This window comes from Rutidosis leptorrhynchoides, chromosome 10, assembly GCF_046630445.1.
Source record: "Rutidosis leptorrhynchoides isolate AG116_Rl617_1_P2 chromosome 10, CSIRO_AGI_Rlap_v1, whole genome shotgun sequence".
NCBI lineage: Eukaryota > Viridiplantae > Streptophyta > Magnoliopsida > Asterales > Asteraceae > Rutidosis > Rutidosis leptorrhynchoides.
This window is the reverse complement of record NC_092342.1, coordinates 336926023-336998111: the sequence shown is the minus strand read 5'-3', so window position 1 is coordinate 336998111 and position 72089 is coordinate 336926023. Positions and strand designations below refer to the sequence as shown.

Here is a 72089-nt window from a genome sequence, read left to right as displayed (position 1 = left end):
GGAAAAGAGACAAATGGATCTAGCTTCAAAGGATCCTTGGATGGCTTGAAAGTTCTTGAAACAGAATCATGACACGAAAACAAGTTCAAGCACTCGAAATAAGATTGTTATAGTTATAGAAATTGAATCAAAGTTTGAATATGAGTATTACCTTGTATTAGAAAGATATCTTACTGTAAATAAAAAAAATTTCTTGAGGTTGGATGATCACTTTACAAGATTGGAAGTAAGCTAGCAAACTTGGAAGTATTCTTGATTTTATGAAACTAGAACTTATAGAATTTATGAAGAACACTTAGAACTTGAAGATAGAACTTGAGAGAGATCAATTAGATGAAGAAAATTGAAGAATGAAAGTGTTTGTAGGTGTTTTTGGTCGTTGTTATATGGATTAGATATAAAGGATGTGTAATTTTGTTTACATGTAAATAAGTCATGAATGATTACTAATATTTTTGTAATTTTATGAGATATTTCATGCTAGTTGCTAAATGATGGTTCCCACATGTGTTAGGTGACTCACATGGGCTGCTAAGAGCTGATCATTGGAGTGTATATACCAATAGTACATACATCTAAAAGCTGTGTATTGTACGAGTACGAATACGGGTGCATACGAGCAGAATTGTTGATGAAACTGAACGAGGATGTAATTGTAAGCATTTTTGTTAAATAGAAGTATTTTGATAAGTGTTTTGAAGTCTTTCAAAAGTGTATGAATACATATTAAAACACTACATGTATATACATTTTAACTGAGTCGTTAAGTCATCGTTAGTCGTTACATGTAAATGTTGATTTGAAACCTTTAAGTTAACGATCATGTTAAATGTTGTTAACCCAATGTTTATTATATCTAAAGAAATGTTAAATTGTTACATTATCATGATATTATGATATATTAATATATCTTAGTATGATATATATACAGTTAAATGTTGTTACAACGATAATCGTTACATATATGTCTCGTTTCGAAATCATTAAGTTAGTAGTCTTATTTTTACATATGTAGTTCATTGTTAATACACTTAATGATATATTTACTTATCATTTATAATGATTAAATATAGTGTATCAATATCTTAATATGATTCATATGTATTTAGTAAGACGTTGTTATAACGATAATCGTTATATATACCGTTTCGAGTTTCTTAATTCAATAAACTCAATTTTATGTATATAACTCATTGTTAAAATACCTAATGAGATACTTACTTATCATAATATCATGTTAACTATATATATAATCATATATATGTCATCATATGGTTTTTATAAGTTTTAACGTTCGTGAATCACCGGTCAACTTGGGTGGTCAATTGTCTATATGAAACCTATTTCAATTAATCAAGTATTAACAAGTTTGATTGCTTAAAATGTTGGAAACACTTAATCATGTAAATAACAATTTCATTTAATATATATAAACATGGAAAAGTTCGGGTCACTACAGTTTCCCACTTGCTGATGGCTTCGATCTTTGCGGGATCGACTTTGATACCCTGATCGCTCACGATATGACCAAGGAATTGAACCTCCTTCAACCAAAATTCACACTTGAAGAATTTGGCATGGAGTTGCTCTTATCTCAAGAGTTCAAGCACGAGTCGAAGATGTTTCTCGTGTTCTTCTTAACTTTTGGAATAGATGATGATATCATCTATGAAGACGATAACGAACTTGTCCAGGTATGGCTTGCATACGCGATTCATGAGATCCATAAATACGGCAGGTGCATTTGTTAATCCGAATGGCATCACAAGAAACTCATAATGACCATAACGGGTTCTGAACGCAGTCTTCAGTACATCGCTCTCCTTCACCCTCAACTAGTGATAACCTGATCGCAAATCGATCTTGGAGTAAACGCTGGATCCTTGAAGCTGATCGAAAAGATCGTCAATTCTGGGAAGGGGGTACCGATTCTTGATCGTCAACTTGTTCAGTTCACGATAATTGAAACACATGCGGAAAGATCCATCCTTCTTCTTCACGAACAAAACAGGTAAGCCCCAAGGCGATGAACTCGGTCGGATAAATCTACGGTCTAGCAGTTCCTGCAGTTGACTCTGCAACTCTTGCAGTTCGGAAGGTGCAAGTCGATAAGGTGCCCGAGCTACAGGTGCAACTCCTTGCACTAGATCAATCTGAAACTCCACTGATCTCGGCGACGGTAATCCCGACAATTCTTCTGGAAAGACGTCGGGAAATTCGTTCACAATTCGTACATCATCCACGCTCTTCTCCTCAGTTTCTAACTTCTTCACATGCACCAGAATAGCAAAACGCCCCTTTTTTATGACCTTTTGTGCTTTCATGCAACTAATAAGGTCCAGCTTCGGGCTACATCTCTCTCCGTAAACAATTAGTGGCTCATCATCTTCGCGTGGTATACGAAGAATCTTCTCTCCACAGATAACTTTCGCTTTTACCTTGGACAACCAATCTATACCGACTATCACATCAAAGTTCCCCAACTTAATGGGTATCAAATCAATCTCGAAAACCACTCCAGCTAAGTTTATAATACCTCCTCGGCCAATTTGGTCAACTTTCTCAAGTTTTTCATTGGCCACCTCGACAAGAATACTCTCGTCCAGAAGAACTAATGACCAATCTATCTTAGAGCAAAAGTGTCTACATACATAACTCCTATCGGCACCAGTATCAAACAAGACAGAAGCTAATAGGTTATTGATAGTGAATGTACCTGCGACCAAGTCAGGATCTTCACGGGCATCTCTAGCATTCATGTTGAAGACTCTACCACGTGCTGGCCCGCCATCCTTCTTCTTGTTCCGACATTCATTCTTGAAGTGACCCTGTTGACCGCACTTAAAGCACTTCCTCGGTCCATTCGGGTTTGTCCTCACAGCTGGGGTGGTGATCTTACAATCTCTGCCGACGTGTCCAGTCCTTTTGCACTTCTCACACACTACGTTGCAGTATCCAATGTGATGCTTGTAGCATCTCTTACACTGAGGAAGGGTGCCTTTGTAGTTAGGATTAGGGCTAGGGGTCCTCCAGTCGTTGTTTCCCTTAAAATTCTCATGTCTCTTAGCTGGATTCTGGTCAAAACCTTTTTCCTTGCTTCCGTCCCACTTACGTTTCTCATTACTAGCTCTCGATTCTGATTTCACATTCTCCGGCTCTTGGTGGGTAATTTGATTCATCAGGGTGTGCGCCATGCGCATAGCTTCTGGGACATTTGCTGGTTTCGAAGAGGTGACATTTCCCTGGATGTCCTTGGGGAGTCCCCACAGATAATTTTCCATTCGTTTGAATTCCAGAGTAACCATTGTGGGGCACATCAACGCCAACTCCAAGTACCTCCAGTTATAGCCATCAAGGTCAGTTCCTACGACCTTCAGTTCCCAAAAATCCGCTTCCATCTTCTGAATTTCGGTTCTGGGCAGTACTCCTCGATCATAGCCCTCTTAAGCTCCTCCCAGGGTGTTGCATAAGCTTCATCAATTCCATGAGCCTGGGCGAACGTATTCCACCAAGTCAAAGCGCCATCCGACAGCGTGCAGGATGCGAACTTGGTCTTATTCACTTCGGAGCAGTTACTTACACGGAACACAGATTCCAACTTTTCAAACCATCTCGTCAGCCCAACTGGCCCTTCAGTACCACTGAAATTGTGGGGCTTGCAACTATGAAATTCCTTATAAATGCACCCGTTCTGAATATTATGGTTAACCGGTGGAGCTTGGGGGTTGGCATCCGCCATAGCCGCGGCTACTCGAGCAGCTATCACTTCCTCAATCTGTGTTGTTGTGGGCATTTCCCTTGGAACTCTTCCTTTTGCCATCGATCTTCCAGAATTTTTTTTTGACTTAAGTCAAAATCCACTATTCAATAATTCATAATGTTATAGTAATAGGTAATCAATATTGAAACAACACAATACACGTTAACTAAGCATGGCAAACTAGTTGCAGATAGCACAAAAACGATCATGTAATAACTTAAATAAAACGTCGTACAATAATTCAAACAACATTAAGTTTCATAATAAGAAAATTTGCATACAACTTCATAGGTTTTCGTACAATACATGAATGAAAACATGAAACTACTAATGAAATTACATAATGAATCTAATACAATAGTCCTATGGTGATGGTGGATAAATGATGTCCATCATGTGGGACACCTGGTCCTCGAGCTCAGTCACTCGGGCACGTAGGGCACGCACTTCCCTCATTAGCTCCTCTATGGTGGGAGATGCCAGTTGTGACGATCGCTCCAAATCTATATGGACGAACACGTCATTCATTGATTTCATTGCGAGGTATTTGACCTCTATATGATACGTTTTGTAAACATTGCATTCTTTTGAAAAGGCACACCATAAATGAATATTTAAATCAAAGGTTTTCGACATCTGACGATTTCTACATATAGACAATCACCATAAATAATAGTTTACAATATTACTTCCGTTGACAATGCAGTCAAAATAAGATACATGGTGATGATTTGGTGAATGCAACGTTTCCTTGAAAAATATGTCATGTAAGACTCCATGCACATAGCTTGTCTAACATCTAAGCAAACAGCGGAAGACTTCTAGGGAACCTGAGAATAAACATGCTAACAAGTGTCAACACAAAGGTTGGTGAGTTCATAGTTTTAATGTTTTGCATAATCTGTACATAAAAGTGGATCACAAGATTTCAGTTGTTCCATCCAGAAACGTTTATCAAAATATTCTACGAAATTGAGCACCCTGGTAACTAAACTTAATGTATATATAATTTGTACCCTTTGTATAATCATCTTAAAAATACACGCAAACCAACGTGTACGCTTCTCAAATAGCATACGTCCGTTAAAAGGCTAGTGCTCTAGCTCGGACGGGGATATCAAGCCCTATGGATCCATATACTACTACTCGTGCCCACCAGTTCTTATAACTGGCAGTTACTAGTTACCAAAGCTAAGGGATTTTCGGTTCAAACTCAGTGTAGAATTTAGTATGTACTTGTATCCATTGCGTTTAAAATAAAGTGCATGTATTCTCAGCCCAAAAATATAGATTGTAAAAGCAATTAAAAAGGGAGCAAATGAAACTCACACATATAAATATTGTAAATCAGTTAATAAAGCATTTGCATGTATTCTCAGCCCAAAAATGTAGAGAGTAAAAGGGATCATATGAAACTCACCTTAGCAGCATATAAATTCGTTCACCAAAATGTGACCGAAACTCGGATTACCAAATAACCGTAGATCTCAACGTATAAATATTGTGATTTAATATTTTAGAAAAGTACGTAGACGCAACAGAGATGATAAACACTAGGTTTGACTTGAGAATAATACCCTTGAACATTACCCATAACCTCCTTGGCAATAACCCATAGTTTCATTAGCTCTATCCCGCTCGAAAACCATTTTGAAAGTGACACGCTCATAACCTCGTCGTAATATTTTATGTATAATATTACTAAAAATATTAAGATTAATAATAATAATAATCTTAATAATAATAATATAATAATAATAATAATAATAATAATAATAATAATAATAATAATAATAATAATAATAATAATAATAATAATAATACAGAGATAAATATAAAAGAAAATGAAGAACTGAAACAAAATCGGGTGAATTTATAGATTTGAGCCACCATCACCCACCATGCGATCGCATGGTTTCATGGGCATACGGCCATGCGATCGCATGGCCAACTGTCACCAGCCTGGTTCGTTTGTTTTTATCTTTGTTGACATAATATTATATTTATATATAATATATATAATTTATATAATTAATTATATATTATATTAAATTCACGTGCATAGTTGACTTGTAATTTTCGTTCCAATAAGTCGTACGTCGTCACTCGACTTATGTCCCGGTTCCGGTTTTTCGAACGTCCTTTCGTATACTGAGAAAACTTGTACTTTACATTTCGTGAATCGTACCTTTGTCAAAATATAGTCTTAAATCATCCATAAACTATACCACTCGAGGTATAACTTATACATTTGAGTGTTTTGGTCATTTACTTTTATAAATCATCATCTCGCTATTTGTTAATATATATATAATATATACATTTACATTTTGAAATAGTGTTTTACTGTAGCAAAGTCACTGTAGCAATTCACTGTAGCAAATAGTGATTTTTGAAAACACTGAAGCATTTAGGGTACTGTAGCAATTTGAAAATACTGTAGCAAATTAGTGTTTTACTGGTTCATCTTAAATGCTTTAGTTAACTTATCTAAATATCAATCGAATCAATAAACGAATGTTACTATCGTTTACTAAATAACTTGAAATTATACATATGTATATATCTTTTTAATATACATAAATCAGTTTTTAAATACACATTGGAAGTTATTTATAAATAAATTTTAATAATAAATATTTCAACTTATCATATATATTCAAATAGATATTTAAACCAATAAGTTTAATGTACGGTATCAAACAATTAATACATTGTTACCTTTTCAAGTTATAGTATATATGTATCTATTTACATATAATTGTTCGCGAATCGTCGAAAACAACCGAAAGGTATTTGAATATATGAAAGTAGTTCAAAAAATTTTAGATTCAGTTTTACAGACTTTGCTTATCGCGTCAGAAATGTTAATCATACAAAGATTAAGTTTAAATTTGATCAGAAATTTCTGGGTCATCACACCGGTGGGGCAGGTGGTGCAGGTAGTGTAGGTAGTGCAGGTAGCGCTGGTGGTGCAGATGGTGCACCAGAAGTAGATGGCACATAACGGGCGAACTTACACACGAATGGATCAGCAGGATACGGCACAACCCGCTTACGGGCAGTGACCCTAACCAACAGTCCATGTGCGTTCACAAACGGCTTGCCTCCATTCACCCCTGGAATAATGGTATCGTCGTAGCAGTAACGCTTCTTCGACGGGGTAGAAGGTGGTGGCACAGGCGCTTCCTCGGAGTCCTCCTCAGAATCCTCCTCGGGATCCTCCTCGCTAGTCTCATCCGATGATGAACTGTTTGAATCATCCGAAGGTGGTGCAGGTACATCATGTACGGGAGAATGTGTTTGGCCGACATTCATCATCCGATATTTGCCAGGTGGAATCGGCATGACTCGTCCGTCAGCGGTGCGTCTAACCCAATGTCCACGCTCGTTACAGAAGGGACCGTCCCCGTTTCCCCCAGGGATCTCAGTACCATCGGAATGATGTTGTGGGCCCGGGAGTCTAGGGTTGGGTGGTGCTGGGATCTCCTCGGGATCCTCATCACTATCAGAGATGACCATTAGGTCAGGTGCGTGACTACTATCCCCAGAAGATGAATCGCCAGAGTCGTCGAAGGGTAGCGGTGACGGGATCGGTGAGTCAGCAACAATAGTAGGCGAAGTAGCAGATGAATCTGAAGCACTCTCCAAGTCAATAATAATAGGCGGTATATCCGACATCTGAACAAGAAAAAATAACTTTTTCCATGTCAGTAAGACATATAGCAAGCACGTAATCAGGCATAATAACTACAGCAGCCTATATCGTCTACAGCAGTGCATAGCATGATAAAAATAACATTATTATACAGAAGTAACATGCAAAAAGCAGATAGTAGCATGCAGTAGCGAGAATAAGCAGTAGCATACAGCAAGTACACATAGCAGTAAAAGTAAGTAGTAGCATGCAGCAAGTTCCGTAGAAACAAGTAAACAAGCAAGTTGTAGATTAGTCCTATTAGCGAATCCTACTCGGCTCGGTCAAGACTCACTAATGCAACCTAATTCCCTACAACCAATGCTCTAATACCAAATGTGATGCCCCGTACAAAATCAATGTGTACGGATCATCAACAACAGGATCATTACACAGTCACAACACTATATGCTGTTTTAAAACGAGTTTGCATTCATGAAAAGATAACGTTTTACAAAAGATAGCGTGTTTCTACGAATAGAGAGCATTAATATAAGTACGTGACACAAAGGTCAGTACAAAGCCATTGTTCAAATGTAACATAAGTTGTGAATGCAAAGTAAAAGTTCCATGATTTAGACATCTCTAAACAATGCAGCGGAAGTTTAACACAACAAGTCTAACAGCGAGTCTAATACAGCGGAAGCAACAAACGTCTAAGCACCTGAGAAATAACATGCTTTAAAATGTCAACACGAATATTGGTGAGCTATAGTTTAATTGTAAACAACAATGTAATGTAGACCACGAGATTCCGTATTCAAAAAAGTATGAAAAGTATATGCTTAACCGTGGGCACTTGGTAACTAACTTAACGTAAAATAATATATCACCCCCTAAAAGTACACTTGGCGAGTGCGTAAGTTTATGAAGTATTAAACACCCGTTAAATGCTAGCGCGACTAGCCCGGGTGAGGATGTCAAACCCTATGGATCCATATCTAAGATTCGCGTTCACCGGTTCATAAACCAATGACTAAACGTTACCGAGCTAAGGGGAAAGTTTATGCCGTTATGTCACCCACACATATATAAAGTTTAAGTACTCGTGTCTAGTATGTTAAAACATAAAAAGCGCATGTATTCTCAGTCCCAAAAATAGTTAAAGTGAAAAGGGAGCTATAACTCACAGTGAATGTGCGGTAAAGTCGATACGAATAAGTAAGCAAGTAGTAAGTCAGTCTGAAAGGTCCTCAACCTAAGTCAAAGGTTACTAAGTCAGTAAATCGTCCCAAAAGGTTTAAAAGTAAGTAAATTAAGTCTTAAGTATCATCATCATCGTCATCGAACGTAAAAAGTAAAGTAAGTTCTCAATCAAGAATAGAGATCGAAACAAAGGCTGACTTTGGACAGCTGCTACGACCTCTATACAAATTGAAATGACTCGAGGCCAGTGGCCAAGGCTCTATATACGAGTCCTTTTACCGTTATCTAATTTTCAGATCCTAACTCGATGTCGTTTGACCGTGACAACGGTTCAAGCGCGAGTAGGTCAGAATTTTCAGCACGTTGTTACAAAGACGTAGTGACTTTCGGAAGGCTATAAATCCCAAACCGTATATCAGTTTTAGGCGAGTCTTAAACGAAAAGTCATCTACTAGAACCGAAATATCTGGAAATCAACTTTTCCATAAGCCCAGGAGTCTGATCAGACCTTGAAAAACAGTAAACAAATGCTCCGGTGAGTTTCTTGGTGTTTGATGCTCATCACGGTTCTCATCCTTGATGCGTATAAGCCTCAAGTGTACAACTCTTGATGTTTTATATCACTTTAACCAAGGTTTAACCATCAACACACAAAGTCAAGATTAAGAAATAAAATACATCTCATTTAAGAGTTTGAGCAAGATGATGAACCAAAGTTACATCAAATTCTTAGTTTTGACACAAGTACAAGTTTTATTAAGCTATAAACTTTGATTTAAACTAAATAAGCAAGACCTTAAGTTATAAAACTTATATCTTAGCTAAGTATTAAAGACCTTAGACTAAAAAGTCCAGATCTCATGTTCTTGGTGAAACCCTAAGTCATAGTACTTAGACTTTTAACTTTTACACAACCATAAGTTATGAAACTTAGATTTTGTAAAGTAAAATGAACATAAGCTAATGAGCTTTTGTTTAAACAAAGTAGAAGACCATAAGTTACACAACTTAGATCAAACACAAAAATGAAACCCTAAGCTAGAGAGCTTGGATTCCTAACAACACTTATGATATTTCAAGCTAGTAAGCTTGTATCTTTTGTTTAATGAAAACGCAAGTCACAAATCTAAAGTACAACAAATTTAAGAAGATCATAAGTTAGTAAACTTTGATCTTAACTAACTTTTTGTAGGATCTCAAGCTAGTAAGCTTGTATTTCTAATGTTCTTGAAGATCCATAAAATAAAAAGTTGGATCTACAAGTTACATGAAGATCATAAACATGAGTTTTGATCTTTTAACACAATTAAAGAGATCTTAAGTTAATAAACTTAGATTTAACAAGATAATGAAGATTCAAAGCTAAAAAGATTGAATCCTTCATGTTCTTGAAGACTTTTCAAAACAAAGTTTGAATCTTACAAGAGTTATGAATATTCAAGTTACAAAACTTGAATCCTTGATTATGATGATGATGATTCACGAAAATAAGGAAAGAAAAGAAAATCAAGAACACTTACAAGTTCTTCAAAACTTTAGAGAGAAGTTAGAGTGAGAAGCAACTAGAGAGAAAAGTGTGTGTGTGTTTGAGAAAATGAAGTGAAATTTGAAAAATGAAGTGGTGGTGGTGGTGGTGTATAAGGCCGACGGCCAAAGGAGGGGTGGGGGGACCATTTTGGCCTCATGTGGTGGTGGCATTGTGTGGTCCATGGTGGTGGTACAAAGTAATGTTGGTATGTTGGGTGGTTTGAGACAAAATGTAAATATTAGTACACAAGGCATGCTAGTTACTTGTCTCATTATTTACATGGGCTAATTAGTCCACTAATTAATCCACTAAATTGAGTAGGTTGGGCCATGGAAGTCCATTAAGGTAACTAGTGAACATTAGTAAACACTAAGCGTAATTAATAAACCATCAAGCCAAGTAATTGTCATTAATAAATAACAATTATGTTTACGTAGTCATAATATTCTAATTACGACAAAAGTTTAACGTGTACCAAGTACGTAGATCGTTTTAAACGATAAGCGACACTAACGGTCGTAAATGCATTCAAGGATCATGTTAAGTGATTAAGCATTTAATAACACGTTGTAGATATTAATGAAAGTAATTAACATAATTAATGATTCCAGAATATAATCTAACTCAGTACGCACAAATACGCAGTTTCGTGAAATTAATAAATATAATTATAAGTCGAAAAAGTCGGGTCGTTACATACTGCTTTATATATATCAAAAGTGCGGCTAAATGTACGCCAAAAATGACCAACCACCCCGTTCACAATGCATTAGAAGAATATTATGTTACTCAAGTGAGAGCCAACTTTCACTCAATCCTAAAAAGTGATAAATAACTTACATGGGAATTTTTCATATTGCCAAGGGTAGTTCATAATGGTTAAATCATAACCTGACAAAGCATGGACAATCTGGCTCGATTCTTTATCATTAAAATTGAAATCATAATGGATGCATCAACGTAGTATTCCTTAAGCTTACTAATTGTGTTTCCCGTATACCTTTTATATTCTTCTTGCTCCTATATAGCAATAGTTAAACAACGATTGAATACTAAACGTTAAATACGCGAACCATCAATGATTCAATTGCAATTATCCCAACTCACAATCAATTTCATTGCACATCACATTCATATACACGAAAAATTAGGTAACCGAGCTGATATTAGCAATAAGCATATAAAATCAGAAAAAACGTCACCAAATTAAAACACATAGAGAATATAGTAACTGCTGAGCGGTGCAGCTAATTACCTGTAAACCGGTGTATATTCAACTGTGGCTATTTATACAACAGTTCTAAACAATACTCAATTAAAATCAGTGATGATACATTTACCATAGTTACTAGCTAGGCTATCTAAACAAATTACTATATTTTACACGAGAACACGAAGGTAAATTCATAGAAAAATACATAACATACAATCCATTGATCAAGTAATAAACAAGGGGAAAGTGAATTACCGTAAAGTCTTTCAGATATTTAAAGATGTCCATTAGGCGGTTTGTTATAATACATTTATACATAATAAACCTTATAACGGTGATCCCGAAACACTAAAAAATGGTGAGATGAAGTATGGTAACGAGCAAGGTTGCGAAATTCGGTATTCGTTAATTAATAATTCGGGAGTAATTTGCAATTCGGGAATTAATCGGTCTTATGTAATTTTCAAATTTTAAATAATATATTTCAAAATTACATGCATAAATATAAAACTAAATGATATGCATAAACACGTTTTTTCATTTGTAAAAAAGTTTTAAAATTTTAGTTTAATTTGTTATAATATGTTGGCCAATTTTTACTTTGATGGACTTTGATCAACAAATCCGATTTTGAACCATTAATTGACGTTAATTGATTTATTAAATGAATTTTAGAAAATCTGAACGGACTATTCTTAATAGCGACTAACGAGTACCTGGTGATTAATCGGGGTATTTTACAGTGGTAACGAGTTAGCTAGGGGTTTGTAGGATAAAGGTGGTCGAGTTTAGAATGTTGGGTGTTTAATGATGATTGTGCAGGAATATCACTTCACAAATTATGAGATTTTATAACCGTCACCAATTAAGTATATAAACAGAGGATACATATCGACAACTCTTAAAATTAAGGTTTTACATAAAACCGCATTAAAACAAACCGTAACCATATTAAGCGATAAAACCGCAACGAATTAACCGAACGAATGAATAACTGCGGGTTTAGTTTACACTTTTGAATTAAACGAACTTTGTGGGCCAACTATGTAAATAATTGATACCCACACCAAATTAACCGCACCCGCACCATTTAGTATTTCATATTTTATTTATGATCGTTTTTACGAAAAATGGTCAAATTGTTTTAAGAGTAAACATTGCATATCAATATTTAACATTATTTTGACTTTTAAGTTTGGATAAAAAAATGAAGTTCATAGGAAATTCTACACTTTATGTAACATTATTTTGACTTTTAAGTTTGGATGAAAAAATAAAGTTCGTAGGAAATTCTACACTTTAAGAACTTTATATGAATTTATGCTTTGCCTAATTAATGAATTTTTTTCATTAATTTGAAGTGTAAAAACGATATTTATCTACTTTTAGTTTCGATTAGAAATATGAGACAATGACTTCTTCTATATTAAAAGGTCATTCTCAGTAGTATAGACACAAACATATTAAATTAGTTATTTTTTTCCCAATAATTGGTTACCAAATTAATCGTTTTATAATTAATTGTTAATCAGTTTAACCAAATTAACCGAGCAGCTATTAACCGAACCGAATGGTAAAAAAAATTAACCGCAATAACGGTTATGGTTATGGTTTTGGTCCATAATTGCACCAACCCGCCCCACACCCACCCCTACTTAAAATTATCGTTACAAAATATATAGGTCATATGTGAGTCACAAATTCGTAAGTGTCATTTGCGATCTTGCGACTTGGTCATAATTTATGTTTCTTAGTTATGACCGATAAATCATGTGAGCCGCCAACTCACAACAACCATTTGTGAATTGCGACTCGATGAAATACACGAGCTTCGTAAAAAACTTTGAATACTCACATACAATCAAATCCTAACCACATTACAATTAAACATTAGTAAATTATAACACATTAATAATATACATAAATCAAAAGTAGTAACCCACATATAACGCCAATTAATAAAGAACGTTTACGTGATAAAATGTTTATGATAAGCAATAGGTAAATGAAATGCAAGTGGTTTATACCTCGTATTTTGTCATTGTAACGTTATAGTGGTTACTTATGTACGATAAACGTACTTCTCAACAAGCCGATTCAACTAGTTTTAGTAAATCAAAATAGTGTGTTGGGGAGGGAGGGGGAGGGGGATGGTTACTGGCAGTTGGTGATGGTACATGGTAGTTGCTATAGGTGTACTTTGAGTATGGTGATGGTGGTGGGTGGTAATTAGAAAATGTCCATTATGAAATCGCAAAAAAGATAGTAAATCGCCAATGAATCAGAAAATTTAACTTTATGCGAGTCAAATGAGTCGTTTACACAAATATATTAGAAAAAAGCCACATGCTAGTCGGAAATGGCAAAACTTTCTTGCAATTTGCGAATGCATAGCTTCTCGACCATTTAAAATTTATCAACTAAACATAAGATTTCATGAATTTTGAAATGCATCTCTCTCAAAATTTCACGAATCGTACGCACACTAAGAAAGCAGTATCAGTGAATACAACTATTCCAAATTACTGACCTTATCGTCGAAGCCATTCATTAACAAACCGAACTTAAGCTACCAATTTTTACTCTTACTTTATTACAGTGGACTCTCGGTTAATGTCCAAACAAGTTTACCGTCGAAACCCTAGAAACCGTGTGAAATTATTGGCACGTGTGAACTCACACATACACACATTAAAGTAGGGTTTATACACTCGGTTCCAGCTTCACACTTTCTTCCTCTTTGTCCCCCCACAGCCCAAAATCTCCATCTGCCATCAATCCCAAAATCCCCAAATCTCAAATTAATCGATCTTTATGCAATCATCTATAAACCAACACAAAAACAGCAAATTGTTAAAACCCCACTTCTAAAAATCATTCATGGCTACTAAAGCTTTGAGCTTGATTGATAATAACAATAATACTATCTCCAAACTTGAAAACCCAGATGCTGAATCCTCCGATAAATCTCCCTTTAGAAGGATTGAGTTTCATTTAGCAAGAAAACCCTTTACTGGATTTAGTAACGGCGGTAGTGACGGTAGTTTTCGGCTTGAAACGCTTAATCCGACGGCATCTAGCTCGAAAAGTACCCAGCAGAGCGTCGGGTCGGGTTTTGTTAATGTTGGTGGGTATTCGGGTAAGAAAAGGGATGGATTGGAGATGGACAATGGGTTTGACCCGGAACTCAGTTTTGGGATTACATTTAGAAGAATTGTAAGTTTCTCATTAAATAAGTATTGATTGATTTATAATTTTGTATTTATTTTTATTGTTATTTGAATTTGAATATTGATAATTGAATTAGCAAGAATGTGTGTGACAGTGTAAGATGGCATTAATGCTGTTAAAGCTAATAAGAATTCTTTGGTTAATTAATTAGATTAGATATATGATGATTATAATACATTTGGTGGATAATGATATGTTCAACATTAGATATAGGATGACTGTAGCTCACATGTTGTGGTTATATGGTGAAATATTAGTGGTTCTCTTGGTTATAATGAATATAACTTGCTTAGTATAAGGAAATTTCTAATTTTTAGAGATTATAGGGTTTGTATGATGTAAAGATGTTTTTAAATCACCAAATTTGAACGTCTAGTTGTTGTTTTAAAATACGATTATGAATCACTTGTTGCTTTCCAGGGGTATTTGACTAATGCTAGTGTATATAGTAGAGTTAGGGTGTAAGGTTTAAATCCAGTTATTCGAGAAAGAGTTGATATGTGTTATTACTATATTTTATTAATAACGAGTCAATTGCGTGTAATTGAAAAGAAAATGATTGACAGTGGCTAAAGTATATTGAAATGCTTACAATCTCTTACATTGTTGGGTCAAATCAGCTTCACTCATGCTTTAAAGTTACCCGTTTTGTTATGGGCACATTTTGTTAACCTGAAGAAGGTAAATAATGCAAACCGTTAACAAGAATCATGGTTCAGGATTTGTACCTCCAACCTATACCAGTGTTGTTGCATGCCCCCAAACAAGAAACGTGGTCTAGAATTTGCACCCCTGATCTCTATTTGGTGTTGCGTGCCCGGACCACAATACTACCATCATGAAAGTTGCTTATTTATTGTACTGACTGAGATGGACCCTTTTTAATGGCTAAAAGGCTTGCTTTTACCATTCTTTAGCAATTAGCAATGTTACTTAAGCGTGCAAAAGGTTATAAGTTTGCAACTTTGCATTACAAAAATGTGAATTCTTTTAACCAGCTTTTTTTTTTTTTTTTTTTTTTTTTTTTTTTTTTTTTTTTTTTTGCTGCAACTGGAGATAGCTTTTACTTGCTATAGATTTTTTTGCAAGGGTACAATAAAAACATTAGATATGTTGCCTTGACGTTCAGTATAAACCATGTGCCGGCCAGTCTGAGTAATGTTATAGACCTTATTGGTTCTGCAATGACCCTTATTATACCTTATCGTTCTCTTGAAATCATTCTGAATGATATTATTCAGGAAGTTTTCGACATCCTTTTTACCCTTTGAAATTCTTAACCCGGTTGACCCGTTTCCATTATAGTCAATTCTGTAATTTTATCCATTTCATCTTTTAGAGAAAAATCGGTATCTAACTCAACCGGTTTTCCCATAAATTTGCCGAAATATCCACTTTATGATTATTTGCATGCTCTTGTCTGCTTATGTGTGACAATTTACAGGGTGCCGGTTTGGAGAATCTTGGTAATACGTGCTTTCTTAATTCCGTACTTCAATGTTTAACGTATACCGAGCCTTTAGCTGCATATCTACAGAGCGGAAAACATCAAAGTACTTGTAAGTATTTGACTGGTGCTATTCAGTCTTTAAATGGACACATAAAAGTACAATACTTTTGTTGACTTCCGTTGACTTTATAATAAAGGTCGGAAAGCTGGATTTTGTGCTTTGTGTGCTATTCAAAAGCATGTCAGTCGTGCACTACAATTATCAGGGCGATCATTGGCACCTAAGGATCTCGTTTCCAATCTACGATGTATCCTTAAATCTACCATTTTCATCTTCTTTTTTTTGTTTTTGGCGTTTGTGTGTGTGTGTAATTATTTGCATTGATATGTTGAATATCCTTGATCATGTAATTAGGCATTTCAAGAACGTTTAGGAATTCGAGGCAGGAGGATGCTCATGAATACATGGTCAATTTATTGGAATCGATGCACAAGTGTTGTTTGCCTAATGGAGTGCCTAGTGAATCACAAAGTGCTTATGATCGAAGTTTGGTTCACAAGATATTCGGTGGCCGACTTCGTAGTCAGGTAGCAAAATGGGTGGATTGGGTAACGGGTCAAAACACCCTTGTCTAAATTGTTGACACGGAACACATCTGTATGGCTTGAAACATGTTTGATTGATGCAGAACACTTAGTCCCAAATTTGTGAATATGTTCATACTTAATTACTAACTAGTGTTGACTTTTGATCTGTTTGACCCGTTTCTATTATAGCCACCTGTATTCTCATGTTTGGATAAAACATTTTTAATTTTCAGGTGAAATGCATGCAGTGTAACTATTGTTCTGACAAGTTTGATCCGTTCTTGGATTTAAGTCTTGAGATTTTAAGAGCAGATAATTTGTATAAGGCTTTTGCTAATTTCACCGCTAAAGAACAGTTAGATGGTGGGGCCAAACAGTACCAATGCCAGCAGTGCAAGCAAAAGGTCAAGGCATTAAAACAACTTACGATCCACAAAGCCCCAAATGTTCTAACTATTCACCTCAAACGCTTTGGTTCACATATGTCGGGCCAAAAGATTGACAAGAAGATCCATTTTAGTTCAACTTTGGACTTAAAACCTTTTGTCACCGGACCATATGTAAGTATTATTCTTTCATTTTTGACTACTTGATTTTAATCCTGCAAGAAATAGTTTTACCTCATAGAAATAATGTGATATTCTCTTCTAAGAAAACTATAACATTTAATTTTAAGCATGTTGATTTTTTTCTTTCAGATACTTCATACCATTTTTTGTGGTGCTATTTAAATGCGGCAAGATGTGCGGGTTGAGTATGGGTCTAAATAGACTCGGGTTGAAACGGGTCGTTTATTAGTTTGATTTAAACAAGCTGGATTTGAATAAGCTCTTAACACCTTGTCTATTATTTTAGTCATTTATGAATAATAATTGTTTTTATGAATTATGATAACAAAAATATTCTAAACCTTTAAAAACAATTATTGGAGGTTGTATGCATTCGGCCTACGTCCAACCTGTATGACCCATTTCTCTTATAGTTACTTTTTTTTTATATAAAACCCATTGTCAAAATTAAACTCAACCCAACCTAGCCTGTTTTCATAGTAAACGGGCCGAATTCACAACTCATGGCTTTATTATCTTCTCATTATTTTTTATTTTTTTTTTTAAAAAACAATGCAGGAAGGAGATTTAAAGTACACTCTATATGGTGTTTTGGTTCATGCCGGTTGGAGTACGCATTCGGGTCATTACTACTGCTTTGTTCGGACATCGAGTGGCATGTGGTACTCGCTTGATGACAATAGGGTAAGGTTCATGCTTACATTACTAAATATACGAGCTAGAAACTAGCGTCTTATTTTATTTCATTTTATTGTTAAATTCATTAGGTTATTCAAGTGAGTGAAAAGAGAGTTTTTGAGCAAAAAGCCTACATGCTATTTTATTTCAAAGACCGAAAAAATTTTCCATCAAAAAAGACCACAGATGCTGTTCATCAGAAAGAAAAAGTTGTGGTAAATGGTACCGCCAATGGCTCCAATGCATCAAAACAATCCCAAATGAGAATTGGTTCAAGTATTGGGTCAGTTAATGCGTTCAGTCCGGTTGCACCAAAAGAGGCCCAAACGAACACCATTCTTAGTAACGGATCATTAAGTGGTCACAAATCTTCAGCTCCTGTTGGAACCATGAGCAATGGGCTTAGTATTGATGCTTCAAAAGAGGCCCAAATAAAAAGTTTGCCAAGTAACGGGCTATTAAATGGTCAGAAGCCTTTGGTTACTTCTGGTACCGAGAGTAGTGTGTTAACTCCTGTTGTGCCTAACGAGACCCAAACGAACACTAGTGAAAATAACAGATCTTTAAACGGACACGAGTCCCCAATTAATGTTGGTACAGTGACAAATGGGTTCAAAACTGGTGCACAAGAACAGACCAAAAAGGTAGAGGATTCAGCTATAAAAACCGTTGCTGAATCAAATTCAAAAGACACACAAAAGAGCAAAATTGAAGATGTTAGTGTTGAAAATGCTTTAACCGTCAGTTGCAGCAATCCAGTTACAACTCCTGTTGATACTGCGAGTAAAACAGTGGACGAGGTCCATTCTAAGGTAAAACTTTTTCTCAGTTGATGTGAACGTAATGTGAAGGTGGCAAAATGGGCGGGTCTGGATTGGTTTATAAACTATGTATATCAATAAAATAATCTTACTATCTGAATAATATTAAGGAGGTTTTATGCATAGAGAAAATACTTATAGTTTTGTAAGACTTTCTATCTGTTTGACCCTTTAGAGATGCACATAACCCTATTCGACCCTTTTACAAGTGAGCGTGTCAAAATCGCCACCACTAACTTTTTGAGTTTTTTTTTATAAAGCAGCGAACTTTTTGAGTTTGTCCTTAGTTCTTGACTAATCGGAGTAAGTTTACAGGAAATTGTTGTGCGTGATGGTCTAATTAAGGAGGTGGCCGTTAAATTTCCGGACTTACCGGTATTACCAAAAACGGAAAGATCTACGGAGCAAAAAGCTAGTGGCAAAAAAAGCCGTACACGAGTCAAAAACGTTTTGAAGTGTTCGTTAATAAGTATGAAATTCAGCTCAAACATTCGTATGGGGACACTATTAAACCAGAGGAAGAAAAAGAAACATAAGCGAAGCAAACGGGCCAAGAGTTTTAAACAAGAAAATTCGGTTAACGAAGGCCCGTCTTGTTCGGTTAAATCGGAAGCACAAGTGGCGGTCAAAGCACCATTTGCGAACATCGATGAAGGTCCATCTTCTTCGGACAAAGTTGACGCCCAGAAGGCCGTAACTCCGATTGAAAACAAATTCGAAGATAGGGTTAATAAAGATAGTGTTGTGCTTGCAAAAGGTGATTGTAATGGTGTATCAAACGGAAGTCAATCGTCAACACAAAAGGATTTGGTTCATATGCTTACAAGAGGCATGGATGATAGAAACAGTAAGTGAAGTTACATTTTTGCCCCCCTACTTTCTGTTTTAATTTCTATTTTATAGTTTTAGGAACACGGTTAGAACCTTTCAAGGAAAGACGGAGTTAAGAGTTTTGACGACCTATGTTAATAAAAGCGTTAAAACGAAGGATTACCTATCTAAATTTCTAAACTCTATTCTAATAATACGAACTTTAGAAAACATTTGGGCGAAAAGTGACAAGATTGATTTCTTGTTATGATTGCTAATGAAACTGGTTAAAGGAAAAGATTCAGGTTAATGGGTGAGGGTGAGTACTTTTACTCATATATATGCTGCCTAACGGGCTTTTCAATACTCAGATGTATGCTGCCTAACGGGCTTTTCAAGATTGAAAAGCCCGTTACAAGTCTTTAACTACATTGTACATATACGCTAAACGTTTTTTGTTCTTTCGATTATATTTAGTTCCTCGTTGGGATAAAGATGATTCGACACCATCTCAGAGAAGAGTAACAAAACGTGAACTCACTATTGGTTACATTGGAGATGAATGGTAGGTCCCACAAACTCCCAAGTTCACTATTTCTACTTTTTTTAAGAAACTTTTTATACACGTGATTCATAACTTCTAAATGAACGTATTCAACAGGGACGAAGAATACGATAGAGGAAAGAGAAAGAAAGTACGGATGTCACAAACTGAATTTGACGGGAAGAATCCGTTTCAAAATATTGCAAACGAGAGGTTAAAATCGCATGCAGAAAAACAAAACTCGTTTAATAGATCTTCTTCGATGATGATGAAAAACAAGCAGTTTAAGAAGTCACGATCTGGTAACGGGCCTTACAGGATATGATGCCAACATTTTTGTTTCTGAGAACGAGATTGGGAAAAACCGACATATTTACAAGGTATTTTCTTAGAATTGTCATCTAATCCGTAGAATGACTTTTCTTGAGTTCCTAAGGTGTGGGAGTAATTTTATTTATTTATTTTTTATTTGAAGTTTGAAATTAGGTTATGAATTAAGTTGTGGTAACAAATGTATGGTTATGTATTCCGTTTATAAATGGGATGCTTAACTACTGTTTGAATATTTTGAATATCTAGATCTAGATCTAGATCAAGATTGATTAAAATAACCAATTTTAGGGAGTTGATCCGAATGTGTTTGTATATGTGTTTCATAGTATCAAATGTTTGTTGGCAATTAAGGTGAGATGGCAAGATGTTTGGCAAGTTTAATAACTTGTCAAAGCTGTTGGGTTAGATTTGATCCAAATGTTTTTGTATTTGTTGCATAGCGCAACTAGATGCCACGTCTCGTGGTATCAGATGTTTATTGCAATTATGGGATGGCAAGATGTTTGGCCAGTTTAATGACTTGTCAAAGCGCGTTGGGTTGGAGTTGATTTGAATGTGTTTGCATAGCACAACTAGATGCATGTTTCATGGTATCAAATGTTGTTGCAATTAAGATGTTTGGCAAGTTTTATGAATTGTCAAAGCGTGTTGGGTTGAATCAGGCTATCTAATACCTTAGGGTACAACAATGGTTGGTAGCATCATTTGTTATAACTTGACTCCCTTTTATTATTTTTTCGGTTCAGTTTTCTATGTTCTCTTTTTGGGAGTGATCTGTATACTATTAATTTTTATTTAATACATCTTGTTATTTTAATATTTTATCACAAAACACTTTAAAACATGTTTCTTGGTGTACAAATAAAATTGATGGTATGAATATATGATTGGTGATGAACATCAGACATAATGGTTAACTACAACATGACTTCTATTACATAATTATATATATACAAACCTTAAAATATTGGTTGAATGCTTAAACCAAGATTTTAAATCTATTCAAGTCTTAATTGAATGGTTAACCAAACCTGACACAACCCTTGCCCTTGCAAGGAGTTCAAATTTTAACTTCAAATTTTAGATAATTTCACTGCATTTATACAATAATCAGTTGTATTGCACAACTTGTTAATGCATCGATGTAATGGATCTATAAAAATCTAAATAGATTTATCATATACTCTTATAAGATGATGAAAAGGTGACACTATATTCACACTTGCTTTCAAAATTGATCAATTGAAAAAAAAAAAAAACAAAAAAAAACATATCCACCTTGAGTAAATATAAAAGGGGTGAGTTATTTGGACCACCCCTTAGGATTTTTGTAACAAAAAAATAACGGCCGGTGGAGTGTCGATGGTATTATTGTGGTGGCGGGCAATGTTCTCGCACTCGTCTCCCTGTTTGTTTCGGATTCTTGCAAGTATGTGTTAGTTATATTTTGGTTAGAAGGGAAAATGGAGTTTTGTCCCACATTGGTAGAAGAGTGAAGTTGGAGGTGAACTCCTTGGCTATAAAAGGAGGCCATAGGATTACTTCCAAATTGCACCAATCAATACACTTTAAGTATTTGATTATTTCTTTCATTCTTACCCTTGTTTGAGAGTTGTATTAGTTAAATATTTTGGAGAGTGTAGTTGGCTTAAGAGAGTCGTCTATATAATTGTAACAATTTGTGATATAATGTATTTCTCTCTTTGGGGGCCGGTGGTTTTTCTCCTGTTTTGGAGTTTCCACGTTAAATCTTGTGTTGTGTATTGTTCTTATTTCTTTACTGTTTTTCATTGGGCGTTTGTTGGAAATTAGTGAGGCCGTAATTTTCCAACAACTGGTATCAGAGCGTCAGGTTTGACGGGGGTTTCGGTTATAGGAGTCGGAGTATGCTCTGTGGTTGCCACGGGAGTGGATCGTCCACATCAGAAACGAGTTCTATTGATCGTATAGGGTATCTGGTTAGACAATATTTTTTCTGATTCGTAGTAATAGTTGGATTTGTTAGTGGCGAGTTGTGGATTTTCGATTTAAAGGGTCCTGGCTACCAGCTACATCTTTTGGCTATTCGAAACGTGAGCAAAATCAGAGAAAGTGTTGTTTATAGGATACGGATACGATGTCGAAGTTCAGTCCAATGAGGTTTGATGTAGAGAAATTTGATGGGATGATCAATTTTGGCTTATGGCAGGTTCAAGTCAAGGATGTGTTGATTCAGTCCGGGTTACACAAGGCATTGAAAGGTAAACCCACCTTTGTTCCCGGCAGTGATTCTAGCAGTAAGTTCGATGAAGAAGAATGGGATGATATGGATTTGAGGGCAGCAAGTGCGATTCGTTTGTGTCTTGCAAAGAACGTGCTTGCAAATGTGCACTGGTTATCAACGGCAAAGGAGCTTTGGGTTAAACTAGAGCAGTTGTACCAAGGCAAGGGCATCTCAAATCGGTTGTGTCTTAAAGAACAATTTCATACTCTGCGTATGGATGGGGGTTCAAAGATTTCAGATCGTCTAAGTATTCTTAACGGTATTATTTCAGAACTGGAGGCTATTGGAGTTAAAACGGATGATGAAGATAAAGCTTTGAGGTTGATATTATCTTTATCATCGTCTTATGAACACATGAAACCTATTTTGATGTATGGGAAGAAAACTCTGAAGTTTGAAGACGTTACTAGCAAGCTCCTATCCGAGGAGAAAAGACTGGAAGGTAACGGGGTCTCGTCATCGGGAGATACGATAGTGTTGTGTTCGGATAGGCGAAAGAGAAACTCTGGGAAGAATCTGGTATGCTGGAGGTGCGGGAAGACTGGGCATGTAATGGTTAATTGTCCAGGTGGAGCTAATCCGGCAAATGGCTCCAAAGACGCTAACATTGTCTCCGTTGTTACGGAGAGTGACAAATTCCTCTGAAGTCACACCATCCTCATGGTGTGTCCGCGCCACCATGAAAATGGATGTTCGTTAGCGGTTCCACAATTGCACATGGGCATTTGTTTGGCATTGATGCATGTTGTGTGGTGGAAACTGATGTTTTAGCTGATGAAACTTCCAGAGAAAGCCAAACAGGAAGTTGCACCATAAAGTTTCAGCTGGTTGTTCAACAACATGTGCCGAGGTGAAATGCTTGGAATGTGATATTCTAAGTGTTATACTCTTAATGGTGGAGTATGATAATTATTGTTAAGAGTTATGATTGTTTGTGATGACAATGATTGTCGGTTTAGACAATGTTCGGTAAAGATGCAAGTTTTGTCTCTTGGGAGATAATGTCAACGGCATGAAGATGAGGATCTTGAAGTTGTCGTCGAGGAAGCGTCTACATCGGTTATCTTTGCAATGTGAAAGCATGATTATTTTCTTCTATCCAAAAGGTGGAGATTTGTTAGTTATATTTTGGTTAGAAGGAAAAATGGAGTTTTGTCCCACATTGGTAGAAGAGTGAAGTTGGAGGTGAACTCCTTAGCTATAAAAGGAGGCCATTAGATTACTTTCAAATTGCACCAATCAATACACTTTAAGTATTTGATTATTTCTTTCTTTCTTACCCTTGTTTGAGAGTTGTATTAGTTAAATATTTTGGAGAGTGTAGTTGGCTTAAGAGAATCGTCTATATCATTGTAACAATTTGTGATATAGTGTATTTCTCTCTTTGGGGGCCGGTGGTTTTTCTCCTGTTTTGGAGTTTCCACGTTAAATCTTGTGTTGTGTATTGTTCTTATTTCTTTACTGTTTTTCATTGAGCGTTTGTTGGGAATTAGTGAGGCCGTAATTTCCCAACAGTATGGGACCTCCGGTGTTCTTTCCATTGGCTTTTAGGAGCGTATGATTTTTTTTTGTATATATGGTACTTAGGTTTCCTTTTGTTATTGTTCTAGTCACATTGTATTTTCCTAGTCAATTGCGTTTTCACTATGTTAGTGAATCCTTTTGTTTAGGTTTGTTTCTTGGCTAGATCTCGTGTTGGATTAGCTTAGTATCAATTGTACTTGTTGATCTTCAAATTTTTTTTTTAAAGTTAACAAGTTTTTTGAAAGGAAAAAAAACTCCGATCACAACAAAACACTCTCAAAACATAGTATATGGCATCATTGAATACCATATATCAGTTTTTTTTCTTCCTGATTAACGATTATTTCACCCTCTTGACACATTTATGAACTCCCTGCAGTCTTTAGTCACCTCACTTTCCTCTTTTAGTAAACAAAATTTTAAAAGGGTGATGATATGTACACAACTACTTTTTACACATACACAACAACTATGCTTTACAGTGTTGTACAGTACAATACTATAAAACATGTTTGGTTGTGTATGTGTAAAAAGTGATTGTGTACGTATCACCTCCCATTTTAAAATACTTCCAAATTCACCATTTCCAACATTTCACCTTACTTTTCTTTAAAATTTTGGAGCCTTTTCTCAAGCCACTTCAACACAAAGACAAAAGCCATAACCTTTTCTACGTTTCTCTGTTGGTTATTTGCTTCTATCAAATAACCTTTTCTACGTTTCTCTGTTGGTTATTTGCTTCTATCAAATGGGTATTTTCTTGAAAACATACAAGTTTTCAGAGTAGCAGATTTTAGTGATGGCGGTAGTTGGGTAGTGGGTTTGGGAGTCAATATCATCATTAGCATTAATAAATGAGATGGAGGCGTGAATGAAGGGTGATCAATATGTTTGCCTTTTCTTGAAGGGATTTTCAATCTTCATCTTTCTTTAGTTAATCTGAAAAAATGGGGTTTACTTTATTTGGTTATATTTTGATTCTAACACTTTTCTTGAAGTCAAACCATGGTCAACAGCAACAACACACAGTACCCAAATCAGATGAGCTCTTAATCTCTACTTTCTTTACCAAAATGGGTATAAATTCTTCAAAAAGCTCTCATATTTACAATCATTCTTCATCTGTTTGTTCATGGCAAGGTGTAACTTGTGATGGTAACCACCCAAATGTTGTTGGTCTTGTAGCTCCTAATTTAGGCCTCACTGGCCCAATTCCTGAAAACACAATTGGCAAACTAAAAAAGCTTCAATTTCTTGATTTGAGTAATAATCAAATCACTAATATTTCATCTGATTTTTGGAGCTTAGTTTCACTCAAAAGCCTTAATTTTTCAAACAACAAGTTCTCAATCAATCTCCCATCTGGATTTATAAATTTCCACTCTTTGACTTCTTTTGACCTTTCTATGAACAATTTTCATGGTAGTCTTCCTAAAGGTTTTCCTTCTGCACTTCCTAAGCTAAAAAGCTTAAATCTTGCTGGAAATTTGATCAAAGGAAGGGGTTCTGATTTTTCAAAAATGGTTTCTTTAACTTACTTGAACATATCCAAGAATCTTTTCATGGGTTCTGTTGTTGAAATCTTTCAAGGGCCATTAGAAGTTGTTGATTTAAGTAGTAATCAGTTTGAAGGTGATATTTCACAGTTAAATTTCAGTTCATCTTTTAATTGGTCACATTTGATACATCTTGATTTATCTGATAATGAGATTAGTGGAATGTTTTTCATTAAGTCAAGCCAAGCCTATAAACTTAAACACCTTAATCTAGCTAAAAACAGGTTTTCCAAACAAAGTTTCATCAACATTGATAAACTCAATTATTTAGAGTACCTTAATCTATCGAAAACCAATATAATCGGTCGAATTAATGACAAGATTTCGACTTTAACTCTTTTGAAAACACTCGATCTTTCAAGTAATCATCTTGTTGGTGATATCCCATTGTTGCCCTTCAAAACACTCCAAAATCTTGATCTTTCAAACAATAACTTAACTGGATACATACCCTCATCTCTTATCAAAAGACTTCCCCGGATGGAAAGATTCAACTTTTCATACAACAATTTAACCATTTGCAACTCTGGATTCCCACCCAAAACTATTCAAACCGCGTTCATTGGTTCAACAAATAGTTGTCCATTTGCTGCAAACCCTAATTTTTTCAAACAAAAAGAAAATAAACATAGAGGAATCAAGCTTGCTTTGGTTCTTGCAGTCAGTTTAACTTCCTTGCTTGCTGGTTTGCTACTTTTAGCTTTTTATTGTCGCAAAAAAAGGCGACTGTGGGATGTTATAGAGTCTTGTAAGGAAGTAAATGTTATTACAGGCCCGTTTTCATTCAAAGCGGATTCGACCACTTGGGTAGCAGATGTAAAGGTTGCATCTTTAGTCCCTGTAGTGATATTTGAGAAGCCATTGTTGAAATTTACATTCTCGGATCTTTTATCAGCTACGTCAAACTTTGACCGAGATACCCTTTTGGATGAAGGTCGGTTCGGGCCCGTTTATCATGGGTTTTTGGCTGGTGGGGGTCATGTCGCGATTAAGGTTCTGATCCATGGGTCCAACATGACTGACCAAGAGGCTGCAAGTGAGCTCGAGTATTTGGGTCGGATCAAACACCCAAATCTTGTTTCGTTGATGGGTTTTTGCTTAGCAGGTCAACAAAGAATCGCAATTTATGATTATATGGAAAATGGGAATTTGCATAACTTATTGTATGATCGTCCTTTTGGAGTTCATGTGAATGAAGATTGGAGTACCGATACATCTGAAGATCAAGAAAACGATGAAAACAATATTCAAAATGTGGGTCCCGAGGCATTTTTGATGACGTGGCAGTTCCGACACAAGATCGCTATAGGAACATCTCGTGCGTTAGCGTTTCTCCACCATGGATGCTCACGGCCAATCATTCATAGAGACGTTAAAGCTACTAATGTTTATCTTGATAACAATCTTGAACCAAGATTATCTGACTTTGGGCTAGCGAGAATCTTCGGAAATGGTGCAAGTGATGACCGAGCTTGTAGGTCTCCCGGATACACCTCGCCAGATGAAGTAATTACTACAAAATCCGATGTTTATGGATTTGGGGTGATTCTTCTTGAACTGATAACGGGTAAAAAGCCCGTTGGTGATGAGTATCCAGATGATGATAACCCGAAAGCACAAGACTTGGTGGGTTGGGTTAGAAGGCTTGTAAGAATGAACCGTGGCTCGGTAGCCATAGACCCCAAGATTCGAAGCACGGGTGATGAAGGTCAAATGATGGAGGGCTTGAAAATCGGATATTTGTGCACAGCTGATCTCCCATCAAAGCGGCCAAGTATGCAACAAGTGGTTGGACTACTTAAGGACATTGAGCCAGTATGAGCTAGTGAAGATATTTTTAGTTTTTTGTATGGTTTTCTTGTTACTAGTTTTCATTAGAAGACATGTTTAAGGTATATGTATTTCAGAACACAAAAACAAAAGATTTCAGACAATACTCAACAACACTTCTTAACACACAAATTTCAGAATCCTGATACACGTCAATAAAAAGAAAGAAGAAAAGATCATTTGAAAATCCTCTTAAATCTCTAAATCTCTAAATACATATTAAGCAGGCAGCATATATCCGAAATCATCCATATAACAAAATCCAAGTACCAAAAAAGGCTCAATTAGGAAACAATTTATATAACTAAACATCAATAAAGTAGAGCCCAACTTCCTATAAAACATCAAGAAACTACATATTACTAATTGTTTCCCTTCATTTCATTAATCAATCAATCAATCAATCAATCAATCAATCTTCACCGAAGAGTAAATGAGCCTCGTGAACCAGAAACACGCATAGAAACCAATTGTACCGGTGAGTACAAAGAATGCATACGATGCAATCAACATATACCCAAAGTACAAAATACCAGAAACCGGCTTCGTGATGTTCAGCTTTGTGAAGAAGTAGAAAATTGTGTATAAAAACAGATATAAAGCAGATGAACCTGATGTCAGATACGATCTCCACCACCAAAGATAGTCCTCACTACAAAGCTGGAAGTAGCATAGCACAATTGTGATCTCGGCACATGTTACGATTAAGATGATAAACACGATAAAAAGGAAACCGAAGATATAGTAGAACTGCTGTAACCAGATTGAGGTCAATATGAAAAAGAGCTCGATAAAGACAGCACCAAATGGAAGTATTCCACCAATGAGAATCGAAAAGGCCGAGCTCATGTACCAAGCTTGTTCGGGTATTTGTCTTGGTATTTTATTGGTTTTAACCGGATCTTCAATTGCAGGCTTTTTAAACCCAATATAACTTCCAACGAAAACAAGCGGAACTGAAATCCCGAACCATAAAAACACCAACGCAAACATGGTACCAAACGGGACAGCACCTGATGATTTTTCACCCCAAATTAGAGCATTGAGAACAAAGAAAATGGCAAACGCAATTCCCGGGAACATGAAAGCGGTTTTGAGAGTGATTGATTTCCATTCGGTTCCTTTGAATGTTTTATAAAGACGGGCCGATGCATACCCACCAAAAATACCCATGAGGACCCACAGTAGAAGTAGGGCTGTCATTAGCCCACCACGGTTCGAAGGGGATAAAAACCCGAGTACGGCAAAGATCATGGCGAATAATATCATACCGAAGAATTGAACACCGGTTCCAACGTAAACACATAACAAGTCTGAGTTGGTTGGTGGACGGAAAACGTCACCGTGAACGAGTTTCCAGCCGGTTTCTTCTTGGGCTTCTTCTTGGGTTTCTAATTGGTTGTATTTGGAGATGTCACGGTAAAGTGTTCTTAACATGATCATAGCCACCATACCCGAGAGGAATAGAACAATCATAAGGGAGTTAACAATTGAGAACCAGTGAACTTGATCATCTGCCATTAGAAGATAAGTGTCCCATCGGGATGCCCATTTGATATCACTCTCCTGCGGAACAAAGAAATGTACATGTCAAAATGGGTCAGGTTGATAAGACTCATTCAGAACATGTTAGAACAACACAACAGATATGTAACGTGTTAAATATCACCATAAATACAATATTACCACAAAAATTACATCTTTGAATACTACTAGCTCTGTGCATTGAAAATAGATTATGGATAACACTCTTCCATTTTGACACATCTGACACATTCCCCCTTCATGTAAAGTAATAAACTTTTTTGATTTAAAACCTTTGACCAGTTTATAAAAAATACAGCAATGCAATCCAAATAACTCATTCAAAAATAAATGGGTCAAAACTGCAATCTCTAATTATTAAAAATAACATTACGGGTAAAGGTTGGTGTGATATCCTTAGTATGACTCACCTGGAAATCGACATCATAAGTGAAGATGATTTCCTTCTTATTTTCAACCTCTTGAGGAGCATCAGAGCTTGTGACCGCCCGTTTTGCATGAGCATCACATGTACTAAGGCGGGTCTTGTCAGTCCACTCTCCATCGTACTGATGCTTCACACTGAATGCAACCAAAAAATTTACAACTCGGTCAGTTTCTATAGTTGGCACTTCACCCCATTTACTTATGAGTTATGGATATGCGACTTCCGGTTATCTTTATAAAGTTAATGAAATGGAAAGAAAAAGGAAAAATAGCTTCCGAAATATTCTTTGTGTCAAGCTTACAACTTTCAAAAGCGTTATTACCTGAAAGCATTAACTTCAAATCCTACAATTCTAGCAGAGTCTGTTTGAATGTCCTTGTGATACTTGACAGTGAATGTCAGATGGTTGTTGATAAAATACTTTTCTTCCTTTGTCTGCAATTAATTATCAGAAGTTAGAAGAAATACCAACAGATTTAAATACTAATAATTCACAGTTGAATAATCTTTAGTTATTAAGGGCTTTTTGTTGCTTACTCCCGCATACTGTACTTTGCGTCCAACAAAATATCCATGCTGATATATAACGGGTGAATCCTTTTCCAACCTTGTCATTGGAACAACCAAAGGTAGATTGTCCAATATCCTGTCGATAAACGCTAGGAAAATTAATGACACCGAGAAATGGCAGTACAACGCTATGGATGTTAGGATATGCGGCTTGAAATAGATTAGATGAAACTAAAATAGTCACAATTAGATAATCCATACAAGTAGAATCTGATGCATGAGAGTGTTCAGACGTGTTTCTGTTATCTGAAGTTGTAATATCAGATAACTATTGTTGACTTCTAATTCTTTATTGAATTAACTACTGTTTCTAAACATAACAATCTTATATAATGAGAGATGTCATAAGGAAACAGAATATATATCTGTTACATTCAGATTAAAATTAGAGTTAAATAGGTAAAGTTGTTTTACAATTATATAATACCTAATAAATATTCAACCTCTAAACAATCAGATAATTTAACAGTAAACCTAATTATTAAAACTTCTCAGTTTTTTAAAACGCAGATCCAAACACCCCGAGGTAAATTTTAAATTATACTTCAGATAATAAGTGCCTTACATGTTAACTCTGTACTCATCATCTATCTTCTCCTTGAACTCTTTGGCAGTTTTCTCATTTAGTACAATGCGACATACAATATTGCACATCTGTGGCACTCGCATTTGAAACTGCAATGCAAATGTCATTAGAACATAGCGTAGCAAGATACATAATCAGAAGTAAATCTCCAATAACTGCAATATATACCTCATAAGGAGAATTTTCTATACGATCACCACGAAGAACTTCACCAAGATTCTCAGCACTGTCAACTATTTTATTTGGACGACAATAAGGGATGGAGTAGTATGAATAAGGGAGTTGAGTTTTGGTTGAAGCCAACTTGTTTACTTTAACCCTCAGATTATCACCCTACAACATGAAATAAAGCATTTAACTCATTTTATAACAAAATTAGCATCTCCAGAAGCTTATTTCCAGTTCACATATATGCAGTACAACTTATGATAAAACAAGAACTGATTTACATTTAATACATAGGTCATAGGTAAATCCAATATAGTTCCAAACTAGATCATATACAACAATATACAAAAACTGACATTTAAACCCTTAATGAAATGTAAACATTTTTTTACCATTGACAGCCATTAAGTTTCCAGTTACAAAAGGTACAATGTAATGCTTGAAGTTGATTCTCACACTGACACGTTTGTCATCGGTTCAATAAAGGTTAATTAAAAGGGAAATAACAACATACACAAGATATTGGCTTTATCAACATTAATTCCCAAGTTAACAAAAATTATATGTGGACTGTGGATATACAATCACACATGGTCACGCAGTAAATTTAGAATCGGCGGATACTTTCTACTTGGTTATATTCTCAATTATGTTTCGAATCTATATTAAAAGTTTGTTAACAAAGATGTATCTTGTCTTTATGGCTTATACTTATTTCATAATCATAGTAAAACATTTCACAGGTTCATACACAAATGACACATATCAGGCAGTATATTTATAACGTCTTCACAAAACCAACATGTTTTTACTCAAGAAGGTTCTAAACAATATCAGGCATGTAAGACCCACTTTGGTGAAGATTCAGAATCTTATATGTAATATAATCCAGTATTGTATAAGCAATATTATCAATGTGTGAGGCCCCAAAGCTAATAAGCTGGCGTGAGGCCCAATATTATCATTGTGTGAGGTAATGTGTAAGCAATATTATCAATGTGTGAAGAATAAGAAACATTTACACACTCTATAAAATGATTAGCATCTACAGAGGCTTTTATCCAGCTCACATAGACTCTTTAAAATTTCCATAAAAATAACTGACTTTACATTTAAGACATACCATAGAGTTCCAATCTAGATCGTCTACGGGATTATTTATATAAAAAAGAGAAAAATATGATATGGGATCCCATTGTGGGATACAAGCAATGTTTGACCAAATGTACCGTTTTACATGCATAAAATTCATTGTCACACTCGCAAATTTGTCTATAATTTAGCAATGAAGTCTACGGTTTAACAACAATGAGTTATCATCGCAAATTTGTCTATGTCACACTCACACATTTGTCTATGGTTTAGCAACGATGAGTTATCATCATAGAAAATACTGAAAAACATGTGTGCAATATTGGAAACACCATCTGCTAATATACACAAGGATATACATACACACATAGTCACATACTAAGTTTAGAATCAACAAACTATTTCTACTCTGCTAAATCGACGATATTTTTTCCCATTACCAAAACATTATCAACAATGAGATCTGCCTTGCCTTTATGGCTGTATCTTATATTATAACAATAGCAACATGTTTTCACATGTTTAAAGATCTGCATTATGCATATACATATACATATATTAATGTACATATACATATCAGGTAGTATTTGGGAGATCTCACAGAAATTACAGTTCTTAAGCAAAAGTTCTCCACAAAGCATGTAGGACCCACTTGCTAAGCATACAGGAGATTACATACAAATAGATCTACTATTTAAGCACTATTATGAGTTTATGGGGATCGGGTTCTTGTAATGCGATTCGGGTTTCCTCCCGAACGCGTGTGTGTGCAAATGATGAGTGTCGTTGAAATAAATGATACACTGATGCAAAACTTGCCGTTCAAACAAAAAAAAAAAAAAAAAAAAAAACAAACAGTTTATGGGGTCCCAATGCTAATAAGCCCAACTGTTATCTTTCTTTTCATATTAGATTAATTCCATGCACATATAGCAATTTCATACTCCGTACCTTATAATGTATGTATACAGACTATAATCACAAGCTAAATTATTCAAAAGCTTCAGATTTAATCGAACAGTGTACACAAACATGAGTTATATCATTAGATCTTAACATACAACACATTAATATATAAGATTCAGCAACATTTTACAGTTACAACCAAACTAATTAAAAAAATCAAAACAAAAACTCATGAAACCCTAGCAATAACACAAATCATATTGAGATAAAACAGTACCTTGAAGAAATCCTGTGGAGCAACACCGGGGAGATAGAACGAGAAGCCATGGATTGACAAAAGAAAGAAAACACAGATCCATATATGAAACCCTAAATTGAATCGATTAGCCATATCATGAAATTGAAGGTGAAATTGAGAAATGAAAGATTTCAGATCTAGGTTTTAGATCTGTGTATTGTGAATCTCTCACTTTATATTATAGAAATCTGTATCCAATTTGTATCTCTCTCTACAGTTTTTGTGTGTGTGTGTGTGTGTGTGTGTGTGTGTGTGTTGCGAGTTTGGTTTTATTGATGGCAAAAACCTGCATCCATTTGGGGATCAAGAAGATGAGTGATTTGACCAAACTATTTTTAGCCGTTGGATCTTTCGTTACTTAAATTGGATATCCCACGGTTTTGACTTTTGTATGTTACTACTCAAATGAGTAATGACCACCTAAAGTTAACATTTTACAGTATTTTGTACTCCCTGGTTTTTACTCCTATTTTTTGTAATATAAATATATAAATAACAAAAATTTTGTGTGCTTCATTGTGACCTTCATTAATTCAAAATGTCAAATTTTTGTATCAAATATTTATACGGTGGTGTGGTAAAATTTATTTGAAAGTTGTATATGAAAAAAAAATAAGTTAATTATATTGCTAAATTCTGATTGGACAATATTTATGTCACGTCTTTCTTTGATTTCGTCGGAATAGAATTGACGCACGTCCAAAATTGACAAAATTTCACGCTACTTTAATGGCGTTTCACTCCATCACCTAATGTCTGTTTGTCCACCTCATTTGTCCACCTCATCTGACGCATGGTTTTGATGTTGCGTTAAGAGTAGCCTAGGCCCTAGTGTAATATTCACCATGTGAGATCAACAACAAAAAAATAAAAATAGTGTCCCCGGAATTACAAACAAATAAATGTAAATAAATGCGAATCTAAGAGTTTGATTTTGAATATGCGTTTAATATTTGAAAATGAGGTGAAGATAAGAGTGGACAGATTGACAGAATTTAAATATAAATAGGGTTGCTTAAGCGTAGTGATTGCTTCACAATTACTACATGTTTGTACCCCCAACAAGATATTCACCTGCCACTTATTTTTGGTAACGATAGTATAACATTTGGAGGCAGCAAGTTATTTAACTACTTGTACAGTTGTACTGGCGTAGGAATTAGAGTGGTGGGCTTTTGAGACTGCGACCACTTAACTATATAACACTCCAAAAATCTTAAGTCGGTTGTTATGATTATGACAACAAAATAATGTGACTAGTCAACAACTTTTACCTATGGTCATGAATACAACAGACCATTTGCAAATGTATTTATAAATCTTCATAATAGGTCATGTGATGGGAATAACATGAATTAAGATTATTATGAATGTTTGGTTATATTCGTTGATGATGAATAGTTAACTTGTTGTGAAAGGACCCGTTCATACCGATTATAAACGATTTACAATAGTTGATTTCATTGCGAGGTACTTGACCTCTAAATGATACATTTTACAAACATTGCATTCGTTTTTAAAAGACAAACTTTCATCACATTGAAAGTTGACGACATGCATACCATTTCATAATATATCCAGACTATAAATGACTTGATAATAATCTTGATGAACTCTATGACCCGAATGCAACGTCTTTTGAAATATGTCATGAATGACTCCAAGTAATATCTCTAAAATGAGCAAATGCACAGCGGAAGATTTCTTTCATACCTGAGAATAAACATGTTTTAAAGTGTCAACCAAAAGGTTGGTGAGTTCATAGGTTTATCGTAAACAATAAAATTCATCATTTTGATAGACCGCAAGATTTAAATGCTGCATGGTACAAATGGGCCCGAATCCTATACCCACCTGTAATGTACATGCGATATCTTTTAAATACAGTACACCTTTCTCGTGTACGAAACCATTTTTCATAAATCGTAGTAACCGTACACATTTCTCGTGTACAAAATCTCATACACATAACCTGTGTATAAAAATCATTCTCTCGATACATAACATTCACTTTGCTTTCATAGCTTGGCTTGGTAACCGACCTTAACATATAATGCGCATAAATAATATCCCTAAAACAGAACATCTCGTCTGTATAATAATCATATAAACTTCGAAGTACTAAACACCACGTGTGATGACCCGGAAATTTCTGACCAAATTTAAACTTTATCTTTAGATGATTTAATGTTTTCGACACGATAAGTAAAGTCTGTAAAACTGAATCTCAAAATTTTTGAACTACTTTCATATATTCAAATACCTTTCGATTATTCTTGACGATTCGCGAACAATTATATGTATATAGATACATATATATACTATAACTTGAAAACGTAACAATGTATTAATTATTTGATACTGTACATTAAACTTATTGATTTAAATATTTATTTGAATATATATGATAAGTTGGAATATTAATTATATGAATAACTTGCGACGTATATTTAAAACGTGTTTATGAATGTTGAAAATATATATTAACTTGGTCATAAAACGATTTGTTATTATATATATATTAACAAATAGCGAGACAACGATTTATAGAAGTAAATGATCAAAACACTCTAAAGTTTAAGATACACTTTGAATTATATAGTTTATTGATAATTTAAGACTATATTTTGACAAAGGTACGAATCACAAAACGTAAATTGCGAGTTTTCTAAGCGTACAAAAATGCGTTCAAGAAACTGGAACCGGGACATAAGTCGAGTGACAACGTACGAGTCATCGGAACGAAAATTACAAGTCAACTATGCACATGAATTTAATATAATATATAATTAATTATTTAAATTATATATATTATATATATATTATAAAATATTATGTCGACAAACAAGAAGTTAAAAATTTGTGAGCTGTCCCAGGGTGCCATGCGATCGCATGGCCTTGAAGCACAAATCTCATGCGATCGCATGGGGTACTTTTTCAGAAAAGGTTCTATAAATTCAAACGATTTCATTTCAATCACACACATATTTATTTATGTTACTTCCTCCGTATTTAAATTGTTATTATTATTATTATTATTATTATTATTATTATTATTATTATTATTATTATTATTATTATTATTATTATTAAGATTAGTATTATTATTAATCTTATTAATTATTAGTATTATTAATTATTAATTAGTAATATACATAAAATACTACGACGAGGTTATGAGCGTGTCACTTTCAAAAATAGGTTTTTGAGCGGGATAAAGTTAAGGAAATTATGGGTTATAGCTATGGAGGTTATGGGTAATGTTCATGGGTATTATTTACAAGTCAAACCTACTGTTATCATCTATGTTGTGTCTACGTACTTTTCTGCAATATTGAATCACAATATTGATACGTAAGTATTTATATTTTATCTTTTATACATTAATTGTGTATCCATGTCTAGTGCTAGAGTATATATATTTATACATGTTTGTATGCTAAATTTCGTCGTTAAACAGTTTATAATGAATCACGAATTAAATACATATATTACTGGTAAAAGGTATATGATATACATGTTTTCGGAAAGCTGGCGAAAAATCAATAACTTTTCATTTAGACACCGAATAGTTTCGATGAACGGATTAAAAGATATGATCAACTGAATTATGATTGACGTTGATTGAAATTACTTTTGAATCTGCAATTAAGATTTAAACAACTTGTTTACGAGATTGATAAAGTGAACTTTTAAATATTACCAACCGAGTAAATGACTCCTTATATAAGGTATGTCTCGTTTTGTTGAACTATTGTCAAAATTGACTTTTTGAAACGACTTTGGATAACTTTTGTATGTCGATCTCGAGCATTAGGATTATGATACACTATGACCTGACCTAGCTTGATAGACATTTATTGACCAACATATGTTCTCTAGGTTGAGATCTACGGTTATTTGGTAATCCGAGTTTCAGTCACATTTTGGTGAACGACTTTATATGCTGCTAAGGTGAGTTTCATTTGCTCCTTTTTTAAATGATTTTGCAATATATATTTTTGGGCTGAGAATACATGCACTTTATTTTAAACACAATGGATACAAGTACATACTAAATTCTACACTGAGTTTGAACCGAAAATCCCTTAGCTTTGGTAACTAGTAACTGCCGGTTATAAGAACTGGTGGGCGCGAGTAGTAGTATATGGATCCATAGGGCTTGATATCCCCGTCCGAGCTAGAGCACTAGCCTTTTAACGGACGTATTCTATTTGAGAAGCGTACACGTTGGTTTGTGTGTATTTATTAAGATGATTATACAAAGGGTACAAATTATATATACGTTAAGTTTAGTTACCAGGGTGCTCAATTTCGTAGAATATTTTGATAAACATTTCTGGATGAAACAACTGAAATCTTGTGGTCCACCTTTATGTACAGATTATGCAAAACATTAAAACTATGAACTCACCAAACTTTGTGTTGACACTTGTTAGCATGTTTATTCTCAGGTTCCCTAGAAGTCTTCTGCTGTTTGCTTACATGTTATACAAGCTATGTGCATTGAGTCTTGCATGCTTTATTCAAGAAAACGTTGCATTCACAAAACCATCATCATGTATCTATTTTGACTGCATTGTCAACGGAAGTATTATTGTAAACTATTATTTACGGTGATTGTCTATATGTAGAAATCATCAGATGTCGAAAACCTTGGAATTAAATATTCATTTATGGTATGCCTTTTCAAAAGAATGCAATGTTTACAAAACGTATCATATAGAGGTCAAATACCTCGCAATGAACAATGAATGACGTGTTCATCCATATGGATTTGGAGCGATCGTCACACCACGCCCACTAGCTCTTCCGTCTAGTGAACATTCTGGGTGGGGGTGTTAAACCCGGTAGCTACCTTTAGGATTCGCGTGAATTAGGGCCATACCCGATTCTAATTCTTAGGTTACCAAGCAATAATAATCAGGGAAAATATTCACAACAATTAGTGGCAATTATCACGTCCAACTAATTCAATAATAATCTACGGAACTTCTGTCTACATAATAATTCATTTGAGGAATGTTTTGCTTGTGTCTATCTCGTCAAACATTTATAAAAGCATTTCATGTATTCTCAGTTCAAAATATATTTTCAAATGCATTTAATAAAGCAGTTGTAAAAACAATGCATGTATTCTCAGTCCCAAAAATGTAAAGAGTAAAAGGGAGCAAATGAACTCACACTACAATATTTTGTAGTAAAAATATTCATACGACGGAACTGAACAATTTGCAGGGTTGGCCTCGGATTCATGAACCTATATCATTTGTATATATATTAATATACATAATTGAAATCGAACAATTATATATATATATATGAATTTATTAGTTATATCATATTTATATTAGTAATATGTATATGTTTCCTATATTCATTTTGTATATAAAATTATTAATTTTGTTATGTTATATGCATTATATATATATATATATATATATATATATATATATATATATATATATATATATATATATATATATATATATATATATATATATCATTTGTTTGCTAACGAAAATAATAATTATAATAATATTAAAGAAATATTAAATATGATAATAATTATAATACTTTAGATTTTTAAGAAAAGTAATAATGTTAGTAATTCTATTAGTGATAATAATAATGATATTAATAATAATAACTATAAAAATATTAATTTTACTGTTAATAATAGTTATGATAATGGTTTTAGTAATCACATAATAATAATACTCATGATAATATATATAATAATACTTATAATCATGTTAGTGGTAATAATAATAATAATCGTAATATTAATATTAATGATGATAAATAATATTTATAGTCATGTTAATAATACTCATTTTTATTATAATAATATGTAATTGCCTTATTATATTATTACTAATAATTAACTTAGCCATAATAATAATAATAACCATATTGATAATGATAATCATTTTAATAATAATATTTGTATTACTAATACTAACACTTATAATAATACTTATGCTAATAATAATAATAATAATAATAATAATAATAATAATAATAATAATAATAATAATAATAATAATAATAATAATAATTATAAAATGCTACAATTTCTAATATTAATGATAATAATAATAATAATGATCATAATTATAATTATAATAATAATACTACATATGTTAATATTAGTAATATTAATAACAATAATACTAAGTAATGATAATAATATTAGTAAAAATAACAATTTTTAACAATACTAATTAACACTACAATACTAATTAACACTAACAATAATAATAATAATAATAATAATAATAATAATAATAATAATAATAATAATAATAATAATAATAATAATAATAATAACAACAATAAATATGAAAATAATAACAATAAAAATAAGTCACTACCTCAAGAAATAGACTCTTTAAAAAGAATAACGTTCCTGCCCGGACTCGAACCTGGGACCTCTCGCTACCCCGACACACACATAAACCACTCAGCCATTTTCCATTTTCCTGAGATTAACCCACGACTTTTTATTATAACCCGTATTAAATTTTCTGTTATATCCTTCCTTCTTCACTTCTTTCAATCGACCAGAGTATATATATATATATATATATATATATATATATATATATATATATATATATATATATATATATATATATATATATATATATATATATATATATATATATATATCACACTCAAAATAACAAAATACTAATTGTATTAGAAAATATAAATGAACCAGAAACGATTTATAAGGAACGATTTTGATTAATCAGTCGAAAGAAAAAAAAATAAAAAAAATCAATGTTGCTATATCGTGAAGAACACATACCAACTCAAATTCCAATTTCCAAATTAAGTATATTTTAGACCAAGATTAAAACATGAAAAAGGTTGTAATTCACACATTGAAACTTCTGAGATCATTAATTGAGTTTGAATCTCAGCAGATAGCTCTAATTCGATCTAAGAAAACCGTTTGACTTTTTATATCAACAACTTTGACTCCAAAATTCATAAGCGATATTAAGAATTGAACCTTGATATTTTGCAGACAATTTGAGTAAACGATTCCTAACGAAACTGTATTAATACCTTCTGAAATTGATTTCGAAATTGAGGCTTGAGAAAAAAAATGAGTTTAAGAACAGAGTTATCGATATATAATTTTTTTTATTAAATTAACAATTGGATTCTGTTTTAAAATAGATGTAATTGATATAGAGAATGGAGAAACGAATGACTTCATCAATTATAATAAGATCCGATTGTTTTATATCACAATGCGTCGACAGGATCAATTAGTAACAGAAGGGAGAAAATAAAAAATAAATAAAAGATGGAATTAATTGATATCAGATTTTTGGTGGTTTGTGTGGATCCAATCTCGGCTGTAAACTCTTTATGTGACAGAAACAAATTTTTTACATAGTATGAAAGGTGTTTGTAACAACTCGTACTCTTTTTATTATTTATATAATTTTCATTATTATTATTAATAAATAATTAAATATACTAGTAATATTAACATTGATTAAATATAATTAATAATACTGATTTGTAATAATAGGAATACTAATTTTATTAATGTTATTAATAATAGATTGTATTATTTTCCAATGATATAATGATATTAATAATACTAATATTGATAAAGATAATAAGAATAATAATAATAAACAATACTAATATTATATATAAAGAAAAATAAATAATACTGTTAACTTTAATAATAATTATCATACTAATAATAAAAATACTAATAGTAATGATAACAATAGTTGTGTATAATAATGTTAATAATAATGTTATTAATGATAATATTAATGAATTATATTACTTTTATAATAATAATGATGTTGATGTTGATAATCTATAATAATGATAATATCTAATAACAATACTAGTATTAATCATAATAACTAAAATTAAAATTTTACTACTAGTTATAGTAATAATGATATTAATAAGGATAATACTAATATTAATAATATTATAACAATCAAATGTATCAAATTTCATATATATATATATATATATATATATATATATATATATATATATATATATATATATATATATATATATATATATATATATATATATATATATATATAGTAATATTAATAATACTGATACTAATGTTAATATTTATGAAAGTAATAATTTTAATATAACAACCATATTTTAACTTGTATTATATTATTAATTGTGTAATATTTATGTACTACATTATATAATAACTTTTATTGAATATTTATTATTTATAAACTTTATATGTATTACAATATACACTGTGAAGACCCGTCCTAATCCATCTGGACGAATTCCATATCGATTATAAATGATTCACAATAGTTGATTTCATTGCGAGGTACTTGACCTCTATATGATACATTTTACAAACATTGCATTCGTTTTTAAAAGACAAACTTTCTTTTCATCGAAAGTTGACATTATGCATACCATTTCATAATACATCCAACTATATTTGACTAAATAATAATCTTGATGAACTCAACGACTCGAATGCAACGTCTTTCGAAATATGCCATGAATGACTCCAAATAATATCCTTAAAATGAGCTAATGCACAGCGGAAGATTTCTTTCATACCTGAGAATAAACATGCTTTAAAGTGTCAACCAAAAGGTTGGTGAGTTCATTAGTTTAACATAAATAATCATTTCCCATCATTTTAATAGACCACAAGGTTTTCATTTCCAGTTCTCATAAATAAGCGTCCCATGCATAGAGATAAAAATATCATTCATATGGATTGAACACTGTAGTGACCCGAACTTTTCCATGTTTATATATATTAAATGAAATTGATATTTATATGATTAAGTGTTTCCAACATGTTAAGCAATCAAACTTGTTAAGACTTTATTAATTGAAATAGGTTTTATATAGACAATTGACCACCCAAGTTGACCGGTGATTCACGAACGTTAAAACTTGTAAAAACTATATGATGTCATATATATGGATATATATATAGTTAACATGGTATTATGATAAGTAAACATATCATTAAGTATATTAACAATGAACTACATATGTAAAAACAAGACTACTAACTTAATGATTTCGAAACGAGACATATATGTAACGATTATCGTTGTAACGACATTTAATTGTATATATATCATATTAAGATATATTAATATATCATAATATCATGATAATGTAATAATTTAACATATCATTTGATATAATAAACAATGGGTTAACAACACTTAACAGGATCGTTAACCTAAAGGCTTCAAAACAACATTTACATGTAACGACTAACGATAACTTAACGACTCAGTTAAAATGTATATACATGTAGTGTTTTAATATGTATTCTTACACTTTTGAAAGACTTCAAGACACTTATCAAAATACTTCTACTTAACAAAAATGCTTACAATTACATCCTCGTTCAGTTTCATCAACAATTCTACTCGTATGCACCCGTATTCGTACTCGTACAATACACAGCTTTTAGATTTATGTACTATTGGTATATACACTCCAATGATCAGCTCTTAGCAGCCCATGTGAGTCACCTAAAACATGTGGAAACCATCATTTGGCAACTAGCATGAAATATCTCATAAAATTACAAAAATATGAGTAATCATTCATGACTTATTTACAAGTAAATAAAATTACACATCCTTTATATCTAATCCATATACCAATGACCAAAAACACCTATAAACACTTTCATTCATCAATTTTATTCATCAAATTGATCTCTCTTAAGTTCTATCTTCAAGTTCTAAGTGTTCTTCATAAATTCTATAAGTTCTAGTTTCATAAAATCAAGAATACTTCCAAGTTTGCTAGCTTACTTCCAATCTTGTAAAGTGATCATTCAACCTCAAAGAATCTTTCTTATTTATAGTAAGATATCTTTCTAATACAAGGTAATACTCATATTCAAACTTTGATTCAATTTCTATAACTATAACAATCTTATTTCGAGTGGAAATCTTACTTGAACTTGTTTTCGTGTCATGATTCTGCTTCAAGAACTTTCAAGCCATCCAAGGATCCTTTGAAGCTAGATATATTTTTCTCATATCCAGTAGGTTTATCCACAAAACCTGAGGTAGTAATGATGTTCATAATATCATTCGATTCATATATATAAAACTACCTTATTCGAAGGTTTCAACTTGTAATCACTAGAACATAGTTTAGTTAATTCTAAACTTGTTCGCAAACAAAAGTTAATCCTTCTAACTTGACTTTTAAAATCAACTAAACACATGTTTTATATCTATATGATATGCTAACTTAATGATTTAAAACCTGAAAACACGAAAAACACCGTAAAACTGGATATACGCCGTCGTAGTAACACCGCGGGCTGTTTTGGGTTAGTTAATTAAAAACTATGATAAACTTTGATTTAAAAGTTGTTCTTCTGGGAAAATTATTTTTCTTATGAACATGAAACTATATCCAAAAATCATGATTAAACTCAAAGTGGAAGTATGTTTTCCAAAATGGTCATCTAGACGTCGTTCTTTCGACTGAAATGACTACCTTTACAAAAATGACTTGTAACCTGGATTTCCGACTATAAACTTATACTTTTTATGTACAGATTCATAAACTTAAGTTCAATATGAAACCATAGCAATTGGATTCACTCAAAACGGATTTAAAACGAAGAAGTTATGGGTAAAACAAGATTGGATATTTTTATTTGTTGTAGCTACGTGAAAATTGGTAACAAATCTATACAAATCATATCCTAGCTAACTTATATTGTATTATACATGTATTCTAATATATTATGTAATCTTGGGATACCATAGACACGTATACAAATGTTTTTACATATCATATCGACTCATCTATATATATTATTTGGAACAACCATAGACACTCTATATGCAGTAATGTTGGAGTTCGCTATACAGGGTTGAGGTTGATTCCAAAAATATATATACTTTGAGTTGTGATCTAGCCTGAGACGTGTATACACTGGGTCATGGATTGGGTCAAGATAATATATATCAATTTATTTCTGTACATCTAACTATGGACAACTAGTTGTAGGTTACTAACGAGGACAGCTGACTGAAAATATTTAAAACATTAAAACGTATTAAAAAATGTTGTAAATATATTTTGAACATACTTTGATATATATGTACATATTTGTTATAGGTTCGTGAATCGACCAGTGGCCAAGTCTTACTTTCCGACGAAGTAAAAATCTGTGAATGTGAGTTATAGTCCCACTTTTAAAATCTAATATTTTGGGATGAGAATACATGCAGCTTTATAAATGTTTTACAAAATAGACACAAGTACGCAAAACTACATTCTATGGTTGGATTATTAAACCGAATATCGCCCTTGAAGTCTGGTAGCCTAAGAATTAGGGAAATGACCCCTAATTGACGCGAATCCTAAAGATAGATCTATTGGGCTTAACAACCCCCATTCAGGTTATGGATGGTTTAGTACTTCGAGATTATTATACAGACGAGAGGTTCTGTTTATGGGATATTCTATGCATTAAGTTAACGTCGGATACCAGGTGTTCAACATATGAATGATTTTTATCTCTATGCAGTTTGCGAAATGCCTGATAAGAGATGTGTTATAAAAATGAAATCTTGTGGTCTATTATTATGATTTAATAATATGTAGGTTAAACCTATAACTCACCAACAATTTTGTTGACGTTTTAAGCATATTTATTCTCAGGAGATTATTAAGAGCTTCCGTTGTTGCATACTAAATTAAGGACAAGATTTGGAGTCCATGCTTGTATAATATTATTTAAAAACTGCATTCGAAGACTTATGTTGATGTGTAATATTATTGTAAACCATTATGTAATGGTTGTGTGAAAAACGCTATATTTTAGATTATCATTATTTGATAATCGTTGTAATATTTTAAAGGTTATGGTTTGTTTTAAAATCGAATGCAGTCTTTGAAAAACGTCTCATATAGAGGTCAAAACCTCGCGACGAAATCAATTAATATGGAACGTTTATAATCAATATGAACGGGACATTTCAGTTGGTATCCGAGCGTTGGTCTTAGAGAACCAAAAAATTTGCATTAGTGTGTCTTATCGAGTTTGTTAGGATGCATTAGTGAGTCTGGACTTCGACCGTGTTTTCTTTAAAAATGATTGCTTAACATTTTTGTTGGAAACTATATATTATTAACATGTAAATATTATGTGATATATTAATCTCTTAACATGTTTGATATTGTGTGATAGATGTCTACCTCTAGCACAAATCCCATTGACTCACCTAATAATAACGAAGAGTCGAATATATATTGGCAAGATTCACAAGTTCCCGAAGAACCGGAAGAAGAGGAAACGGAACCGGAAGAAGAGGAACAGGAAGAAGAGGAACCAGAAGAAGAGGAACCGGAAGAAGAAGAGGTTCCAGAGGGGGGAATAGTAGGAACTACATAAAACCGGTCAAATAAAAGAAAATCCTCAACCAATGGACCAAAGTTAATAATGGTCAATGGTGTTTCCTCTAAGGAAGCAAAATATTGGGAAAATTACCAATTTTCTGATGAATCGGATCCTGATGAGGATTCCGATGATGTTATAGAAATTACCCCAACCCAATTTAATGAGGCAAAAGAAAATAATAAGGGAAAAGGCATCAAAATAGAGAAATCTGATTCCGACCCCGATGAACTTTATATGTACCGTCAACACCCGTATTTTCAATATCGTGACAATAACCCGGGAACCTCTAAACCACCAGATTTTTCTAAACAAATGTGGAAAACAACGTCTCGTATTAGAGGAACATCATATATCCCTAGAAAATTAGGAAAAAGAACCAAGTCCAAAGAAGAAGAAACCAGTGATTCAGATTAGAGGGGTGTGAGCATGTTGTGTAATAAATGTATTGTAGTGTGCTTGTACTTTTATGTTCTATGTAAAAATTGCTTGTATTGTTTGTTATTACGAATCTAATCCTTGTCTATTTTATAGTATAAAAACAAAATGGATGATAAGGGTAGACAACCGAATATTTTAGAAGACCTACCAGAGGATATGATTGAGAAAATCTTGTCTAGAGTCGGTCAGAATTCATCAGCACATTTAGTTATAGCGAAATTAACTTGTCAAACATTTGAAAGACTTTCCAGAAATGCCTTAGTTTATAAAAGGCTTTCCTTTGATAGGTGGGGTATATCACATTGGGGAGACCGTAAGTTACGCCGTGTTTTCTTTAAAGCGTTAAATGCTGGGAACCCAAATGCAATTTTACGCTACGGGTTAAGAACCTATTTTGACTCAACATATCCCAACATAGGATTTCGTGAGTTAGAAAGAGCTTCTAACATGCAACATAAAGAAACATGTTATGCTTACGGGTTAATAATGTTCGCTTCTCATCAAATTTAGAAAAAGAACATTGGGTTGCAACTTTTAAATAAAACATTCCCACAAGTGATGGACTCGGTAGTTGAGATGAGAAACAAGGTTTTTAGATTATTATGGGGCTGTTGGACATTACGAAACTCTCATCCTTTGACGACATTACAACATGCTGTCTTGTCAACGGTCACAACGGTTATGTTCCAAAAGACCAAGGATAGGAAGTAGTCATAGTAAAACCAGAATGCATGACTTGTTTCTGGACGTATGAATTACGTGTCTTTATTGCCTTTGTTGAACGACTTGCGTATTAACTAGAATTATCTTCGCAACTGTTTTGTATCAGAGTTTTTATGTGATATATTTCATGCTATATGTAAAATAGCGGTATTGTAAGTTTGCAAAATATTGTATAAAAGTTTGAATGTGAAATATTATTATAATCAGTTTTCATATAAAATTGTAGTAGTTAAATTGTATGTTAGCTACTAAGTATGAACTTAACGGGTAGGTATTACCCGAATTAAAACTTATAAAATGCTAATATGAAGAAAAAGCTTTTATAAATGAGTTCATATTATGCTACGGAATATTATTGACTACTCTTAATATTCTATATGATTAACTTAATTCTTTTGGCTATTTTTGAAGGAAATGGCACCGACTACTCGTCAGAACTTGAACATGAGTGAGGAAGACTTTCGTGCTTTCCTTGCAGCAAATATAGCCGCAGTACAGGCTGCAATGCAAAACAACAATAACTCAGGGTCTAGCAGTGGAGTTAACTCCACAGGAAACCGTGTAGGATGCTCCTACAAGGCTTTCACTGCCTGTAAACCTCTGGAATTCGATGGAACTGAAGGACCAGTTGGACTGAAACGATGGACCAAAAAGGTCGAATCTGTGTTTGCTATAAGAAAATGTGCTGAGGAAGATAAGGTAAAGTATGCCACGCATACCTTCACAGGTACTGCGTTAACATGGTGGAATACCTATCTCGAACTAGTGGGACAAGATGATGCTTACGCACTACCGTGGTCAGCATTCAAACACTTAATGAACGAGTAGTACCGTCCCAGAAACGAGGTCAATAAGCTCAAGGTAGAGCTTAGAGGGTTACGAACACAAGGGTTTGATATTACCACGTACGAACGATGATTCACAGAGTTGTACCTATTGTGTCCGGGAGCGTTCGAAGATGAAGAAGAGAAAATCGACGCATTTATAAAAGGGTTACCGGAAAGGATCCAAGAGTATATAAGTTCACACGAGCCCGCCTCCATATAAAAGGCAAGTCGAATGGCTCATAAACTTATAAATCAAATTGAGGAAAGTATTAAAGAACAGGCGGCCGAAGAAGCCAATACGAAACAAGTCAAGAGGAAATGGGAAGAAACCAGTGACAAGGGTCACAATTTCAATAATCATCCCAACAATCATAACTACAATCGCACCAATTTTCGCAACATCAATCGCAACTACAACAAATGGCACAACAACAACAACAACAACTACAACAATCATCCCAACAACAATAACAACCGCAACAACAACAACAATCAGAAGCAGCTATGCCAAAGGTGTGAAAAGTATCACTCGGGGTTCTGCACCAAATTTTGCAACAAGTGTAAAAGAAATGGTCATAGCGCGGCGAAGTGTGAGGTCTACGGACCAGGGGTTAACAGAACGAAAGGAACAAATGGTGTCGGAACGAGTAATGGCGGAGCAAGTAGTGTCGGAGCAAGTTATGCCAATGTAGTTTGTTATAAATGTGGAAAACTGGGCCACATTATTAGAAATTACCCGAACCAGGAGAACACGAATAGACAAGGCCGCGGAAGAGTTTTCAATATTAATGCAGCAGAGGCACAGGAAGACCCGGAACTTGTTACAGGTACGTTTCTTATTAACAATAAATCTGCTTACGTTTTATTTGATTCGGGTGCGGATAGAAGCTATATGAGTAGAGATTTTTGTGCTAAATTAAGTTGTCCATTGACGCCGTTGGATAGTAAATCTTTACTCGAATTAGCAAACGGTAAATTAATTTCAGCAGATTATATATGCCGGAATCGAGAAATTAAACTGGGTAGCGAAATTTTTAAGATTGATTTGATACCAGTAGAGTTAGGGAGTTTTGATGTAATAGTTGGCATGGACTGGCTGAAGGAGATGAAAGCAGAGATTGTATGTTACAAAAATGCAATTCGCATTGTACGAGAAAAAGGAGAACCCTTAATGGTGTACGGAGAAAAGGGCAACACGAAGCTACATCTTATTAGTAATTTGAAGGCACAAAAACTAATAAGAAAAGTTTGCTATGCTGTTCTAGCACACGTCGAGAAAGTACAAACTAAAGAAAAGAGCATCAATGATGTTCCCGTCGTAAAAGAATTTCCCGATGTATTTCCGAAAGAATTACCGGGACTACCTCCACATCGATCTGTTGAATTTCAAGTAGATCTTGTACCAGGAGCTGCACCAATAGCTCGTGCTCCTTACAGACTCGTACCCAGCGAGATGAAAGAACTACAAAGCCAACTGCAAGAACTATTAGAACGTGGTTTCATTCAACCAAGCACATCACCATGGGAAGCTCCTATTTTGTTTGTCAAGAAGAAGGATGATACATTTAGGTTGTGTATTGACTACAGAGAGTTGAATAAACTTACCATCAAAAACCTTTATCCACTGTCGAGAACTGACAACTTATTTGATCAACTACAAGGCTCGTCGGTTTATTCGAAAATTGATTTACGTTCTGGATATCATCAAATGCGAGTAAAGGAGGATGATATTCCAAAAACTGCTTTTAGGATGCGTTATGGTCATTACGAGTTTATGGTTATGCCGTTTGGATTGACTAACGCACAAGCTGTGTTCATGGACCTTATGAACCGAGTGTGTGGGCCATATCTTGACATGTTTGTCATTGTTTTCATCGATGACATACTTATTTACTCAAAGAATGATCAAGAGCATGAAGAACATTTGAGAAAAGTGCTAGAAGTATTGAGGAAAGAAAAACTGTACGCTAAGTTTTCAAAATGTGCATTTTGGTTGGAAGAAGTTCAATTCCTCGGTCACATAGTGAACAAAGAAGGTATCCAAGTGGACCCGGCAAAGATCGAAACCGTTGAAAAGTGGGAAAGCCCAAAAACTCCGAAGCATATACATCAATTTTTAGGATTGGCTGGTTACTACAGAAGATTCATCCAAGATTTCTCCAAAATAGCAAAACCCTTGACTGCATTAACGCATAAAGAGAAGAAATTTGAATGGAAGGATGAACAAGAGAAGGCGTTTCAGTTATTGAAGAAAAAGCTAACTACGGCACCTATATTGTCATTGCCTGAAGGGAATGCTGATTTTGTGATTTATTGTGATGCATCAAAGCAAGGTCTCGGTTGTGTATTAATGCAACGAACGAAGGTGATTGCTTATGCGTCTAGACAATTGAAGATTCACTAGCAAAATTATACAACTCACGATTTGGAATTGGGTGCTGTTGTTTTTGCATTAAAGACTTGGAGGCATTATTTATATGGGGTCAAAAGTATTATATATACCGACCACAAAAGTCTCCAACATATATTTAATCAGAAGCAACTGAATATGAGACAACGCAGGTGGATTGAACTGTTGAATGATTATGATTTTGAGATTCGATACCACCCGGGGAAGGCGAATGTGGTAGCTGACGCTTTGAGTAGAAAGGACAGAGAACCTATACGGGTAAAAGCTATAAATATAATTATTCGTACTAACCTTACTACTCAAATAAAGGAGGCGCAACAGCGAGTTGTAAAAGAAGGAAAGTTGAAGAATGAGATACCCAAAGGATCAGAGAAACATCTTAATATTCTGGAAGACGGAACCCGATATAGGGCTGATAGAATTTGGGTACCATGGTTTGGAGATGTGAGAGAAATGGTACTTAAGGAAGTACATAAAACCAGATATTCAATACATCCTAGAGCGGGAAAGATGTATAAAGATCTCAAGAAACACTTTTGGTGGGCGGGTATGAAAGCCGATATTGCTAAATATGTAGGAGAATGTTTGACGTGTTCTAAGGTCAAAGCTGAACATCAGAAACCATCAGGTCTACTCCAACAACCTGAAATCCCAGAATGGAAATGGGAAAACATTACCATGGATTTCATTTCTAAATTGCCAAGGACTGCAAGTGGTTATGATACTATTTGGGTAATAGTCGATCGTCTCACCAAGTCAGCACACTTCCTGCCTATGAGAGAATATGATAAAATGGAGAAGTTATCACGTCTATACTTGAAGGAAGTTGTCTCCAGACATGGAATACCAGTCACTATAATCTCTAATAGGGATGGCAGATTTGTTTCAAGGTTTTGGCAGACACTGCAACAAGCATTGGGGACTCGTCTAGACATGAGTACTGCTTATCATCTACAAACTGATGGGCAGAGTGAAAGGACGATACAGACCCTTGAATACATGCTACGATCATGTGTTATTGATTTTGGAAACGGTTGGGATCGACATCTACCATTAGCAGAATTTTCCTACAACAACAGTTACCACTCAAGTATCGAAATGGCACCGTTCGAAGCAATTTATGGTAGAAAGTGCAGATCTCCAATTTGTTGGAATGAATTGGGGGATAGACAGATTACGGGTCCGGAGATAATCCAAGAAACTACAGAGAAAATCATCCAAATTCAACAACGGTTGAAAACCGCTCAGAGTCGACAAAAGAGCTACGCGGACCTTAAAAGGAAAGATATAGAATTTGAAATTGGGGAGATGGTCACGCTTAAGGTTTCGCCTTGGAAAGGCGTTGTTCGATTTGGTAAACAGGGGAAACTAAATCCAAGATACATTGGACCATTCAAGATTTTAGATCGTGTCGGACCAGTAGCCTACCGACTTGAATTACCTCAACAACTCACCAATGTACATAATACCTTTCACGTCTCGAATCTGAAAAAGTACTTAGCTAAAGAAGATCTCACTATTCCTTTAGACGAAATTAAAATCAATGAAAAACTACAATTCAATGAAGAACCCGTCGAGTTAATGGATCGTGAGGTTAAAAGGCTCAAGCAAAACAAGATACCAATTGTTAAGGTTCGATGGAATGCTCGTAGAGGACCCGAGTTCACCTGGGAATGAGAAGATCAGATGAAGAAGAAATACCCGCACTTATTTCCAGAAGATACGTCAACACCTCCAACTGTTTAAAATTTCGGGACGAAATTTATTTAACGGGTAGGTACTGTAGTGACCCGAACTTTTCCATGTTTATATATATTAAATGAAATTTATATTTATATGATTAAGTGTTTCCAACATGTTAACCAATCAAACTTGTTAAGACTTGATTAATTGAAATAGGTTTTATATAGACAATTGACCACCCAAGTTGACCGGTGATTCACGAATGTTAAAACTTGTAAAAACTATATGATGTCATATATATGGATATATATATATATATAGTTAACATGGTATTATGATAAGTAAACATATCATTAAGTATATTAACAATGAACTACATATGTAAAAACAAGACTACTAACTTAATGATTTCGAAACGAAACATATATGTAATGATTATCGTTGTAACGACATTTAATTGTATATATATCATATTAAGATATATTAATATATCATAATATCATGATAATGTAATAATTTAACATATCATTTGATATAATAAATAATGGGTTAACAACACTTAACATGATCGTTAATCTAAAGGCTTCAAAACAACATTTACATGTAACGACTAACGATGACTTAACGACTCAGTTAAAATGTATATACATGTAGTGTTTTAATATGTATTCGTACACTTTTGAAAGACTTCAAGACACTTATCAAAATACTTCTACTTAACAAAAATGCTTACAATTACATCCTCGTTCAGTTTCATCAACAATTCTACTCGTATGCACCTGTATTCGTACTCGTACAATACACAGCTTTTAGATGTATGTACTATTGGTATATACACTCCAATGATCAGCTCTTAGCAGCCCATTTGAGTCACCTAACATATGTGGGAACCATCATTTGGCAACTAGCATGAAATATCTCATAAAATTACAAAAATATGAGTAATCATTCATGACTTATTTACAAGTAAACAAAATTACACATCCTTTATATCTAATCCATATACCAATGACCAAAAACACCTAAAAACACTTTCATTCATCAATTTTATTCATCAAATTGATCTCTCTTAAGTTCTATTTTCAAGTTCTAAGTGTTCTTCATAAGTTCTATAAGTTCTAGTTTCATAAAATCAAGAATACTTCCAAGTTTGCTAGCTTACTTCCAATCTTGTAAAGTGATCATCCAACCTCAAGAAATCTTTTTTATTTATAGTAAAATATCTTTCTAATACAAGGTAATACCCATATTCAAACTTTGATTCAATTTCTATAACTATAACAATCTTATTTCGAGTGGAAATCTTACTTGAACTTGTTTTCATGTCATGATTCTGCTTCAAGAACTTTCAAGCCATCCAAGGATCCTTTGAAGCTAGATATATTTTTCTCATATCCAGTAGGTTTATCCACAAAACCTGAGGTAGTAATGATGTTCATAATATCATTCGATTCATATATATAAAACTACCTTATTCGAAGGTTTCAACTTGTAATCACTAGAACATAGTTTAGTTAATTCTAAACTTGTTCGCAAACAAAAGTTAATCCTTCTAACTTGACTTTTAAAATCAACTAAACACATGTTCTATATCTATATGATATGCTAACTTAATGATTTAAAACCCGAAAACACGAAAAACACCGTAAAACTGGATATACGCCGTCGTAGTAACACCGCGGGCTGTTTTGGGTTAGTTAATTAAAAACTATGATAAACTTTGATTTAAAAGTTGTTCTTCTGGGAAAATTATTTTTCTTATGAACATGAAACTATATCCAAAAATCATGATTAAACTCAAAGTGAAATTATGTTTTCCAAAATGGTCATCTAGACGTCGTTCTTTCGACTGAAATGACTACCTTTAAAAAAATGACTTGTAACCTGTATTTCTGACTATAAACTTATACTTTTTATGTACAGATTCATAAACTTAAGTTCAATATAAAACCATAGCAATTGGATTCACTCAAAACGGATTTAAAACGAAGAAGTTATGGGTAAAACAAGATTGGATATTTTTATTTGTTGTAGCTACGTGAAAATTGGTAACAAATCTATACAAATCATATCCTAGCTAACTTATATTGTATTATACATGTATTCTAATATATTATGTAATCTTGGGATACCATAGACACGTATGCAAATGTTTTTACATATCATATCGACCCATCTATATATATTATTTGGAACAACCATAGACACTCTATATGCAGTAATGTTGGAGTTAGCTATACAGGGTTGAGGTTGATTCCAAAAATATATATACTTTAAGTTGTGATCTAGCCTGAGACGTGTATACACTGGGTCGTGGATTGGGTCAAGATAATATATATCAATTTATTTCTGTACATCTAACTATGGACAACTAGTTGTAGGTTACTAACGAGGACAGCTGACTGAAAATATTTAAAACATTAAAACGTATTAAAAAATTTTGTAAATATATTTTTAACATACTTTGATATATATGTACATATTTGTTATAGGTTCGTGAATCGACCAGTGGCCAAGTCTTACTTTCCGACGAAGTAAAAATCTATGAATGTGAGTTATAGTCCCACTTTTAAAATCTAATATTTTGGGATGAGAATACATGCAGCTTTATAAATGTTTTACAAAATAGACACAAGTACGCAAAACTACATTCTATGGTTGGATTATTAAACTGAATATCGCCCTTCAAGTCTGGTAGCCTAAGAATTAGGGAAATGACCCCTAATTGACGCGAATACTAAAGATAGATCTATTGGGCTTAACAACCCCCATTCAGGTTATAGATGGTTTAGTACTTCGAGATTATTATACAAAAGAGAGGTTCTGTTTTTGGGATATTCTATGCATTAAGTTAACGTCGGTTACCAGGTGTTCAACATATGAATGATTTTTATCTCTATGCAGTTTGCGGAATGCCTGATAAGAGATGTGTTATAAAAATGAAATCTTGTGGTCTATTATTATGATTTAATAATATGTAGGTTAAACCTATAACTCACCAACAATTTTGTTGACGTTTTAAGCATATTTATTCTCAGGAGATTATTAAGAGCTTCCGCTGTTGCATACTAAATTAAGGACAAGATTTGGAGTCCATGCTTGTATAATATTGTTTAAAAACTGCATTCGAAGACTTATGTTGATGTGTAATATTATTGTAAACCATTATGTAATGGTCGTGTGAAAAACACTATATTTTAGATTATCATTATTTGATAATCGTCATAATATTTTAAAGGTTATGGTTTGTTTTAAAATTGAATGCAGTCTTTGAAAAACGTCTCATATAGAGGTCAAAACCTCGTGACGAAATCAATTAATATGGAACGTTTATAATCAATATGAACGGGACATTTCAAACACCTGGTAACTGACGTTAACTTAATGCATAGAATATCCCCAAACAGAACCTCTCGTCTGTATAATAATAATCTCAAAGTACTAAAGCATTCGTACCCCGAATGGGACTTGTCAAGGTCCATAGATCTATCTTTAGGATTCGCGTCAATCAGGGGCCATTTCCCTAAATTCTTAGGTTACCAGACTTGAAGGGCGATATTCGGTTTAATAATCCAACCATAGAATGTAATTTTAAGTACTTGTGTCTATTTCGTAAAGCAGTTGTAAAAGCAGCGCATGTATTCTCAGTCCCAAAAATATATATTGCAAAAGCATTTAAAAAGGGAGCAAATGAAACTCACCTAATGTATTTTTTAGTAAAAATACATATTACGACATTGAATAATGCAGGGTTGGTCTCGGATTCACGAACCTATATCATTTGTGTATTCATTAATATATATATATATAATCGTAATCGAATAAATATATATATTATTATTAGTGATGTAATTTTTATTTTACTAACTTATATATACTTCATTATTTAATTAAATGTATTCATTTTGTAAAAAATATTAATATAGTTATATTAATATATATTTGGTTAATATTGTATTAAAATACTTAATTTGTTATATATGAATATCTATATACAAATGTTAATAATAAAAATTTATATTAGGATTTATATATGATGACAACATATATTTATATAATAACTGTTACATTTTATATATAGCTTAGTTACTATCATTTTAACAAAAACATAGTGATATGTATTATTAATATTATTGTAATGTATTTTTATGTAAAAAAATATATATTTGTCATAATACTAATAATGATACTTATGATAATAATGATGGTGATAATAGTAGTAATAATAGTAGTAACAATGTTTATTTTAGTATAAATGGTAGTTTTTGTAAAAAAAATAATTTACTATAATAATATAATGATAGAAATAACAATGTTAATAATAATAATTAGATTTATCAAAAGCTTCGTGTTCATAATCGTATTCATAACTGCACTCGTATTCCTATAATTATAACTATTTTCCATAATTTATCATATCACTTTTATTATTAGGTTCGTTATATGAATGTTGTTGACACGTTCATAATCATATTAATGATGATAACTACGATAATAATACTAATAATAATAATAATAATGTTAGTAATGATAATAATAAAATTTTAATTGATAATACTAGTAATAATAATAATATCATACTTTACATTAATAATAACAATGATCCTATAATTAATAATAATAACAACTAACATAATGATAGTAAATAATAATAATAATAATAATTAATAATAATAATAATAATAATAATAATAATAATAATAATAATAATAATAATAATAAAAAGATGAGACTACCTTAATAAAATTGGCCTAAAAAGAATACAGTCCTCCCAAGGACTCGAACCCCAGACCTCTCGAAACCCGCTAACACCCTTCACCACCCCACTGTGATGACCCGAGAATTTCCGACCAAATTTAAACTTAATCTTTATATAAATCAATAAGCAAAGTCTGTTAGACCGAGTCTCAAAATGTTAGAACTATTTTTTGTATGAATGCATTTGGCTTTGACTACTCCCGACGATTCACGAACCAATATTTTATATATATATATATATATATATATATATATATATATATATATATATATATATATATATATATATATATCAAAATAAGTATAAGGATTTATATATAATATTTTGAGTTACGTTTTAATCAAACGAGATTAAAAATGTAAAATGATAAATAAAATAATTAAATTACATTTGAAGTAAATATATATAAATATATATGATTATTATATTGAAATATTTATAAAATATATAAATGTTAAATATTCAAATATGTTAATTAAATAAAATAAGTATTACATTAGTAATGAAATGTAAAGCTAATGTATAATATGTAGTTACAAGTTAACGTATAAATGTTGTATTATGATCGTTACTTTCGCTAAAACCAATATTAATATTAATATATGAATTTAATATGTATGAGTTGTTATTATTATCATCATTATTAATATAAATATTAAAATCTATATTTCTAAAAGTAATATTTTCAATATATAACATCTAGGCATGAAGTTTGATATATTTGGTTTGTCATATTAATATAGTTAGTACAAATCTTATTATTGTTATTAATATTATTAATTGTATTGTTAATATATATATAATTGAAATGTGTAACTTGATATTACTTATATTATTACTATCATAAATAATATCATATTTATACTATCATTATCAATATTATTATTATTATTTATTGTTACTATTATTATTAATATTACTTAGTGTTATTATTATTAATATTGTTATTATTATTATTATATATATTAAATGTAAAAAAAAAAACGCGTATATACTTTTCAATCTGTTATTTGTTTTCTTCTTCTGTTCTTTTCTGATCCGTGATTTACATGTTGACTCCTACAGACATTATTGATCCATTATTACTTCTGCATAAATCATTCAAAGACTCTATTAAATCTCTGTTAATTTCTATTTGCTAAATCAAATATAAAAAAATCAAATAAAACCCACGGTACCACGGTTTCATATTTTTTTTTTCAAAATACGAAATTGAATCAATTGTTGAAATCTATAATTGCAGAGTTGTTAGAAATTCTTTATTGAATCTATCTGCAAAAATCTCAACTCTTAATTCCTCAAATTGTAGTCGAATTTCGAAGTCAATGTTTACAAAATAAAAAGTCAAACTTTGTTTTTCAAATCAAATTCGGAATATTTGTGATGTTTCTGTTCCAATTAAGGTTTTATAAAACTTTTACAAAGCAATTGAAACCAAGTTTGTATTATAACAATAATCTAAAATGTGAGCAAAAGCAAAATCAATTTTTTTTTATTTTTTAACAGCGACGAGCCAGTAGCAGGTATTTTCAGTTTTTAATTTTATTTTTTTTTGTTTTTCAAATGATACAAATACTTAATAATGATATTTCCGATTATTTTGAAGAATATAAACCTTTGTATTATGATTAATTTGTTTAAGGATCGAGTTTATTTAAAGAAGAAGAAGATGATTAGGGACAGAGATGATAACGGGTTATATATAATTAGAGGTGGGTTTATTCCAGAAAAACAGTCACAGCTTAATGGTTATGGGACGAGGGGTGTAGGATGGAGGTCTCGGGTTCGATTCTAACTTGGCGTAATTCTTTTTAACATAGCTCCTTTGATAAGGTAGCCTATTTCTTTTATTTATTACTATTTTTATTATTATTATTATTATTATTATTATTATTATTATTATTATTATTATTATTATTATTATTATTATTATTATTATTATTATTATTATTATTATTAGTTTTATTATTATTATATGATTATAAATGTTATTATTATTGTTATTATTATAATTATCACTAATATGATTATTACTAATATTATTATCAATTTTAGTATTATCATTATGTATTATCATTTTTAATAATATCCTTATTATTAATTTCATTAGAGTAATATGATAAGTATCATTAATATAAATACTATTATTAATTTACCATTTTAAGTATTACTATTATTATTATTATTATTATTATTACTATTATAAGTATTATTAATTATTATGATCAGGATCACGAATTGGGAGTATAACAGCTTTAGTTATTAGTTTAGGAATTAAACATGAAGACTAGGATTATGATTAACATATGTATCGATTTTAATAAATATCGTTATTGTTATTAGTATTATCTATATTAAGAAAGTTATTATTATTAGTAAATCATTACTATCAAAACTACCATTTTTTTTTTGTTACAGATAAATATCTTGTACCTAAAAATATACTTAATACATATATCATACTTATATTAATAGTTTATACACCTACATATCAAACATAATAACAATATTTAAATAAATACTTATATATAACAAACTAATGATATTTTATATAATACTAATCATATATATATATATATATATATATATATATATATATATATATATATATATATATATATATATATATATATATATATATATAGATATATTAATATAACTAAGTAGATAGATATTAAACATTTTTTTTTAAATATATACATAAACTAAATAAGTATATTATATAATTTAAGAAATAATATATAAACTCATTCGATTACAATTACACATTTTAATTTATATACAAATGATATAGGTTCGTGAATCCAAGACCAACCCTGCATTGTTCAATATTGTCATATGTATTTTTACTACAAAATACATTAGGTGAGTTTCATTTGCCTTTTTACCCTTTATATTTTTGGGCTGAGAGTACATGCACAACTTTTATAAATGTTTTACGAAATAGACACAAGTAATCGAAACTACATTCTATGGTTGGATAATCAAATCGAATATGCCCCTTTTTATTAAGTCTGGTAATCTAAGAATTAGGGAACAGACACCCTAATTGACGCGAACTCTAAAGATAGATCTATTGGGCCCAACAAGCCCCATCCAAAGTACCGGATGCTTTAGTACTTCGAAATTTATATCATGTCCGAAGGAGGATCCCGGAATGATGGGGATATTCTTAAATATGCATCTTGTTAAGGTCGGTTACCAGGTGTTCACCATATGAATGATTTTTGTCTCTATGTATGGGACGTATATTTATGAGCAATGGAAATGAAATTCTTGTGGTCTATTAAAATGATGGAAATGATTATTTATATTGAACTAATGAACTCACCAACCTTTTGGTTGACACTTTAAAGCATGTTTATTCTCAGGTATGAAAGAAATCTTCCGCTGTGCATTTGCTCACTTTAAAGATATTACTTGGAGTCATTCATGACATATTTCAAAAGACGTTGCATTCGAGTCGTCGAGTTCATCAAGATTATTATTAAGATAATTATAATTAGATATAATATGAAATGGTATGCTTATCGTCAATTTTCGATGTAAGGAAGTTTGTCTGTTCAAAACGAATGCAATGTTTGTAAAATGTATCGTATAGAGGTCAAGTACCTCACGATGTAACCAACTATTGTGAATCGTTTGTAATCGATGTGGACTTTGTCCGGATGGATTAGGACGGGTCCTTTCAGTTGGTATCAGAACGGTAGTCTTAGCAAACCAAGTCTGCATTAGCGTGTCTAACTGATAAGTCGTTAGGATGCATTAGTGAGTCTGGACTTCGACCGTGTCTGCATGTCAAAAGTTTTGCTTATCAATTCGTGTCAAAAATTACCTGCTTATCATTCTTAGAGAATCACTTGCTTATCATTCTTAGTCTAGACATGTCTTATTGCCTTTATTGCATAGACAGTGTATAGATAAATTCATATCCTAGCATATCTGTTATTGCTACCTTTGCCTGACAGCTTCTGTAGATTCCTCTGTAACTTATGGGATTTTAGTATTAGATATGCATATGTAAATTATGCATTTCAGGGTACTAACCTACATCCTATAATCTATTTCTTATCGAAAATTCTTCATTTGATCGTACAAGATGAATCCCTCAACCAGTTCGAGTCCCTCAGATTTCGATAGTTATTCCGACAAATATTCCGACATGGATATTCACCTATGCTCCGAAAGCGGTGTCACCAGAATGAATTAACCAATCATCCATCCCCAATTCATCTGATAAAATCGTAGCCTACTTAATCAATGGAGATGAGAAGAAGGCGATTCTTTTCACTAAACGAATTCACCCCTTGGTGAAGAACCTGAAGCATTTACCGGCGAGCCTAACCAAAACACCATTTTCAGTCTCATTTCCCGAATACCTCGCCACGATTATATTCTATCTAAAATTTTAAACCTTATTCATCCACTCGTTCCGACCGTCAATCATCTGGGAATAATGGAAGAAGTCAACGAGCTTCGCGCTCGAGTAATCAAATTGGAAAACATGGTGCAAAATTTACCAGCTTCAGCAACATCACCGGCACCAACAGTACCATCAGTAACAGCACCAGTACCATCAACAATCCATAACTCAACAACTCATTTTGTACCTCGAGTATAACCATCGTTCTACGTATCATTCTACATCAAATATCTTCGTTCTTCATGGCGATTATGTAATCTCTAATGTTTTAGAGATTATGTATTCTAGTTCTAACGGTAAATCAAATGGGATTAATATTTAAATCCATGATTACATCTGAAGAAAATATATATGTATATATATTTTCATAAAGATTGTAATTAAAATTCTTTCGTACAAACTGATAATGGTGAAAATATTTTAACGGGTAGGTAATACCCGATGAATATTTAGATTTCACATTGAAAAGTTACACTGTATATTTTTCGAATCTAATTCCAACAGTCATTTACTATCCTACTTACATTCACGGATATACGTATCCGATCACCGTAGAATAACCATTTTCACTCAATTTTATATTTGGATTTTGATCTATCAGAATCCAACAAGTGGCATAATGAAGAAAACATTGAACAAAATAAAATTTGTTAGAAACAAACAAATTAACTATGAGAAGAATTTTGTTAAGAATCCACGCTAACTGTTCCTAGCTAATTGATTACACTTTATTTATCGCAATTTAATTATCGCAATTTACATTCTCGCAATTTTATTTATCGTCAATTAATTTATGTTATTTACTTTACGCATTTTATTTATTGTCATTTAATTTCTGTATTTATTTTACACACTTTAAATATCGGGACACGTATACAAGGTTTTGACATATCATATCGACGCATATATATATATATATATATATATATATATATATATTATTTGGAATAACCATAGACACTCTATATGCAGTAATGATCGAGTTCTCTATACAGGGTTGAGGTTGATTCTACAATAATATATATACTTTGAGTTGCGATCGAGTCTGAGACGAATACGGGTCACGATACGTATTAATTAATTCGAATATTATATATTAAACTATATATGAATTATTGGACTGCCAACTGTGGACTATAGACTGTGGACTAATAACATTGGACAATTAAAATAAATTAAAATATTGATTATAATATATGAAACTAAATAATTCTTCAAGTTTGCCACTTAAATTCATCCTAAACCTCAATTGTATCTTGACGATTACAATCCGCGTTCAAACCTTTCATGATTCTTGAAAACACCTCAATCAAGAGAATGAACCAACCGCACCTCATCTACGAAAGGAAAGATTTATGTATATAGTATTGCACCTGAGAAACTCTCTGCAACTGAGAAAAAGTTTAACACGTAGCCGCGTCAGATCATTTGGCATTATTAGCAAAAAATAATAATAATAACTTTGCGATCCCTTTTCAAAGTAGCCAATTTTGTCACAGCTCCAACAAGTCAACTTCGACTTTTCATTCGAAGTAGCCTTACTATAATCCCGATATATACGATTACCCTTTTGATACCGGAGAATTCTTTTATATTCCACCATATTACCAGCAGACGTACCAGCAACCTCGTTGCTTCTTGGCTTAAATCTCTCTGATAAATCATTATATTTATTCATTGAAACCCTATCATATACTCGTTCGCATCTTGTAATGAGAACTGCCATACCAATTACTGGGAATCAGCAATCAGTATTTTGAAACTCACAGCATATCTACATCAACCGTTATATGTATAACATTTATCTCTTAGAATTATAATCTTTCATTCTGAAATTCTGAAAAGCACTCAGTCTACAAATCAATACTCTGAATGTTGAAAAAGCTGAACGAAGCAGCAGAAACCGTAGACAACCGTAAACGACCTTAATCATCGAAAGTTTGATGATAAAGAATAATATGTTGGAAAAGCTCAAAAACGTTGAAACTGGAAAACGGATAGAGTTAACCATGAAGGAGACCAAGGATAAATACAAGGACCATACCCTATATTCAAAGAATCCAGATAATTCTGAATCCGGTGAAATCTTTAGTGAATATCTTGTTCCGATGTCATGTTAAAATATTGCGGAAAAATCTTTCTCCATCAACCATCGAACTTAGAAATTCCAAAAATATCATCATCAATATCTTCGATATTTCCGAGGATATTTTCATAAATATTCTCGTTCGAAATTATATACCTCTTCGTGATTCTTGTGTATCATTATATTGGAAACATTCAATAGAAAATTTAGTACCGAAAAGCAGATTATGCGAAACTATGAAGAAAGCCGTGGACAAATCACAAAGAATAAGTTTGACTTAAAAGAATCCAAATGATTCAATGTCTACTAAAGTCTTTAGTGAATATCTTACTCCTTACTCTAAACCCTTGCAGACAATAGTTTCTATCATCCTCTGATCTTAGATATTCAGAGATATTATCGTAGCTCTCATTATAAATATCCTCCATATTTCTGGAGATATTTTTATAACTATTCTTATCTGAAATCATTAATCTCTTCGTGCTATCAGTATTACATCATATAGAAACTGTTAGTTTCTATATTCTGTAAACTTTCAACCTTAAAATATGAATGTTATTGAAGTAATGTTGGGAACTGATGCATGAGTTAGTATAATATAATGACACTTGATCAACGTGATTATATTACAGTAAGTCATGTTGAGTTTCTAATGGGACGTGATGATTCACAGATTATAACGTCATCATGTGTCATGTTACACGACTCGTTCATTCTACTTCACCTCCGAACATATCAAGAAAATATATTCTTGATAGTTATATTCTCAGTGATTCTGATAATTTGACAAATCAAATCGGGACATTACGATTTCATTCTTAGAACCTTAACAATGTTCATTCCAAAGTTTATATCTACGAATTCTGAACCATTACAAGCGGTGTTTAATCGCAAGAAGAAGAAACGAAGGGACAAAGCTCCAAAATATAAGAGAAAATATAAAACCCAATAACAACACGGAGGTTACAAACCGTGGATATTAATACGAATAACAATATAAAGACATGGTATAATTAAGAATAGTATTACCCCAAGGTAATAGTAGGAGTAAACAGATTTTTCTAGTGGAAGATTGAAAAGAAGGATGACGGAAATGATAATTAAGAAAATATCAAGGATTAGAACGGGATTAAGCATTTTCACAATCTTTTGAATGTATGAACTAAGAAAGGAAGTATAGGAATGGTGAGAATAATGGAACGGAAGAGTTTAATTTATAATGGAAACATCAGACAGAGTAATCAAGGCAAATCATCGTATTTAATTATGGAGATCTTAATTTCCATATTCGCCGAAAAATCAAATCATTTAGATTTCGAAGATTTTCTTTAAATCCCTTGAATTCCGGAATTCAATCGTGACTACGTCATCGGTTAAGTCAAATCTTCATTTACTCATTTCACTCTTTTGTGATAGCTTCATTCGTACTCTTCGAATAATCAAATTGTTTTATCCATATTACTCAATGATGATAAAACTCTATTTATCAACTCATATTCGTCATGAAAACATTTTTATTGTTAACCATGACCACCTCACTCAAATTTCGGGACGAAATTTCTTTAACGGGTAGGTAATATGATGACCCGAGAATTTTCGACCAAATTTAAACTTAATCTTTATATAAATCAATAAGCAAAGTCTGTTAGACCGAGTCTCAAAATGTTAGAACTATTTTTTTTTATGAATGCATTTGGCTTTGACTACTCCCGACGATTCACAAACCAATATTGTAAATAAATAAATAAATATATATATATATATATATATATATATATATATATATATATATATATATATATATATATATATATATAAAGGTAAATATATATATATCAAAATAAGTATAAGGATTTATATATAATATTTTGAGTTACATTTTAATCAAACGAGATTAAAAATGTAAAATGATAAATAAAATAATTAAATTACATTTGAAATAAATATATATAAATATATATGATTATTATATTGAAATATTTATAAAATATATAAATGTTAAATATTCAAATATGTTAATTAAATAAAATAAGTATTACATTAGTAATGAAATGTAAAGCTAATGTATAATATGTAGTTACAAGTTAACGTATAAATGTTGTATTATGATCGTTACTTTCGCTAAAACCAATATTAATATATGAATTTAGATATGTATGAGTTGTTATTATTATCATCATTATTAATATAAATATTAAAATCTATATTTCTAAAAGTAATATTTTCAATATATAACATCTAGGTATGAAGTTTGATATATTTGGTTTGTCATATTAATATAGTTAGTACAAATCTTATTATTGTTATTAATTGTTGAGTCCCCAAAATAATTAAGGATTTAATTATGACAAAACAATATTTATTTGCACTAAAGTGTTATGTGCAGCCAGCACAAGTTTGTTTATGTATAGTCAGCTAATATAGCTGTGTCGAGTGTTTAGTATGCTGCCTAGTCTATCAGCACAAGGTAGAAATGTATTCTTCGAATCCGCACAGGATGTGCACCCAGCAAATCAAGAATATCAAGTGACTCAGCATATGAAGGACCAGTAAGTCTGGATATCAGCATACAACACAAGACAGCCATGCTCCATTACAAGCATGATAAGTTTCCCTGAGTGGTCTACATCAAATGTACTATTCAACAGAAGTCGAAGACAAAGTTGAACAGAGAAGGACACGCGTCGGCAGATGACAAGTGACCTTACAAGACCGCATAGGAATGCAGAAGTTTAACTTATGTGCAGACATAAGTTATCCGTTGTCAACACCTAGGGAACACAACATTCTATTTGTTTAATCAAATAGTGGTGCCAAACCGAATTGGGGTGTTCCTGCAAATAGCTACTAAAGAGGAAAGAAAGGGAGCACGCCTCCTTACACAATTGTCCCCTCAAGTACAGACATCCTATGTACCAGTGGACAATAGATCAATTACACGGTTAATAGAACTACTATATATATTGTTGTATCCACTATTGTAAAAACTAGTGGTGTGGGTTTATCTGTTAGAGTCCAAACCGTGTAATAGCTTTAGTTTATCTCTTAGCTATAATCTAGGTAATCTGTATCAACCAACTATCATTTCCGCCAAGGATAGTTGTGATTCTTTCTGATTTAATCAATAAAGAATAACCGTTGAAAATTACCTGTGACTCTATCTTATTTACTACAGAATACTAAACGTGTTTAACTGACTAGTTAATTAAGAAACGAATTGTATTCACCCCCCCCCCCCCCTCTACAATACTCCTGTTGTTATTAAGGGACCAACAACTGGTATCAGAGCTTCAGTCTTGATAATTAATATCTTGGATCTGAATTCTCTTATGGCTTCGTATTCAAACTCAGCTTACCTTGAGAATGGCTCGTCTAACAGACCACCTAAGTTTGATGAAGATGAGTATGAAACCTGGAAGGCAAGGTTCATGCTCCATCTTGAGTCTGTGGATCCACTCATGCCTGGAATTGCCAAAGATGGCCCTTTTGTTCCCACTGAGACAGTTGGTAGTGCACCAGCAACAGCTGACACTCCTGCTATCCCTGGCAGAGAGGTTATTCTCACTCCCTCTAGATGGGATGATGAGGATAAACGTTGAGTTGGTCTTGACCCTAAAATCAGAACCCTGTTAGCCATAACTTTGCCTAACCCACTGTTCAAACTGATCAAGGGAAAAGAAAATGCTAAGCTTATGCTTGACTACCTAGATGTCACCTATGAGGGTATGGGAGAAGTTAGGCAGAACAAGATGATTGCTCTTAAAAGAGAATATGAAATGTTCTTTGCCTATAAGAATGAAACCCTTAAGCAAACCTTCATTAGGTTTAACTCTTTGATAGCAGACCTGATCACTTTAAATGTGACCTACACTGAATTTGAACAAGTGAACAAATTCATTGATGCACTGCCATGTAAATGGAGACCTGTTACTGACCCATTAAGAACCACACAGACCCTAAAGAGCTTTAACCTGTCTTCTCTCTACAGTTCCCTTTGGAATCATGAGAAGGCAGAAGCCAAGTTTGAACTTAACATGAAAGAAAACTTTAGGTCTGCCCCCACCACTTCAAAATCATCTAAAAATGATGATACTGCTCTTATTGCTGCTGCTAAATGGAAGAAAGCTCAAAAAGCTTTACTGGTTCAAAAGTTACTGGCAGAACAAGAGTCAGCTGATAGTGTTGAGGAAAGTGGTACTGGGTCTGAAGAAAGCAGTACTGATGAAAGTGATGTAGAAGGGTTTGCTGAAGGAATGGCTCTGCTGGCTAGGCAGTTCAAAAGGTTCAATCGTAGTAGAACCAGCAAGTCATACAAAGGGAGCAAAAAGCCAAGTGCTAGGTACAACAGCAAGTCAGTCAAGGGTCCTAAATCTGAGTGCTTTAATTGTGGGAAGGTTGGACATTTTGCTGCTGAATGCATGTCCAAGAAACCTTCCACGTCACATGCTAACTCTTTCTCAAAAGCTGATAAGTACAAAAACAAGTACAAAGCTATGAAAGCTCAGATGAAGGAAAGTGCAAAGACTGACAAGAAGGGTAAACAGCCAGAAAAGGTTCTAGTTGCTGAACATCATGACTGGGATGAAGCCAGCACGTCTTCATCTTCTGATAGTGATACTGATGATGATGGTGCTGGTTACGCTACTGGTAAAAAGCTGTGTTTGATGGCCAAAGAGGTCGAGGAGTCTGATGAGGATGATGGTGGTAGTACGTTTTTGGCTGATATGAGGGAAGCTGATCAAAACAGAGATTCTCCTCAATGGAAAACTGAAATGATGTATAAGGTTGATAATTTTCGAACTTATACTGATGATGAAAAAGTTGAAATGTTTGACTACCTAAGAATTGACTTATGCAGAAGCTGCAAACGTGAAGAGAGTTTGAAATCTAGTAACAAATCTTTAAATGAAAAACTCAAAGGCAAAAATGATGAAATTAAGATCTTAAAAGATACAATTTCCAAACTTGAAAAACAAAACTTTGCTTTAGAAACTCTTCACGTTGAGGCAGCAGAAGTCAAGACCCAGCTGGACAATCTCAAAAGAGTTGTTGCTTCATGGTGCACATCTGCTCAACGCACAGCTAAATGTGTTAACGAGCAGGTGCCTGCCCAAGTTCAAGCCTTCTTTGCTGGTGATTATGCTGCTGCTGCTGCTATTGCAGAAGTTACTTTCATGGACCCGATTCTTGAAACTGATCCTGAAGCTGTCTTGCCAAATACTTTTGCCAAGATAGTTGAAGGTAAAAAGGTTGTGACAAACAAATTTGTTAGACCTACTGTGTCCCCACCACCTGCCATGAAAGAAATTTTGGAGGATGAAGTTAGAGCAAGAGAAGCCAGTAACTCAATTGATGAGACTACTGACCCCTCAAGCATCTACTACATGACTCCGAAAGAAAGACGTATTAAAAGGGAAATCACTGAAAACAATTTGAGAAAAGTTAAACCAACTGATTCCCCTTCGTGTTCGAGTTCTACCAGTGCTAAGCCAGCTGATGACCAATCTACTGGTCACCCAGTAGCTGCAGACAAGCCAGTGAAACGAAATACTGGCAAATCTAAGGCAGCAGTTAAGATACCTACTGGTTCATCAGCATCAGAAGACAAGCCAGCAACTTCCCACGCTAACTTATCAAATGATAAAGGAAAGACAGTTCGCCATGGTCATGGTACTGGTTCCAAAAGGAAAGCTGCCCATAAGGGAAAAGCAAAAATTGACTCGACTGATGAGCTGTCTATCACTGAGATAATGACAGTCAAGCTTGACCAGCTAATTGAGGCAGTAACCAAAAGTCGACCCAATCTTACTGCCCCTATTAGATCTGTGCATGACCAGCCACAAAAGCCAAAAGTGAGAAAATGCTACAAATGTGGCAGCAAAGCTCACTTGGCTAACCAGTGTACTCAAACCCAAACCCCATCTGCTGCTTCTTCTAGCAAGCCAGTAGAAAAGAAGAAGTCATCAAAGGTGACTCCTTCAGAACCCATCCTTGGATGGGTTCCCAAAAAGAACTAATCTCTAAGCTATTGTGCAGGGCATTCAAAACAAGCAAATCTGGTATCTCGATAGTGGTTGTTCGAGACATATGACCGGAAGTAAGTCCCTGCTGATGGACTATCAGGAAAAGGATGGTCCAGTTGTTTCATATGGAGATAATTCGTTGGGTTACACAAAGGGTTTTGGTACTTTGACAAATGGGAATGTCACGTTCTCAAATGTTGCATATGTAGTTGGGCTTAAACATAACTTACTCAGCATAAGCCAACTGACAAGCAAGAATAAGATAGTCCAATTCAGAAAGAAAATTGGTACTATTTTTGATAAGACAGGGAAGCCACTGCTGACTGCAAAACGTCATGAAAACATGTATCAAATTGACATGAACACAGCAGTCACAACAACTGATACTTGTTTCTATTCGAAGGCAGCAGACAACCTGAAGTGGTTATGGCACAAGAGACTCTCACATCTCAACTTCAAAGATATTCACAAATTATCCAGTAGAAGTTTGGTGTCTGGGCTACCCACAATGTCTTATGTGAAGGACAGATTGTGTCCTGGTTGTGAAAAGGGGAAACATCACCATGCCTCGTTCAAATCAAAGCAAATCTCATCTGTTGAGAAACCATTTCACTTACTTCATATGGATCTATTTGGTCCAGTGAATGTGGCCAGCTGTAGTGGGAAGAAGTATACACTGGTTATTGTTGATGAATACTCGAGATACACTTGGGTGTTCTTTTTGAGGCAAAAGAGTGAAGCTGCTGATGAAATCATCAATTTTATCAAAAGAATGGAGCTTTTGAATGGGCAACTGGTGAAGCAACTAAGAAGTGATCATGGTACAGAATTCAGAAATGCTACATTAGAAGAATTTTGTGCTGACAAAGGTATTTCCCAAAATTTCTCTACTGTGAGAACACCTCAGCAAAATGGTGTTGCAGAAAGAAGAAACAGAACTCTCATTGAAGCAGCAAGATCTATGTTGGCTGAGTCTGGGTTGAAGAATTCCTACTGGGCAGAAGCTGTGAATACTGCCTGTTTTACCCAGAATAGATCTCTTATTGTGAAAAGACATCAGAAAACTGCTTATGAAGTTCTCAAAGGAAGAAGACCCTCAATTTCATTTCTTCATGTATTTGGCACTCCCTGTTACATTCTAAATAATAGGGATCAGCTGGGCAAATTCGATGCTAAAGCTGATGAAGGTATATTCCTTGGATATTCCAACATGTCAAAGGCATATAGGGTCTACAACAAAAGAAGGGGTTGTTTTGACGAATCCATTAATGTTACATTCGATGAAACTGCCTCTGCTTCATCTGCTGATCGTGAAGATGAAGTGTTACTGTTTGAAGAGCCTACTCAGCAAGCTCTTGATGATGAAGAGCCAGCAGCACAACCCTCACCAATCCATGCTGCTGGGTTCTCTGATGATGAAATGGAACATTCTGTTCCATCTGTGTCTAAACCAAGTGGACCTACTGGCTCTACTGAAGTGCTGCAACTTGAGCCTAGGTCTGCTGGTTCTGAGAGATCACAAGCTGGTACTGATTCTACTGATATTGATCAGCAACCTTCTGTTGCTGCTCACTCATCTGAACCAGCTGATGATCAAGATGCTGTGTGTTCTACAACCAGCTCACCTGTTCATAACACCAAATGGATAAGGGAGCATCCGATTGAGCAGATTATTGGTAATCTTGCGAGTGGTGTTAAAACACGGAGGCATGCAACCAGCAACTTTTGTATGCATGTTAATTTTGTGTCTACCATTGAGCCCACGTGTCCTGAGGAAGCACTTCAAGATCCTAGCTGGGTTGGTTCAATGCAAGAAGAAATTACTCAGTTTGATAGGAACAAAGTGTGGACATTGGTACCTGAACCTGAGGATAAGACAAAGAAGATCATTGGTACCAAGTGGGTGTTTAAAAACAAGATGGATGAAGATGGTGTCGTTATCAGAAACAAAGCAAGATTGGTTGCTCAAGGGTTTAGACAGGAAGAAGGATTGGATTATGGGGAAACTTATGCACCAGTGGCTAGGATGGAAGCTATCAGATTGTTCTTAGCATATGCTGCTAGGATGAACTTTAGAGTATTTCAGATGGATGTTAAATCTGCATTTCTGAATGGGAAGCTGCAAGAAGAAGTTTATGTCAAACAGCCTCCTGGTTTTGTAAGCAGTAAATATCCAGACCATGTCTACAAGTTAGACAAAGCTCTTTATGGCCTTAAACAGGCTCCAAGAGCATGGTATGAGACACTTCATGTGTATCTCACTGGTATAGGTTTTAAAGTTGGAACAATTGATACCACTCTATTCTCAAAAGAGATAGATGGTGATCTCTTGTTGGTACAGATATATGTGGATGATATTATTTATGGTTCTAAAAATGAAAAACATTGTCAAGATTTTTCAAAACGTATGTCAAAGGCATATGAAATGAGTTTACAAAGAGATCTGCAATACTTTTTAGGATTGCAGATCAAACAACTTGATGATGGAATATTTATAAGTCAAGATAAATATATCAAAGATATGTTAAAGAAATTTGGTCTGACCTGTTTAAAAGACATAGGGACTCCAATGGCAGCATCCATTAAAATAGATGCTGATCCAAATGGTGAACCAGTCAATATCACTGAATATAGAGGTATGATTGGATCCCTACTTTATCTCACAGCCAGCAGACCAGATATTATGTTCGCCACATGTCTCTGTGCCAGATATCAAGCTGATCCTAAAGAGTCACACTTGCTGGCAGTAAAAAGAATATTCAGATACCTAAAAGGTACTGCTAAACGTGGTCTTTGGTATCCCAAAGACCAGGATTTTGAACTAATTGGGTATTCAGATGCTGACTTTGCAGGGTGTAAAATAGACAGGAAAAGTACTACTGGTGGTTGCCAGTTACTGGGTGGTAGGCTAGTCAGCTGGACAAGCAAAAAGCAAAATACCGTGTCCACATCTACTGCTGAGGCAGAATATGTCTCTGCTGGTAGTTGTACTGCTCAAGTACTGTGGATGCAAAGCCAGCTAAAGGACTATGGTGTTCATGTTACAAAAACTCCAATCTACTGTGACAACACCAGTGCAATTGCTATCACCAACAATCCTGTGATGCACTCAAGGACTAAGCACATCGATGTTCGGTAT

The 72089-nt window shown here is 33.4% G+C and overlaps 3 protein-coding genes across 3 annotated transcripts; 2 read left to right on the top strand and 1 right to left on the bottom strand.

Moving 5' to 3' along the window:
• The first annotated feature begins 14095 nt into the window (after positions 1–14095).
• LOC139873526 (ubiquitin carboxyl-terminal hydrolase 23) lies at positions 14096–20662 on the top strand. Its single transcript, XM_071861451.1, has 10 exons — positions 14096–14560; positions 16020–16134; positions 16223–16333; positions 16441–16613; positions 16847–17173; positions 17741–17866; positions 17950–18672; positions 18997–19528; positions 19969–20056; positions 20153–20662. Exons 1-10 carry the CDS (start codon positions 14225–14227, stop codon positions 20358–20360), a joined length of 2739 nt encoding a protein of 912 aa, XP_071717552.1. The 5' UTR covers positions 14096–14224; the 3' UTR covers positions 20361–20662.
• Positions 20663–25102: 4440 nt separating this feature from the next.
• Positions 25103–27532, top strand: LOC139873511 (probable LRR receptor-like serine/threonine-protein kinase At2g24230). Its single transcript, XM_071861439.1, has one exon. It carries the CDS (start codon positions 25103–25105, stop codon positions 27530–27532), a length of 2430 nt encoding a protein of 809 aa, XP_071717540.1.
• A 165-nt stretch (positions 27533–27697) lies between these two features.
• Positions 27698–33371, bottom strand: LOC139871565 (transmembrane 9 superfamily member 8-like). The gene is made up of 7 exons (XM_071859268.1): positions 33113–33371; positions 30838–31002; positions 30649–30758; positions 30051–30159; positions 29836–29948; positions 29497–29647; positions 27698–29107 (listed from the first exon to the last, which is right to left on the bottom strand). Exons 1-7 carry the CDS (start codon positions 33224–33226, stop codon positions 27950–27952), a joined length of 1920 nt encoding a protein of 639 aa, XP_071715369.1. The 5' UTR covers positions 33227–33371; the 3' UTR covers positions 27698–27949.
• Between the last annotated feature and the right edge of the window lie 38718 nt (positions 33372–72089).

What these genes read in the sequence shown, in the direction of transcription:
- LOC139873526 (XM_071861451.1), top strand. Translation starts at nt 14,225, where the DNA reads ATGGCTACTAAAGCTTTGAGCTTGATTGATAATAACAATAATACTATC. An exon ending in TCTCGTTTCCAATCTACGAT is followed by an intron (nt 16,334 to 16,440) that starts GTATCCTTAAAT and finishes TCATGTAATTAG; the next exon opens with GCATTTCAAGAACGTTTAGG. An exon ending in TGGACGAGGTCCATTCTAAG is followed by an intron (nt 18,673 to 18,996) that starts GTAAAACTTTTT and finishes GTAAGTTTACAG; the next exon opens with GAAATTGTTGTGCGTGATGG.
- LOC139873511 (XM_071861439.1), top strand. Translation starts at nt 25,103, where the DNA reads ATGGGGTTTACTTTATTTGGTTATATTTTGATTCTAACACTTTTCTTG.
- LOC139871565 (XM_071859268.1), bottom strand. Translation starts at nt 33,226, where the DNA reads ATGGCTAATCGATTCAATTTAGGGTTTCATATATGGATCTGTGTTTTC. An exon ending in GATGAGTACAGAGTTAACAT is followed by an intron (nt 30,160 to 30,648) that starts GTAAGGCACTTA and finishes GTTTATCGACAG; the next exon opens with GATATTGGACAATCTACCTT. An exon ending in GCAAAGTACAGTATGCGGGA is followed by an intron (nt 29,949 to 30,050) that starts GTAAGCAACAAA and finishes AATTAATTGCAG; the next exon opens with ACAAAGGAAGAAAAGTATTT.